Raw genomic sequence first — 72,089 nt, forward strand, 5'->3', positions numbered from 1 at the left:
GGCTTTTTATGGTACAATATTAAGCGTTTTACCGCCGATACTCATACACTGTATGGATTTGTTATTTGCATGGTTAATTCCTACAAACATGCGGGATGTTTCCGGATATTGCTGAAGCACTTCTTCCAGCGTCTGAATTTGATAGGTGGGTTTCGCTCCACCCCCACGAACTTGACTACTTCCAGTTTTTGTTTTAATTATAGACGGCCGCACTTGTTCATTCGCCTGAAGGTTAGCTGGCACATCGCTACCACCCCCACGAACTTGACTGATGCCTGTCTGCGCTGGCGTAGGTACCGGATGCACATCTGCTTGCACCGTCAGTACTGTACCGCCAGAACTATTCTGAGCTGCGCCGCTACCCCCACGAACTGGACTAGGAATCGGCACCGAGCTGTCCGCCAACGCCGGATATACTCGCGGTGGACTATCTGGTTCCCGTAAATCTCGCGACAATTCCTCTGCGCGCTGTAGGTGCAGAATGCACACTTCCGGCCTTGCATTAGCCAATATCACGTGAGCTGATTCATAGGGCAAGAATTTCGTTTCTCGGGCGACGCCGATTCTCTCAGTCAGCATTAGCGCTGGGATCGACGGACCGGGCTTAACACCACGCGGAAGTAAAAGATCAAAGTCGTGATCCCGTATAATATCGGACATACGGTGAGTCAATCGCTTTAAGAATTTAGGAGCACCTGGCTTTCTTCCAGATAACCGCCACGTCATTGTGTTCATATCTAGAATGAACGGCTTTGTCGCGAAGAAGTCCATTCCCTGACAATATGATTGCGCTCGAACGTGGTGCTCACCAAAAGAGAATGTTCCCATGCCATACCGAACTCATGAATAGTTACCAAAACCGCCATCGGCTCCACGGCCTGTCTTCCTTGATACGCGGTATGTACCACTCTGCCCTGTACGTGATCCGGGCAGCGAAAAATATTCAAATTTAACTGTTTTGCCATTTTATGGGACATAACGGAGATACTTGATCCCGTATCAATCATAACTTTAACTTTTGAATAATTAACATCCATAATACAGTACCAAGCTTGTGCATCTAACGTCGGCTTATGCATCACGCGATCCGAAATCGGGTACTGATCAATATTTACTACTTCCAGAGTATTACACTGGACTCTGGGAGCGTTCAACCCAGATGGCAGATCGATATCCATCATATTCACGCGGATGCCATTACACCTATCCAATATTTCACGGGATGGCTCGTACAATCGAGGGTACGCCAGCGGATTCACACAGTTTGCTGCTTTGTGCACTGCAAGACACCGGAAGCAGATTTCTTGCCCATCATTTGTTCTCCATTGCTCCCTGGCGATATTCTTTTCGTCAAAACCCAGCTGATTCGGAGTACCTGGCGGCAGGGCAGGTAGTTGCGGTATTGGTTGCCTTACATTCGGCTGCGCAAAATTATTATTATTCGGATACTGTGGGCGGTAACCACCACCATTATTATATCCACCCCGCTGGAAATTATTACCGCGAAAGTTCCCGCGATAATTATTATTATTATTAAAATTAGGCCTCCAATTTGCCTGATTACCAGCAGAATTATTCACACCGTTAAAACCATTATTATTTACAGGCATCTGCTGTCGAAAATTTTGATTTGGCTGCTGTATCTGTTGTATTGGCTGCACCGGAGGCATTTGTACTGGCGGAATACCGACATTCGAATTAACAGGAAACGGCATCTGCTGCTGAACTGGCACCGGTACCGGTGGCTGCACAGGAAACGTTTGCGCAAACTGCACGGGAATTATTTCCGGCATCTGTGTTTGCTGCTGATACACAGGTACAGGTATGTACTGTACTTGTTGCTGCGGTACGTTTAATATCGGCTGCTGCGCCGGGGCTGCAAGTTGCACTGGTACATTCTGCTGCAGCAGATTCCTGGACTGCGAATACTGACGGTTATATCCGCCTCGCGTATTCAAGTAATTACCACGGCCTCCACGGCTCGAATAGTAATTCCCACGTTGTGACATGCCACCACGGCTGCTGCGATTATCACCACTAACCGAATTATTTCCTGTACTGCGCGGCTCCGGCGCAGGGTTTCTCTGGTCCCCTTCTTCCTTTTTACTGTACAGGATCTTTGCTAATCTCTCGCACTCTTGTAACCGGGTTTCCAATTCGGTGAAATTCTTCGGCTTATTTTCGAACAATTTCGCATACCAATTCTTTTTGTTTGCTTGCAGGCCTTCCATGAGTGCCTCAACCTGCTCCTCATCTGACGACCTTAATTCATCAAACCACGGAAGGAAACTATCGAGGTATTCCCGTACTGTTTCACCATACTTAAATGTACGTGTATTCATTAACCTGCGGATGTCGCTCTTGGACATCTCCGCATTATAATGTTTTTTAATTTCCGGCTTGAAAAAGTCTTCCCACGTTTCATCGGGATTATCCGCAATCAATTTAGAAAACCAACGGAAAGCTACTGTGCCCAACGCAGCCGCGACGCGACTGCACGTTGTGGCATCGCTCCAGCGATTCGCGATCTTACATTGATCCACGGTAAGGAGCCACCGGATAATGCGTTCGGGGTGACTCTCATCAAAGTTCTGCAACTTAATTCCGCTTTCATGTTTATCCTGGTTCTGGCTAGCCATTTTAACCAGTAACTGCGACATCGTTGCATTGTGTTTTACTTGTTCCTGCAGGCTTCGCTGCTGTCCCTGGCTATATTCATCCATCTGCGGATCACGCAGACCAATCGATCCAGTCGGACTATTCATTCTCTGCTGATCATCACCTGGATGATTTTCATTCTGCGCCGAAGGATTCATTGCCTGTGACGGAATATGGTGTACGTAGCGGCTTAGTACAGTACGTTTTCCATCTGTACTCGTACTACGGCTATATTTTTGTACTTTCCAGCACTTTCTCTTTTGTTTGAGTTTATACTTTTGGCTTTTCTAACCGGATGCGCTTCGCGTCTATATCAGTCCGAGAGTTACAGTATTTTGGCATCAGTTGGTTCGCATTCGAAGTTTGGCAGTGTCGGAGTTTTTCTATTAAAAATACATCGTCGGAATTCAGTGTTGTATTCTCGCTTCGCGTAGTTCGTAGCTTATGCATATTATTTAGCTATGCCACATTGAGATTATCAGCTCATTCTCTGTCGTTGAGTCAGGTCGGTAGGAAGATATTGCGATATTATTTCTATCGTACTCGTCTCTCCGTCATGGCGCCCACCGGTGTTCGAATCCTTACGAAGGCCTAGCTAAGTAAATATGTGAGATTGTGCGAATATATATTTCCCAGGTGCTCAGTCCGGGTACTTCGGTACTGACTGGACGGATGTCCGGGCAGATCTCTGCCGTCTGGACGCCTTACTAAAGTAGTCCGGGTACTGGCGACAGGTGGGTTGGTGGTGAGCCAATTCTGCCTGTGCCTGCGACCCACGACGAAAACCTAATTGTCCGGGAGCTTTGCTCTGTCTGGACGCTGTGCAGTTTGTCCTGCCAGCTGATCGATGCAGGGTTAACCTGTAAATCGATCCTGAGCACAAAACTGGGTAAATTCTAACTAAAGTAGGGACTCAATTCTCCTGGCCAGAGATTGATGTTCCCGAATTATTCTTAGCCAGTGAACAGACGTGTTCCTGGAAATTCTGAAGCAGAAGTTGCGCAACGAAACTGCGAGTAGACAGAGTCGAAAGCAGTATTTCTTAAGCTGAAGTACGTATGCTGAGAGCAGTGCCGAAGCATACAAAGTGTGCACACAAATCTTGAGCGTAGCTAAAGCGTAGATAGCCAAGCAGTGCTTGAGCTATACAGAAAAATTCAGTGTTAACGAACACTGAGAACAAAGGGCGTAGCTGAAGTATCCGGGTGAAACAAAAGAAGTTTCTCGGATTTAAACAAAAGAAGTCAGTGGAACGAGCGCTGAACAAAGACGTGAAGTGAAAAGTGAAAAACCATGGACATCTCGAAAAGCACGGCGTCGCAGCCGACTGGACAGAGCAAGCCTGCTACCAGGCAAACAGTGAAAGATGGTACAGCAGAACTGTTACCTAATAAATTCATCGTTCCGATTGGCGTTAAAATTGAAGCATTTCTTAACGAACTGAATGTGGCAATTCCGAAATCAGGGATATGTGGCAAAGATTTCGTTATGTATGATAACGACGAAGCGAAAATGGGAAAGCCACCGACAGGTTGGCGAGTGTGGCTGGAGCATAGAGAGCTACCACAAAATATTACGAAACTCTTCACAGTTGAAGCGTACAAAGCTGCAATGCAGAAGTTTACTGCGCAAGTGCAAGCTGTTCAAACAGCAGCTGCAGATGCATACGAAAATGCGGGTGAAAGTGTGGAAAAGGTTGTGGGTCCCTTCGTATTTGCACAACATAATAAGGAGCAGGAAGTGGACAACACAACTGCAACCAGTACCGAAAAAGACATGAATATGAGTATTATTGATGACGATGTACCAGCTGGTGGGGTTGAACCGCTGTCAGCAGAGCCGTTCTTTCAGCGTAGAACAGTGGCTCCGAGTCAGAGCGACGAACAGAATAAAACGATGGACGTGATCCATCCGTTACATGCTGCAGTGAGGCAGTTTGCTCTTGATCAAGAACAGTTTGATAATACTGTTCTGGCATGGGAAGGCAGAATTGAAAATGAAAAAGATTTCAACGAAATGAAAGAGATCGCTAAAGCCGGTTTAAATACCACTGAAGAGTTGCACATGAAGTTTGTAAAGGCTAACACGTGGTGTCATACATTAAGTGATGACAACGATGCCTTGAAAGAGAACGTGAAAAAATGTAGCGAAGAAATTAATGATTTGAAAGAAAAAGTCAAAAAGCACGATGACGAGTGCAAAGAAAATGTGAAAAAGTTGAACACCGACATTTTTGATTTACGTACTCTGAATGATAAACATAAAGACGAAGTTGATCGAGTACGTAATACAAACAAAAACTTGGAAAAGCAGTGTCACGATTCAATGGTTAATAGTGGCAAATTGCAGCGTGACCTTTTCAGTGCGCAGAAAGAAAGGGATGATCTGCGTGTAAAATTAAAAGCCGAAGAATCACGCGTTGATGTGGAACTGAAGAAAGAGCGTGAAGACCTGCAAGGTCAATGGATATGCATCGAAGACGAGTTCGATAAAGCCAAAGTGCGCAAGAAACAGCTGGCCGAGTGGGAGGCCAGGCTACAACAGTGGGAAAACAGTTTAAAATCTAACGGGAAAACTGTCAGTGGTCAGGCTGAATCCCGGGTACATACTAGTACCTTTGAACGGGAAGCGGCATTTGATGCAGCACCAAAGATGACTTCTGGTCAACAGTCACAGGCGGATGCAAGCCGTCGGGTTGAGTTCAGTGAAACCCACCGTAGTCACGATCAGGTACCGGTGCGCAATAATGATTACGGGTACGAAGACGATATGCGCAGAGCAGAAGACGCGCAGTGGGAAGATGCACAGTACGAAGATAACGAACAACCGCGTGTAAATACTCGTACCGACGAGTTAATTGAGCGCAGTATAGCGTTAATGGAAAAGTTTGAAAAAAGTGGTAAGGGTACAAAAGAAAAAACTCACTACCCGCAGAACTACAAAGGTACACAAGAAAGTGGGAAAGTGGAAAAGTTCATCCTTGACTGTGAACGCTGTCAAGACTTAAACGGTTGGGATGACAAACAGTTAATTGACAAGGGTTTGTCAAATTCATTGAAAGATGACGCGTACTTGTGGTACGCAGACCACAAGAAGAAAAACCCAGATAAAGACTGGAAGTATTGGAAGGGAGTACTTTTAAGTCACTTCTCGTCAGAGAGTGATCCCGCAGAAATACGACAGGCAATGTATGCCCGCGTATTCACCGATGCACATACGGTAAATTCGTACGTGGATGGTTACCTTAACTGGTTTAACACGTTAGGTACAAGTGAAGAAGAGCGTGTGTCAATCCTTATTCAAGGATTAAAACCGCACCGATGGCGCTGGTTTGAAAAGCTAACAGAATCAAAACCGAAAACAGTCGAAGAAGTATGTACTCAGTTAAAAACGTTCTACAGTCTAAAGTCGCAGCAGGTTGAGTACAATAACACCAAAAATCAAAATATTAATAACAACAATTACGGTAATAATAGCAACCGTGGACGCGGTGGATACCGCGGTAATAATAATCGTGGCCGTGGTGGCCGAGGCGGATATGGCAATTACCGCCAAAACTCGTATGAACAGTCTGGAAATACGTACGACAAGGAAAGTGCAAAAACTGAAAATCAACAGAATAGCGGCCGACGGCCGTTTATGATTGGCAATGTTGAAATCGACCTAAATAAATGGAAAAATGATGCTGGTCAGTTGATTTGCTTTAAGTGCCACGAGCTGCACCCAGCAAAGTTTTGCACCTTTAAAGGCAAATTCAAAGAGGCGACACGTGAACCGCCCGCGGACGTGTTAGCCCGGCACAACAGTAGAAGAGCGGAAGCACGTGCAATGGAGGTTTGCAAACTTGGCAAAGATGTGCAAGTAAATGCATTATCTGTAGAGCGTATGCAACAACTATCACAGTTTCCAGATGCAGTGGAAAAAGGGTTTGAAATTGCATTACCGACTCTGGATGCACAGGCTGTCTACGTGTTGTTGCCTATGAATGACAGTGACGAAGTAAAAACGTTGGTAGACACTGGTGCAAGTATCTCCATAATGCCACTGCGTATAGCAGAAAAGTTGAATGTGACTATCTTAAAATGCCCAGCGCATGTGTCAGATGTTACTCTGAATACTGCAGCAAATGATGTTACCGACATTGATCCTTTGTGTGGTATTGTCCGAATCGAATTGTTCGGTATTTGCTACGAACATGCAGTATTGATTGACCCGAAAACACAAGTTGATTTTGTGTTACTTGGTACAGATTTCTGGACTGGAAAACCAGTTGCGTTTGATTTCAATACGATGGCTTTCAGGCCTACTCGTACAGACACCGGTTATCCCAGATATCATCCGAGAGACTGTGTGAAAATGCTGGATTACGTGCAGCAACACAGTTTTAAACCGGTATTGAATCCCGGCGCACGTCCATGTCCCACGATGCCTGCATGGTTTGATACTGGTCGTGCACTTGATTACTGTAATGCATTCGACGGAAGTAGCGTTACGTATCAGCACTTGAACACTTGGATAAATAAAGAGCGGCCGACAATGGCTGTGAAAAAAGCTGAAGTACTACAGAATACTAGTACTAAACGAAACGAAGTTTCGCCACAGAAGTCATTTGCAAAAGCCGTGAAAGGCAACGTTAAGATCTTGAAGAAACCGCAAACTGCACCCGGTACAACGTCAAGTTTGCGGGGGTGCGAGCAGCCGCAACAGAGTACGAGTACTCTAGTTTGCGGGGGTAAATCGGAAGTGGACGAAGGTACACTACCTAATGGTCAGTCAGTGACGTTTGGTAATTCAAAGTTAGCCGAACAGTTAACTACTAAGTACCCGGCGAAAGCGTGGACACGCCCGCAGGGGCAACCGGAAAACCACGAGCGTGTAGTCTCTGCTGAAGAGTATGCAGATGAGACGTTCTGGCAAGCTGAACAGTGCAAAAGTAAGGATACCAAGCATTGGTATTACTTATATAAGAACCCGTTGAAAACGACGACTGATTTTGAAAGAGACGAAATCAGCTTATTTCAAGTGTACCGCGGTATTTTATGTCGCAGACGAAGCGGAAGCGGTATCCCAAGAATTTTGGTGCCGTATCAGTGGCAGATTAAGTTAGTACATTCGGTACATCAACGATTCCACGAAAAGAAACTGATACCGAATGAAGTGTCCATACAGAAGTACTTAGTTACTAGGTACTACTGGTTTGATATGTACAGTACTATCAAAGAAGTACTGTCTAAGTGCACACATACGCCGAAGTGCAAAAGTAACGATGTGTACCGAACAATGGGACAGGAAATGAGAAGCTGGTCAGACCCACAAGTACGGGAAGAGAAAGGCGTGATTGGTGTTGGCCCGTTTCAGTTCACACACACCAATAAGTTTGACGTACTGAACTCATTCGAGTCAGAAGACGTTGGTGAAATGTCGCAGAAGAAGGCGCAACAGGCGCAGAATACTGCGGCGCAGCAGAAACAATTCACTACGAAGAAAAATAATTATGGGAAACAGAATCGCGGTGGTCAAAAGCAGAAGTACGAGTATAACTTCGCTGGTCGCCGTATTGGTACAGACAAACCGAAAGTGGTTAATAAGACTTTAGCCGATTTGAAGCCTGATACCATTATTGAAGTAGATGGTCAAGAAGTGAAAATGGTTCACAGTGGAAATGTGAACAAAGCAGATAAACGTAAAGGCGCAACCGTTGAATGTCGCCGCATGGAAATATTCCCGAATAAATCGATTACTGTACATCCAAAAAGTTACGTTGAAATAACAACGCGAATTAAAGGCGCAAATAACGTACAGTATAAGCGCACTGAGTTGTGTGGAAAGCCATTATTCTACGATGGTAGCCTACATACTGAAAACACGCAGATGTTTATCGAAGATGGTGTACTTGATGTGTCCAACAAAGGCACATGTACAGTACGCATTATGAACATGTCGAATGAGCGCGTGAAGTTAGATAGGGATACTTCCCTTGGCAGTGTGGAAGTTGTGGATGAAATTCTCACTTATGCAGATAAAGAATTTGATACTGCATATCACGAGTTGTACTGTATTGACAAAGAACAGTGTGAATGCCGCAAAGTTGAAGTTAACTCGGCAGAAGTCAGTACTACACCAGAGACTGAAGAAACTATCAAGAAAATTAAAATGGGTCCATTATTGAAGTTAGAGAACGTTGAGCGTTTGCACAAAATACTTCGTACATACAAGGAAGTATTTCCGACTAAAGACAGACCGGTCGGATGCTGTAATATATACGAGCACCCCGTCGATACCGGTACGAGTGCACCTGTTAGACAGCCGCCGTACCGTGTGTCTTTTGAAGACAGAAAATGGCTGAGAGAGAAAACAAAAGAAATGGTGCGAGACGGGATTATTGAATTAACAAATTCCCCGTGGGGATCGCCCATATGTATTGTAAAGAAGAAAGACGGTAGCCGACGGCTGACCGTAGATTTTCGCAAATTAAATGAAAAACTGCAGGGCAGCAGTTATCCATTGCCCAGAATTGATGACATACTAAATGCAGTTGCGAAAGCGAAAGTCTTTTCAAAAATAGACTTAAAGTCTGGTTTTTGGCAGATAAAACTGCGCGAAGAAGACCGGAAAAAAGCTACAATGGTAGCGGAAGAATTTACATACCAGTACAAAGTACTACCATTTGGTATGAAAGATGCGCCAAGCGCATTTCAACGAGCGATGGACTTAACATTAGCCGAATTAAAACATAAGAAAGTACTCGTATTTATCGACGATATTATCTGTTACTCAGATACGATTGAAGAGCACTTTCGTGATCTGGCGGAACTCCTTGCACGCTTGCAGGAGTGCGGTTGGACGATCAATCCAGATAAGTGCGAATTTTTCATGGAAAAAATATCATTTTTGGGTCACGTGGTTGATGGTAACGGTATCAGTACCGACCCGGAAAAACTGGAAGCGGTAAAGTCGTTCGGTCCACTTAAAGACCGTAAAGGAATACAGCGATTCCTTGGTATGGTCGGTTACTACCGACAGTTTATTCCGAAATTTCAGGATATAGCTGAACCGCTTCAGCGGTTAGTACCGAAGTCGGCAGAATTTAAATGGGGTCCGGAACAGGAGCGCTCGATGCAGCAGCTGAAGGATGCTTTATGCTCGGCTCCGATATTGGCGCGCTTCGATGACCAGGCGCCGATACAAATGGTGATTGATGCGTCGAAAATTGCTGTAGGTGCAGTACTTAAGCAATTTATTGATGGCCACTGGCGGCCGATTGCTTATTTGTCGAAACTACGTACGCCGACGCAGCGCAGAATATACTTTCCGCTCGAGTTAGAAGCGTATGGACTTATTTGCGCGTTGAAAAAATGGCGACACTTCTTGGCGTACAAGAAGTTTGAAGTGTATACTGACCACGCCGCGTTAACGTTTCTGCGTAACATGCGCGATATGCATGGGCGTATTGGTCGATGGGCACTGTATGTGCAGGACTATGATATGATCCCTAAGTACATTAAGGGATCTGCGAATGTGGAAGCCGATGCTTTGTCACGGCAGACCGGTAACATGAAAGAGCCGGAGTCTAATGAGTCGGATGTTATTCCAGACTATCGTGAAGATGACCAGCCGGATGCTGAAACAGTTGCACAGATTGATGCAGTGCGTAAGAGGGAAAATCACAAACAAGTACAGTACATCGAAGTGTTTACTGCACAAGTTCGTTTGTTCGATAAGTCAGTCAGAAAGGAAGTGAAAAACAACACTGAAGTACAGTTTGTACCTGAGCAACGTGCTCAGTACTGGGTTGAGGAGCAGTCGAAAGACCGCATAATTGCACAGTGGAAGTCACTGCTCAGTGATCCTACACAGGACATGAAGCCGTTTCAGCGCCGGTACTTAAAGAAGTTTGTACTTAAACAAGGCGTTGTGTATTACCGGTACTCAGTTAATGGCAAAGATTTTTACTTGTTTTATGTACCGTATCAGTGGAGACAAAAGTTTCTGTTCGAAAATCACGATACGCAGTATGCCGCGCATCAGGGCATTGCAGCTACGTACAAGAAGATGCACGCATATTATTATTGGCCGCATATGAAAGAAAGTGTCACTAATTATGTGATGTCCTGTGCACAGTGCCAGGCACGTAATCCTATAAACCAGAAAACAGCTGGTTTTTTACAACACAATCCGATTGTAAATCCGCGCAGCTGCTGGTCTATCGACGTTGCTAGCAGTTTACCGTTGACAAAAAATGGTAAAAAACATATTATGATTGGTGTCGATTATGGATCGAAGTGGGTTGTAGCACAAGCGGTGGAAGCAAATGATAGTCCTACGTTAGCACAGTTCGTGTTTGAAAAAATCATTATGCCGTTTGGTGTTCCGAAGAATCTGACGTCGGACAGAGGGTCCAACTTTATGTCGGACATGTTCGGTGAATTGTCCGCAGTTATGGGTATTGCGCACTTGCCGGTAGTTGCTTACCATAATATGGGCAACGGTTTAGCCGAGAAACGTGTTGGTGAATTTAAGAAGGCAATTTCTAAGTACATTAATGACGAACAAACAGATTGGGATGTGTATCTCCCTGCTATCTGTTTCGCATTCAACACGAAGCCGGTAAAACGCATTGGTGGTTTTACTCCTGCGAAATTGATGTACGGTGAAGACTTGCGTTTACCGCAGGATAACTTTATTCCGAAGTTCGACGGCGACGAAGACTTTCCGATACCTGCACATTTGTTCGTGCAACATCTGCAGCTGTCGTTGTCAGATGCACTGGATCAAGTGCGGACAGAAGAAACGCAGCAGCGTTTAAAAGATAAGATCCGGTATGATGCTAATGCACGAGAAGTTGAGTATGCTGTTGGTGATCAAGTGATGGTGCGAGCAATGGCACGTACAAAAGGCAAACACAAAGCGTTTGAAGGCCTTTGGCGTACTGGATATGAAGTGAAGGCAAAATTGTCGAGCATTCACTACAGAGTGCAATGTAATAAAAGAGGTGCCGTAAAACTGGATGTTGTACACGTATCGCAGATGCGACCGTACAATATGCGAAAACCGGATGAGCCAGAGCTGACTGATATCGAAGATATGAGCGCAAGTCATAAGCCGCTTAAGCCTGTGGAAAAAGAGCTGGAAGACGAAATTGAGGAATTTCCCGTCAGGCCAGAATTGCCAGAACCGGAAGTCCAGGACGTTCCCGTCGTTCCTGTGAAAACGCGTTATGGCAGAAATGTTAAACAGCCGGACAGGCTGATTAATAAGCAGTGAATCCCCGAAATCCCTGGAAACTGTTGTAACCGCCGCGAGATGGCAGGTTCATACAGTATCTGTATGCTGCAGCACTGTGGGTAAAAACACCGCATTGATACATTTTGCAGCTGCTCACTTTTGAATTGTTGTGGGTTCTTCACTTTTCTTCTCTGCGGAGTGATCTGTCTCTGTGAATCTCAGTTTGGTCGGTGAATTTGGAATTTTGCATTATCATGCCTCCCTACTTTAACCGTGGTCGTGGCGGTCGTGCCCGACGGCATTATCGGGATCAACTTCTGCAAGGCCTGTACAGTACTACGTTGATGGCTGCAGGTTTTCAAACACAGCGGAGTGGTTATGGTCGTCGTCGCGGACGCTTTGCTGGTCGGAACCGCGGTGGTGAATCTCGTGGACGTGGTGGAGTTAACGCTGAAAATAATGCTCCTGCCGTCAACGATAACTGGCGTCGAGCTGGCCGAGACCTTGCTGCTGATCCGCAGAATGGACAGGGTGGTAGTGCTGGTAATGGCAATGTTGTTCGTGATGGCGACGTCGATATGACTGCTGGTGGCGGAACTAATTCAGTACCTCCTCAGAATTCGGGCAGTTCTACTTCTGTGCCTAGCGGACAGCCGAGTGCCTCAGCTGTGCAGAGCGATGCGGAGAAGGAACGCGAACGACAGCAACAGCTTCGTCAGCAGATGGCTTTGGACGCCAGCAAGAACGCTCCGCAGTCGACAGGTACCGAACAGACACGCTCAGGACTGTTTAGCTTTGGAGCTCGCTGAAATTCCCTACTGATTACTGTGCTGATTTATCGCGATTCTCCAGTCTGATTACTAATTCCTTGTGATATCCGTTATGGGATTTTGCTCAGATTATCCCTTGTGATTTTCATGCATTTTGCTGACAACATTCCTCAGTGCAAAAGTGGCGTTTTATTTTTATTCTCCTGTTTATCGCGGATGTTTTTTCTGTGATTTTTCATCGGCGATTTACCCTTAATTTTAATTGGATTTTGCCACTAAAAACTGTTTGATTTTTCCGGCGATTTTCCTGTTTGTTTCTCCGACTGCCGATTTGCCAACCAACTCACTTTCTCCTGCCAACTCTCACTTCGACCCCGTCAGGATCCTCTCCCCATTCTCAATCCAACTCATTCACCCGTGGAGGAGGATCAGTAATGTCATTCTTGGACGGAGGATGGATTTGCCCGCCTTGCCCAGTCGAGAGCGTGAGAACTCATTTTTATTTAGTTTTTTATGTTCCTGTTTTTTCTCCTGTTCTTTTCGTTTCTTTTTGTGTTGGGTTCCCCAAAAGCCGTTTGCGGGGGTGACGGAATATGGTGTACGTAGCGGCTTAGTACAGTACGTTTTCCATCTGTACTCGTACTACGGCTATATTTTTGTACTTTCCAGCACTTTCTCTTTTGTTTGAGTTTATACTTTTGGCTTTTCTAACCGGATGCGCTTCGCGTCTATATCAGTCCGAGAGTTACAGTATTTTGGCATCAGTTGGTTCGCATTCGAAGTTTGGCAGTGTCGGAGTTTTTCTATTAAAAATACATCGTCGGAATGCAGTGTTGTATTCTCGCTTCGCGTAGTTCGTAGCTTATGCATATTATTTAGCTATGCCACATTGAGATTATCAGCTCATTCTCTGTCGTTGAGTCAGGTCGGTAGGAAGATATTGCGATATTATTTCTATCGTACTCGTCTCTCCGTCACCTGCGGCGGAATCTGATTTAACATATACTGTGGCGGTTGGACATTACGCACCACATGCTGCTGCAAAATGTCCGCACGCGACACAGTCGGTTGAGTCTGCTGTTGCAACACTGGCGTAGCACTCGCTGGTCGCTGTACTTGATCTGGCTGCGCTGGCCTACTTGCACCTGCTTCTGTACTCGGATCCGTATCGGAACTTCGATGCCAATACGACTGCTGCTCTGGAGGATGTGACGGCATGAATTCCTGCCTATCATATCTGTCCTCGGCCCGCGGCGCCGCGAAGGCTGCCGTGCCAACAGGTACTTCCGGTACGTAATATCGTTCATTTTCCGCCGTACCTTGCAACCGATTGCGATACACAATTACTTCCTCTGTCTTTTCGGTCGCATATTTTTGTAGATCGTAGAATTTTACCCTTATTTCGGTATTCTCTTTCCTGATACGGTTGATATCCTCTTGTAGACGAACTATTTCCTGCTGATGCTCAAACGCTCGTGACTGCGCTGCATCTTTAGCTACATTCGAATTATTACAAGCCAAGCATGGCTGAATACGTGTTGCTTTTTGCGCTTTCAACGCCTGCAGCTCCTGCTCTGCATTTACTTTATCCTGCTTATAATTATCACAATCAATTTTCCACTGGGCAATTTCTGCCTTTAATTTCTCTTCCGTGTCCTTGCAGACAACTGATGTTGCCGCGTTTGTGGACTTATTATACAGGGAAATCTGGGAGCGAGCAATAGCCAGTTCTTCCTTGTAATTGTGCTACCGCTTCTGCGTCGGGATTCACCCTTTTCTGTTCCGCTTTTAACCGATCCAACTGGTTTACTCGTGCAGATAAATCAGTATTTAGTTTAACCGTCGTACCGTAAGTACTTTTTAATTGTGAATATTCACCCTGTAAGGTTTTCAACTTTTTATTCAATTCATCGCACTCGGCTTGCAGTTCAACTGTGTTCTGCCGCTTATCCGTTGATTCAGCAGCTTTTAGCACATCTAATGCGTGCTGCATTTCCTCAATTGTGCCCTCCAGCATGTGGTTGGTTCGACGCAGTTCTTGAAATTCTGCATGAAGCTGATCATAATCAACTTTTATTTGGGATTCGATGCCCCGATAATTAAGAAGATTTTGATTAAGAGCACGAACTCTTTCCAAAAGCTGATCGCGCTCGAGACATGCTTCATCCCATTTCTTGCGCGTTTCATTGAAGTCAGACTGAAACTTCTGCTTCAACTCACGTCCCTGTTTCAATTGCAGGTCAAACTACTCAGACTGACCCAAAGTGTCAACTTTTGCCTGCGTGGCGGATATCAACATCTTGAAACCACGGACCAATGTCCTCAAGGAATCGCGCACCGCTACCGCTGCTTCCAAATCATTTGTTGTAGCCGATAGACGTTCATCGACCTTTGCTGCTTCTGCCATAAATTCATTATCAGGTACGAAATCTTCCTCCGTCAGTAGTGCATGTAAATGCATTTGTGCCGCATGAAACGAAACCATTCCCGGTCTGACTGCGACTTCTTTTCTGCTTTTTTCAGCGTTATCACCCGTGTTGGGCGGAGTGCCAACAATTGATTTATAGTCTTCCGACAGTGGACTGCCACCACGGCTTGCCAAATTCACTGAACTCGGCAACGACGACTCAGAGGCCGGCTGCATCGGTTCATTAAACTGCATCAGCGGAGTATTATCCTCCACCGGGACTGTGTCAGGTGAGACTTCTGCTGCACTGCGCGTTTGTCTTCCTGTTCTTTCCAAAATTTTCTGCTGTTGATTACGCAGCATTGCTGCTTTCCTTTCTTCTAATTCCTTCAGAAAATCAGCCTGCTTCAATAAAGCTCGCTGCACCGCGACTTAAAATTCTTCATCAGTGACCAGACCGTCCAAATGCGGCTCCGATATACAGCAATCCGTGCTGTACCAGTTACCAAAGTACTTTGGCTTTCTACCATGCGACTGCGGATCTTCCTGGTATTCAACCCAGTTTTTACCCGCATATGCCGCGTCCGGTACTTCAACTTTTAATTCCCGATACAAGAGTTCCAGATGAATTTTCTCCGGATTAAACTTGAATCGTTTCTGATTACTTGCATCATATGGGCACTTAACCTGCGCCAATGCTTTCGAATCAATACGACGTAGTGCCATTGTATACAATTTATTTATACGCTGTATGCGTATAAATGTACAACTGTTTTTGAACTGCACTACAGCAACTTCCTGTTACTGTATGTACACAGAAATCAATGACCGACCTTTGAGGTTTCGATCAAAATAAAATGCCAAATGCAGATCTCCTTTAAGGTTGACCTGCAAGGCTTTAACCACTACTGTACTGTACAATTATGTACTACAGTAATTTCCACAACAAAACACTGCGGGTATTGCCTCAATTACGACACTTTCACCTTTAAGGTTTGAAAGGCCAAAACATACAGTAATTATTTACCGTACGATAAAATTACTACTGCCGACCTTTAAGGTTTCGACAGCACTAATACACTTTATTTCCGCGTTTCATTTTCAAACTTTATTTCCAGGCCGGTCACCGACCGCCTTTGTTTTAATTTCACCAGCTAGCTACTGATTACAATCCAGGCTACCACTTGCGGTTGCCTTTTGTATACACTCGCTGATGATTTTATCTAGCCTTGCTACAGACAATAGCTCGGCTACCACGCCCTATCAATGTTTACAATCTGCGCCCAGGCTGACTGGAACTGCAGATTCGCTTTTATTCACCGCAGTCGATGCTTTATGCAACCAACCCGGAAATCACTTAAAATTTACTGCGCCTTCTCACGCCTGCACTACAAAATTATACGACCTTTAAGGTTTCGTATTTCTGCGCACGGTCCGATAAATTCAATTTAAATTTACGGAAAAATATGGGCGAGGAAGCTCTGCCCGGTGAGGAAGCTCACCAATAATTACAGCGGGGAAGCTCGCAATAAAAACAATAACCCTGGGCGAGAAGCTCTGCCCCCGTCGGCGCACCTTTCGGTTCAACGCCTTTCTACGGACCACTTCTGCGCAATTTCACGCATAAACCTCCATCAAAATTCCATCCTTAATTTTCGCTGTACCATCGGGAAAATTACGAACCATCGGTGGGCGCCATGTCGTATTAAACAGTTCTGGACGGACTGAATAACCACTTCCCAGCCACGCAAAGCGGTATGAGCACTCTTCTCTCTCAAACTGGTATAGCGAAAACACTTGGAGGAACGATGGAGGAACGAACAGGAACACAGGAACCAGGAATCCCTATCAGGAGCCCTGCGAATCACACGAACACACGAACGAATGCCTTACTTCTCACTCCTGGTCTCGGGTAATACAAGGATCAGATAAAGGCGAAGGATCAGAATTGTGACGCGAGTATACTGCGGCTGACTACGCTATAATCCGTAACTTGATTATGAACGCCAGTCGTAACCTTTAGAAAATACTGCCCTTTAATCTAATGCACAAGTATTTCCTCAACACATCGAAGTCAGAAAAGTAAGAACGTCAGAAATCAAGAGACTATTTCCTGACCGCTTTCGATATTAGGCATCACTCAAGCTTATATAGACTAGTAGAAGCACACGGCATACATCGCTAGGGATTTAACGTACAACCAATCACAGGTAGAGAGATGACTAGATAATAACACGGAGACTCGTATTTACAGGTGAAAGGCGGACATCTTAGAGGCATCTGGACGTACGTACGATGTGGGATATCCCCTCCCCACGTCATGTGGAAGAGGCATCCTTTAAAGATCTGCCGCACCCGCTCCTGTCTTGTATCTTGCTTCAGCTGGATGTGAATACCCAGTTACGGATACACCGGTAACGATAATTATCCTAGTGAAAGTTCGAGACGGAACTAAGGTTTTCAAGGAAGGGAAAGTTTAGAAGACTTTTCATACAATATAATGCTATATGTATTATTTCCGGACAATATAATCTAGTAGCATTAAGAAACCATTGATGCTTCGTTTTCTACTAGCTTGTGTTAGCAGATACACATTACACATCAATACACAGATTTACTTGTCGCAAGATGGGGGGCCCTCTGGGAGGGAAAAAACGGGAAAATGGGAAAACGGGAGAATGCGGCGGGAGCTGGCGCGAGAAAATGGAACTGGCGCTGGCGAATGGCGCTGGCGCACCGAAAATTACAACAGAAAAGTGGCTTTTTTGAGCCACTTTTCTACGATTTTTCCTAATGTTTGGGCCATTTTTTAACTGCCGAAACCGCGCGCCCCCTCCCCTTATCCTACGACCTCGCGACGGCACTGCTTGTAGTCGTCGCATAAGACCGTCAGTTTTCTTCGTGCGAAACTATCAACTGGTCGCGTTGCCGCCTTGTTCTGCATGTCCATAAGCATAAGCTTAACTGACACGTGAGCTAGACTCCATCCAGAGGACTGTTTACGGTGCGCTTACGGTGATAATCTGGGATGACCGATTTGCTGGATGCAGGTTCGGCAAAGTTGCATACCACCGTTACACAACTTGCAACGCCCGTTACCATAATATGTTTTCTTAATGAATTTTTATTGTTCGTTGTGGTGCTTGCAGGGTGAGCATAGCAGCACGTAGGTCCCGTCCCTAATAGGAATCGCCTATTCTAGTAAGGACTGTAGCCCATATAATTGGGAAAATGTCTATGGCTACAGTCCTGCGTATGGTGGGATACGGTGTGCAGGTGGCGTAGCAGCGTGCGGGTGGCAGTTACTAAATGCCAATGATTTTAAATATTGAAATAAAAAATTCAAAATTACATACTTTCAAAGTTTACGTTGAGTTCGCCAAACCAAATCTGGCTCTTCACAGACAGTACGATTTTGTAGTTTAGATCTTGCGACCTATCTTCAAGTTCTGCTTCTCCAGCTTGTCCGATTCGCGGATGTACGGGAAGAAGGTTCTGTAACCGAGAGTGTAGTTAGTTTTCTTCGTTATACGTGCCATCTGTTGCACATTACGCTTCAGCTCTCCGTTGTTTTCCTTGTCATCGCTCACTGGAAAGCCGTACCGGAATCAGCGTGAGTTACTTGTTTGCGAGCAAAGGTTTCATCCTGATCTTCCTTCCCTTTCGGCCTCATCTATCGCGGAATCCTTTAGTCCGCTTTCCTGCCAACTATCGCACAGGTAAGCAGCCTGATTTTGTGGACCAGCAAGCAGCACGCTACTGCTGATATGTCTGCTGGTATTTTTGTTGGTTTTGTTGGTATAACTAAACATTTTGCTGATCTCTCACACTGCATTTATTAACTATTATTTTTTTAAAACTACTTATCGTTTACGCAGGCCGTTCTTTATGAAAAAGAGACAGAACGTGATCGTCCATTACGCAAGGGAAAGTTTTTCGTTTTCTCAGTAAACGTGGCGCACTCAGTGAAATTTTCCGTACCTTCTAGCACATCGTAGCTGGTGCTTACGAAAAGCCGATTGCTGTCGCACAGTTTTCATTCTGCGTTTTTCTTCTGTGACTTTCTTCTTCTTTTTTGTGTTGTTTACTGTTGTATTTGTCTTTGTATCGATATAAAAAATCAGGAACTCAATTTTTTGATGTAGGCACACTGCAAGACGGGACGAAATTTGATTCCTCACGATATCGTGGAAAACCGTTCTTCTTCAACTTTTCAGCGGTGAAAATCAAAACAGGTATGTGCTGACGAGCAAACTAACACGGCGCACGCCGTCAAGTTTCTGTTGTTGCCTTGCTACTAAGAGGAGTGGTACAGGGAGAGGTTGTATTTATATTATCGTAGCTAAATGAAAGCCTACCGCCGTGCGGCATCTTTGATCGTGTCTCTTTATGTTTTGTACTTTCAGAACCATGCGCGTACGAGTCGGAATTCCGTTCCCTGATCGTCGTACCACCACGATCACCGTTGGGCACTGCAATACGGTAATACGAAAAAGAAATTTAATATATTTGAAACTTGCTCTTTTTTTCTACTTTCAATCTAAAGTTTACACAGTATGATGATTTTAACTCCCGAATATGTTTTTTCAGTTGTCCAGTGTACGAAGTATGATTGCTGAAAAAGCTGGTTATCCTATCGAAGCAATCGAGATTGAAGGTAAATACAACGGAAACAATAAATTTATGTAAATTGTTCATTGTAGGTTTGTTGCTTTTATAGGGAAAATTTACACGAAGGACTCTCCGGAGAAGGATGTGACGGAGACCCCGCTGAACGAGGACATGTTTATTAAGGCCTATCGAACCGCACCGCCAGTCGCGCCTCCGACGCCCCCCAGCCCCGTCCTGACGGAGGATTCGGAAAGCGAGCGAGTGCTTGCCATCGATGAGGATCCAAATGGTAGCGGCATGGGTGAACTCATCGGAACGGAAGTTCTCGTTCCCATTCCGGAGGTGTCGGAAGCGGAAGGAGCGAACGCTCCTGCGGCCAATCAGCCAGGATCGGAAGCGGAGCCTCACCCTCCACCGGTCATCCCAGCTGAGTCCATACTGGCGAGCCCGGTCAATTCCATGTCTGAACCGAATCGTCCGAAGCACACAATAATTGTGCAGCTGCCCCGAGCCCGACCACCGTCCTCGCGTCAAAGCTCACCGCCAGGATCGGTATCGGGCAGCATACAACGTTCGCCGCCGGGCTCGGGCTCAGGTCGTACGCCTTCTCCGCAGGGCTCGGTCGCTAGCCGCACACGCAGTGCCCCATTGGTCTCAACCAACAGCGACCATCAACCGCGGTATTCGGACATTTGCTTACCAAAGTACAGCTAGGTCCTACTGTTGTTCTTTGGTTTTGTAGATCAACCATGGCGTCTCCTGGTAGCTAATCATCCAGGCCGGGGTCCGGACGCCGCGTGACCCCGCCGGTGTGGAACAAGGCTTACTCCCCGCCCCGGCGTCGAGCTTTCAAGCGGTGCAACGCAAAGGCACCTGCAGCGATCCGGACTGCTCGAAAGACCGGCAAACGGGGCCCCAAACAGCGGAAACGAGGGAGAGCCGCTGCTGATGTGTCTGGAGAAACCGCACGTGCTCCCTACGGGGACCATCCGATCGAGAGGGTGACTACCATCGAAATCGACGGTGAAACTCGGCCGGTGTTTGAGTGGTGCAGTACGATCGGAGAGTGGAGCCACTATAACGGCAGTCAATCCTTCTTCGAGTCGACAAAGCTTAGCATAGACGACCTGGTTGATGGACGTGATGTTGGAACTGGTTATAAAAAGGTATTTACTGTTTTTTCCGCTTGCTATTAACCTGATATATCACCCCCACCGATACCCCCACAGAAACCCCCACTTTTGGAACCTCCACCGAAACCCCCACCGGAACCCCCACTGGAGGTGTGATATGTTTAATTTATTGGTTTATGTTTGCAGATCGCCAAACTGACTAAGGTGTTGAAGAAACGCATGGCCAAGCATGGCTCGCGATTTTTCCAGTGCCCCTTTTGCCTGATCATCTTCGGGGCAATGGGTCGGCCGGACGTGGTCTACCGCCATCTGCACGGGGTAAAGGGAGGTAATTACCCCTGCCCAAAGTGGCGCGAAGGTCCTCACCGTCAGTCGTACTTGTTGGGTCGATTTCCTACCGCCATGAAATTCCGTTTCATTCACAAGGACAAGGATATGAAACCCATCCGTCCAGGAACCCGGGACTGGCCAGATTCAGCGGCGTCCTGGTTTATCTGGCTGCGACCGGAAGATGTAGGCGACGCCAACGCAGAGCGCGCTCAGGAAAACGTGCCGCTGTATCAGGAGCCGGTGTTGGCGGCGGAGGAGCCTGCTGGTGCCGAAGAAGTGGAAGTAGACCTGGAAGTCATGGTTGGCGTGGACGATGAGGATGTTCTGGTGGAGACGGATTCCGATGAGGAAGAGGATGGTGACGATTCCGAACTGGAAGAGGAAGACGATGCGGACTACGTGTACGATGACGAAATGGATTAAGACGGTTATAGCTGTTTGTCGTTGTTTGTATTCGATTTCTTTCAGTGTTACTCTTTAATGCAGAATAAATATCCTGTGTGATATTGTTTTTTTTTCTGCGATAAATTCTCATTTATTGCAAGGCATAAGTAGTGTATTTTTATTTTGTTTTCTTGTTGCTTGGATTGTACAGCAATTTTACTTTTATCAATTTAAGAATGTTATCTTGGTGAAGAAAAGCAGCGAGCGTGTAATCTTAAGCCTTACATACAACCGCAACGCATAAGAACAATTATTTGTTTCATCCCGCGTTTTTTACCGTTATTGCGCCCGTCACTCTTGTGACGTAGGAAGACAAAGAGCAGTTTTATTACGTGGGTGGGACCGGCAGTACTTTGTTCCCACCAGTCAGAATCGTGAGAACAACGGGCTCGTTTTGCATACGAGGACAGAATCTGTTCTGCATCCTGCAGTTAGCGCTCTACTGCTACAGTTTTTATTTTTAAAATTTCTGGCCGCACAAAATTTAAATTTTTTTTAACTCTGTAATGGATTTCGATTGGCTTGATTCTTTTGATTTCTCCGAGTTCACACTTAATTCTCCTTTCACACAACCTACTGATCCGTTCGAACTTGTTGCTCATGATCTCGAAAGCGTTCTGGCAGATTTGGGAAATTCTCCTGATGTTCCTATCGCAGGATTTCCTGTGATTGAGGAACTGCCAGAAATTATCGAGGTAGTGCAGAGCGGATATGCGGCTCCTGCTGAAGATGCTGCTAGTGGTATTCCAGCTGAAGGATGGGCTCAGTTGTATTCCATACTGTTGCCGAACGAGTTCGTAGCAATCGAGGCACCTGTTGCTGCTGCACCTCCAAACAACGGTCAGCTAATGCAAGGTACGAAGATCTTCATAAATATTTTTATGTTTTTCTTATTGATCACTCATTTGATCGGAAGTTTATTTATTTCATGTTTTTTTTTCTTGAAAAAAAAGTAGCAATTAAAATGCGATTTGACACTTCTAGGTGGCGCTGCCGTTACGAATACCATTTCGCACGGCGACACAACAGTACTGCATTTTATGCGAGACGGTCGTAATGAAGTGTATGAACTACGCCTTAACACTTCAATCCAAAATCCGGAGATGTCCAAAGACCAGTTTGCGGCTTTCATGGAGTATGCGCTTTCCTACCGAAGCCACAACGACGCCAAGAATCCACTGGAAATTGATGTGGACCATCAACAACCAAACGCGGAAGCTTGGGATTTAGGGCCGGACTTGCGGGGATTGTTCAGGACCTCACCGCGTGGAGTTCTTCTACGTTTCGAGATCTCGGCTCGCTGTTTTCCCAGCATACGCTATTTTGTCTTGAAGCAGTTCAGGGATGCAAAGGCTGACCAGCAGCTGATTCTACTAGACAGTTTCGTGCCTTTTAACGATCGCAATGCCGGCGGTGAGTTAGTTCTAAATTTTCTGACAAATAAGCCTGAATAGTATTTTGATGGGATCTCTTCGTAGCACTACCGTCGTCGTTCTGGGACCAGTACCTAGATGAACTGAATAAAAAGATTCAGCTTTTCCTGCCTGATTTCATGGAGAAGAATACAAAAAACGGAAAGAAGCCGACACGAAATGTTAAAGAACGCGTGTTAACAGCGTTGCCGGATGGCTGTTACTATGCCTGGCTGTTTAAGCATCTAAACTTCTTGAAAGATTATGACCTCCAGCAGTTCTCTGATCTTAAAGAGACAGTGTTGACTCAGTATTTTGATAGGATTATGTTGTGAATAAAGCGAGACGGCTTCGTACGGTTCCCAGTGTTTTATTTATTCAAGTCATGGTTACCCCCACGGAAACCCCCACGGGTTCCTATTTAAAAGCCAACTAATTTAACATCAAATAATCCAAAGTCATTTATAGCTCTTGCTCCCGCTTCTGTCCTGACGCGAGTGTCCAAACGTAAACTATAAATGAAAAAGCTGAAATTTGCGAAACAGTAATATTCGCCAACGGGTAGCAAGTACCTTCATTAGGACGTCGAATTCCGAAGTGTATGATTCCAGTAATCCGTCTGCAGTACTTTTCCGAATGATTCCAACATGACGAAAAAAGTGAACATTGCAAATAAGAAGAAATAAAAAACGGCAACGACTATTTTTTCCCACCGCCGCTCGTGGCGGGTCATTTCGGGTAACTTTGCTTGTAGATTAGACATTGCGAGCGATTTTTACTATTGTGAACGGAGGTTGCAAAATGTGAATGTGAACGGAGGTTGCAAAATGCACAGGAGTGTCGTGTGAAAAACCTCAAACTGCATAGGAGTGACGTGTGCAAATCCGCAAACTGCACAGGAGGATCGACTATAAAACGGTCGATCACCGGTAGACAGACCTCATTTTCTCTGCAATGGAGCCTTTCGGTACCTCTGCTTTTAGCACAGTAAAAAGTCGTTTACTGACCTTTCCTGTCGAGCGATTGAATTCCCGTGTCAAACTCCCTCGGCGTCTAGCCGAAGCCGGATACATTTACGTGCCTGACCAAGGCCATTATCTCGTCAAGTGTTTCTGTTGTGGTCATCGGCTGACATTTGCCGAGTAGGGCGACGATTTTTGGAAGAAACACGCCACAGGCAATCCAGACTGTCGTTACCTGCAGGCCCTGCGCCCAGCGTATGCAAATGTCCATCGCGAACTGAACCAGTACTGGCAAGAGTATTGACCAATGTGCGTTATTTTCTTCGTGACCTTGTTGCAGCATTTCATTAATCTGTTTTAATTTGCAGCATGGCTCCCTACAACCCCCGTATGGTGCATTATCTCGCCCGCCTGAACAGTTTCAACCGCGTGAAGCGATGGCAGTTCACTACGCAGACGAAAGAGGACATGGCCGCGGCCGGATTTTCCCATACTTGGTCCAACCTCATCCACTGCTACTGCTGCGGTTTGGGGCTGTGGAACTTGCTGCCCTATGAACAAGTGGACATTCATCACGCCCGCTACCGACCCCAATGTCCCGTGATTGTCAGCCGACTGGGATTAGAAGCCATCGCCGAGATTCAGCGCCTCCAGGAGAATGCCAATGAAGCCCATTGCCGCGTTGAAGAGTTATGGGATCGCCGAGGACCAAGCAATGGTAATATATGCTACTGCTGCGAGGAAGACGAACTGGGACCTCCCAGGGATATGAAAACCACCGAGAACCGCTTGGCGTCCTACCCTGCCAGCTGGAAATCCCGGGTCGTCCATCCAGTACGTCTAACTGCCGCTGGGTTTCAATGGAATGGAGGGAATACTGCTGAATGCGTGTATTGCGGCCTGGAGGTGGACAAGTGGAAGCAAGGCGACGATCCCGAGGAAGTACACCGTTCTCTAAGGCCTGAGTGTAAAAGTCTGTGCTGTATGTATTAAAGCGGCATCTTTATTTTTGAACTCATTTTTGTCACCATGTGTAGCCTTTTAAAAGAATATCCGCGCTTTCAAGCGCCTTTTGGTATGTGTGTTTGTGGGCCGACAATGTCGGGTAAAACACAGTTTGTATTATCTTTAATTAAAAACCGCGCGCAAATGATCTGGTCGTCGCCTGACCGAGTTGTTTACTGTTATGGGGAATGGCAGAAAGCATTCGATGAGTTCCAAGATTCTGTTGAATTTATTAAAGGCATCGATGCGGTTTTTGAAACAGAGGGTTTCTTTGACCTAAGTCAGCATACTCTGTTAATCATCGATGATCTCGCTAGTGATATTTGCAAAGACGTGCACTGCTCAAATTTGTTTACGCGCGGTATCCGTCATAAAAACGTTTCGGTGGTTTTGCTTTTACAAAACCTTTATAAGCAAGGAAAGTCCATGCGAGACATTACTCTGAACTCGCAATATCCTGTATTATTTAAGAACGTGCGCGATATCAATCAAATTAGGCTGCTGGCTCGTCAAACCGGGCTGAATCAGCTGATCGACGCCTACCGCAAAGTTACCGCGGAACCGTACGAACCATTAATAATTGATATGCGATCGACGTGCCCGGACTATTTAAGGGTGAGATCGCACACCCTTCCCAAGCAGTCGATGCGAATTTTTGTGAAAGCCAATTCTAATGATATACCAAAACCATGTCGGAACAGCCGGTCTCAAGCCGAAACAGCGCCGCATCTTGATGGGATTCGCCAACAAACCCCAGCTGAAGGCCATAGAAGAAATTGCGGTTAACATCATCAAAAACACCGTCAGCTTGTCACCAACCGAATTGAACAAGTGCAAACGTCATCGCAAAGCATTAAAGCTGTTAGCACTGCGGCGGTATCCCATGAAAGCCAAGAAACGGATTTGCAGCAAGGTGGATTTCTGGGTGCAATTTTGCCTGTTATTGCTGGCGTACTCACATCATTGATTGCAATGGATGAATATTTTATTGTTCCTCGCCGTGTCATGGAGGAGCGACTACATGAAAAGATTCAAGTCAATCGAAAGCCACCGGAAGCCAAGGCCGTTGTTTCGTTGGACAACTTAGTGGCCGAAACCTTGCAGCGGAAAGATATAAGCGAATATGAAAAAGCCAGTCAACTTTCCAGTATCTTAGAACGTTTTCTGGCTCTGAAGCAAAAAGCAATGCCCGATGAAAATCCTGTGGAACCTCCCCAATACGTGCCTCCTATTCCCCCTACAACCAAAAAGCCCCGCCCTAGTCGCCCCAAAGAGAAAGCTGATGAAGTACCCGTCCCTGTGCCCCGCTTACGATCACATAAACACCAAACGGGACACGGCATGCAGCGAAAAATTAATTAGATCACACTGCCGTAATGTATGGGTTTCTGCCATCTGTAATCCGTTTGTGCCGATTTTTCAAAATTTACTGCGTGTCGAACTGCTGTAACGATGGATCGTCTAACGAAGAGGTACCTCGATCCTCGTCATCCCGGAAGTTTTGGCGGGGTCGAGCGATTTCGAAGAACACTAAAAACCAGAGCCAACAAACGGAAAGCGGAGGAGATCCTACAAGAGATCGATGCGTACACTGTCACCAAAGAAAGCCGGAAACGGTTTCCACGCAATCCAGTGATAGTTACCAATCTGCAGCAGCAGTACCAAGCTGATTTGGCTGATTTGTCCAAATACTCCAAGGAAAATGACGGATTCAAGTATTTGCTGTTTGTGATTGACTGCTTCTCCAAAATGTTGAGTATCCAAGCTTTAAAAACCAAGACCGGAAAGGAAACCCGCGATGCCCTCCAGAAATCTTTCAAAGAACTCGGTACTCCGGAAAAGTTACAATATGATAAAGGAACGGAAATGCTTAACGCAACCGTTCGTGCTTTTTTGAAAAACCAGACCGTACAATTCTTTACGTCCCAGAACGAAGATATAAAATGCGCCATGGCTGAGCGTGTCATTCGTACAATCAAATCCCGCATTTTCCGACTATTCCGTTACCGCGTCTGCACCCGCTACATTGACAAACTGAAGGACATTGTGTACTCGTACAATCACTCCATGCACAGCGCCCACGGGATGCGACCAGTTGATGTCAAGCAAGAAAAATCGTTGCGTGTGTACAACAAGCTGTACCCTGAGCCTAAGGCAACAAAACCGCGCTAGAAAGTTGGTGATGCCGTGCGTATTTCCATCCCTAAAGGAAAAGTGGAAAAGGGATACACTTACCGATTTAAGGAAGAAATATTTTTCATCAAGCAAGTTATTCCTCATCCGGTACCGGTTTACGTTTTGAAAGATTATCAAGAGAACACCATTGACGGAAAATTCTACGAACCCGAGTTATCTCTCGTCCGCAACGTTCCTGACAAAGAGCATACTGTGGACTTTATTGTAAAGCGCCGTGGAAAGAAGGTCCTAGTGCGTTGGTTAGGTTACGGACCGGAACACGATCAGTGGATTGATGAAAAATGTATGAAGGTGCGCCATTCTACCTGACGCTGCCCAATGATGTGGCTACGGATCCTGCCAACACCCCATCAAATTGGACTACCAAACTAAAGCATCCAATCACCTTGAAAGGAAAATGGGAAATGGCACTGGTCGAGCTGCAGTATCTAAATTCTTTTTATACGTTGCCTGTTGAACAAAAAATTGAACTAGATGTTGTTCGCGAATTTTACTTGAAAAAAGATGGAGAGTTTATTGCCACTCCCAGATATGTCAGTGTCCAGAAAAGCATTGTGGTCCCACCAGGTAATTACAAGAACGCGGAGTTGCTTCTGCAAACCATCAATTCTTTGGCTCCTGTCGTTAAATCTTATTTGCTGGATGGAAGAGTGACAGAGGACAAGAGTGCACTGCCCAACAACAAAATGTTCGAAGTGCAGTTTTTTACGCCAACTAATCACAAGGTCAAGCTGAGCATCGGAAATGACCGAGTATCCATATACTTTCCACCTGAATCCTTAACCCTTCAAAAGATTCTGGGTTTCGATCAAAGCCTATTCGAACCCAATCTTGCTGCTGAAACCATTGACACTGCCCAAGGTCAAGCAAGAGCGAAATACTTGGCATTCTGGGACAAAGCTCCGACACCAAAAGTCACTACATTCATTTCCGACCGTCCTGTCAACACACTGCTCGGTAACCAAAGCCTATTCTTATACAGCGATGTGGCCGACTACAGTCTGATCGGAGACACCGCGGCGCAGTTTCTGCGCGCCGTACCTATTAGAGGCGAAGTGAACCAAACCGTGGAAGCACGCTTCGACATTCCCCATTATGTTCCAGTTCTTCGACATTTCCCATTATGTTCCAGTTCATTATGTTCCATTCCATTATGTTCCAGCGCCCTCATTCGCTACCGTGGAACACTACAAAACGGCTCTGGCCTTCCTCAAATCCTGAAGAGCTTATTTGCCAAAATATCGGCGTTCGCCAAACCCATAATACGCCGGGCCGCCCCGCATGCCAAGGCAGCGTTGGATGCCGCCACGCCTCACTTGCAAGAACCTGCTACCGGGGCTATTAAAGAGGTTGCTGATAAAGCCAGAGAGACCATAAGCAAACGTTTAGCACCGCAAGAAGGAAGTGGTATTCGGAAGAAACGCCGGATTGTACGTAACCGACAGCGTATTAAACGCATTCCTCCAACCAATATTCCCGACTACTTTTAACCATGGCTTTACTGATGATGGAAAATTCGGAACCGGCAATGCAGCTAGTGAACCAACTGTTTGCCTTACCGGCTACGCTGACTGATCGATGGCGCACCGAACACGAGAAGTGGAACCCTACTACGATTCTGACGGATAGCGGCTCGGCTGGCGATATTAATTTTTATATTCCTCCCAGTACTGCTGGACTGCTTAGCCTGGCAGACATGATCTTAGAATTGGAGGTCGGCATTAAAGTAAAGAAAGGAGCTGCTGACTGGACGCTCGTAACGAACGCTGACAATGTGGCACCCGTCAACAACTTTCTGCATTCGCTGTTTTCTTCCTGCCACGTAACCGTGGCAAATCGACTAATCTCCGATGCCGCGACATTTTATCCATACCGGGCTTATTTGGACTCTCTCCTGTCCTATTCGGTGGATGCCAAAAGGTCCCAATTGTCATCGGCTGCGTTTTACACAGACACTGCACACAAGATGAGCGACGAAAAAGACAACAAAGGAGAAGTAAGCCGCAAAGCCCTATTTGCTGGCGGTAACTACGTGCAGTTGTCGGGTAAAATATTTGCGGACTTATTCGACCAAAGTAAGCCATTGTGCACTGGTGTTCCCATCAATATCCGGTTGGTAATGAGCCGGCCGGAATTCTGTTTGCGTGTATGGGATACTGATGCCACCAAACAATTCAAACCGTTCATTCGCAATGCGCGCTTATCGGTCCGCCGGTATATCCCGGCACCCGATTTTATGACGGCCGTGGCCTCGGAAATGCTGAAAAAAACCGTCAAGTATCACATTGAGCGCGTGGTGATGCGTGTATCGGATATTCCACAAAAGACGCAGAGCACCGTGGTGAGCAACCTCCAGATTGGACAGATTCCCAAGGCTATGATTATCGGTTTCCTGGAAAGCGACGATTTTCACGGCAACATCAAAACGAACCCCTTCAACATTCAACACTTTAACATCACCCAGATCAGTGTGGAAGTAGATGGACAGAGCTACCCCACAAAACCCTACACTGCCGATTTTGGACGGTCACAGTCGTTAGAGTGCTACGACGGTTTGTTGGACGCTTTGGGATATCGAACACATCCACAAAACAGGGTGCACTTCAGTCGGACCGCTTATAATGGTGGTTACACGTTATTCGGCTTTGACTTAACGCCGGGACATACTGGAAGAGGACCGCTGACTTTAGTGAAACAAGGCAATTTAAGCGTGTCGGTCAACTTTGAAAAACCTCTGGATAAAACAGTCATGATGGTCGCCATGTTGGTGTACGACAGCATTATCGAAATTAACCAGCATCGCCAACTGATTGCGGACTTTTCAACATGAACACGGACCAGATTTTTAGTGCCCTACATTCGAACTCATCGACGAAAACAGTGTTGCGTGGAGTGTATGCTAGCGACAAAGTGCCAAGTACACTGTCGCCTACCCTGGTGCGGCGGTGGTCAACACAGATCCAGTGGACCAAGACGGATCACACTAGGTGGCTCTCTACCAGGAACAAGATGGAGTTTTGGAAGTGTTTGATTCATTTGGGAGGAAACTGGATTCGTATACAAAGAATTTTGCAAGTTTAATGTCAGAGAATCGGATTATAGAGCAATCCGAACAATTTCAGTCTGAATATTCTACCGTGTGTGGGCAATATTGTTTATTTTTCATTCTTCGACGTGTTTGTGGTGAATCTTACACTAATATTGTGCATTTGTTTACCGATAATCGAGCGAGCAACGACAAAATGGTCTGTCAGTACGTTAATTCTTATTTTGACATCAACACTCAAGTCGTTGACAATGCGTTTATCCGACAAATATGTAAACGTATAGCGGAAATAAAATGACAAAAGAAAAGAACCGCGGTCCTTGCAATTAGGAAAATAATAACTAAAGAGCCATGTGAAATGCTAGGACAACAAGTAGTAATCACTGACATCGCTCAGATGAGCTTAGCAAACATGGCACGAAACTCCAAAGCATTAAGTTCAAGATACCCTTTAACGTCCAACCCAATGACTTGCCCAACATCCACTTGGTCAGCTTCCAACAGCACAGCCTCCACGTAGCGCGACTCCAGAATAGCTTTCTCAGCCGCTGCCCATTCGTCATCGCTGGCGCTCCCGCACACCATCTTGCCGTTACGTCCACGCATCTGGTGGATCAGCTCCGTAAACTCTTCGGCCACTTCCTGGAATAAATCATGCACATGGAAACGTGCAAATAAAACTTGAAACAGAACCGCTTACTTCTTTCAGCTTGTCGTAAGCCAGGGCAGACTTCAAAGTCTTAGGCACATGGTTGGCTTCATCCACAGTGATGATCTCTTTCAGCAGGGTCATGTCCACAACCAGCTCCTTCAGTCCGTCGTAGGTTTTCAATCCGAACGTCACACCAGCTTTGGTAGGAATCAGGTCGCCGTTGTTGCCAAGAGTGTAACGACGCACGGTGGCCGTGTTGACACGATTGTAGCGTCCCCATCCAAAGTACAATCCATTCTCCAGGGCGTACAGTGGTGTCAGCTTACCGTCAGTCCCGCTGCTGCACTGGGAAATCTTGTCCAGGTCCCCTTTGCCACTCATAATCAAGGCTCATAAGCGCATGAATCAATCTGGAGGACTATCACTGCCCAACGTTCCGGCGATTGACATCTGCAAGCCAAACCACCCAGCGGAAGGCAATCATCTTCGGACTGTGGTTACACAGGAATGGTACGGATCACCAATGTTGTTGCCACAGCGAAGCTAAACTGCCACCTGAATCTGACCGAGATTGAGAAACGCTTGCCATTGGCTCAGTATACTCCCCGTTCATTTTCCGGACTCCTTCTTCGTCGCATTGCCCCACCCAAAGCACACTGTCAGCTGTATGTCAACGGTAAAGTGACCGTGAATGGTGGCAAGAATTTGGACGAATCGCGTTTTCTGTTGAAGTATTTCGTACGATTACTGCGTAAAGTCGGTTATGATTGTTCTGTTACTGACTATACGGTGGTCAATATTGTGGGCACGCATGATTTTGGTCAAAAGTTTGACCTTGACAGTGTGAGTAAGCGATTGAATGTTCCGTATTTTGCTGATAGATTTCTTGGTCTGCGTATTAAATTGCCAGAGTGTACGGCTATTTTATTCGCAAGTGGGCGCTGCAATTTTCTTAGCGAAAAATCTGAGGTTGATTTGACATGGGCGATGATTGACTTGGTGTTAATGTTACCAATAAACTGAATGAACTCGCTTCATATTTTATTCAGAATTTCATCGCGACGTATAACCGTAAGGCAAAGTGTTCCAATCACCATCAACAATTCTTCGCTTATCGTACGTAAAACTTAACCGTTTACAAAGATCCACTTGTTTCAAAGTCATTGTTTTCTTATCGCGTTTAATACTGTCTGGATATTCCGCCACAAGAAAATCGGTCTTCTTCTCCAGAATTCCCACCATCTTTTCAAAAGTTAAGACTTCACTAGTTTGACCATTCAGTGTAAAACCTTTAACTTTTGCTACACTTATTCCGTCGTTGGTCTTGTAAGAATACGTCTTCGGGCCAAGACTGACGAACTGGCTGATGAACTGTCCAGGTTGCAATTCATCCGTTAAGTCGCCGAGAAATTTGCCCGTCGTAGGAACGGAAATTCCAGGTCGGTCCACAAAATTATCGAATCTAAAACAAAACGTGGTGTTACGTAAATAATTGGCAGAGCGAAATAAACGAAAGGTCACGGCGGTAGAATACCGGCCGGTTTTATAGCCTAATATGCTGTATTTAGTAAAACATGCATAAACGGCAACGAACGATACCGCGAATGCAAGTCAGGGATTGTTATTGAAGGAAATTAGACTGCACGGCTGTAACTGTGTCAGAAAAGTCGAAAAGCCGCGGTATAAAACGGCAACAAGTGGAACGGTCTATCAGATAATAACATTCATGGGCATATCGCCCTTATGATCAGCAGAAGGCTAGCGCAGGCGAATATCGCTCAAAGAATCTTTACGTGACACTTCTCTCCGTGTAAAAAGGACTGTCCGCAGTCCATAACTAATATAAGAAAAGCAGAAAAGCCAGTCAACCAGCAATACGATAAAGTAGCTATTTTTGCGTTTAGAAATTTTCAAAACACATCCAAGAAACACCAGGTATTATTATGCAAATAATATTTATACTTAATACGGTTAAAAGAAATATATGTAATACAGCGGAATAATTTGTATTTTATTTTCGTAATGCTTTTAGGGAAAACCCGGGTTAAACCAAATTTTCATTTTATAAATGTTTTTGGATTTAGATTCCCTGACTCATTTTCATAATAAATGCGGTGCTATCGATGATATCATTCGGTCGCACTTGAACTTGAACTTTGATCCGCGGTGAACCATACACCAAAACCACAACACCACACCGTATTCACGCAATTAAACAGAAAATCCTATTCTCTGAGGCAAGATCTGTACGAAAAATTCATTTGCTCATTTCCAAGATCTTATTTCGCTGGTTTCAAACAATGTTTGTTCGCCTGCCTACAACACGCGGTTGGTACATCCACTTCTTCTCCCCTTTCAAATTAATTTTTTCGTACACTTGCTCGTACGACTGCATTGGTAATTTGTCTGAATTAGTAGCATATCTTGCGGTCAAGTCGCGTACTTACGGCTCAACACCTCGTCAACCAGTGATGCGCCCAAAGCTAAAGTTGTTACGCAGGGGCTCTGTATCGACGTCATCGCCCATGACCGAAGTATTGCTACAGCGACGGGATTGCTGATCAGACACTTTTATTTTATTAAGAACTTCGTTGTTTTTTTTTTTTTAAGGAGATTTTTAGCGATTATACTCACCTCAACATTTAGCAAACAAACTGCTGCACCAGCATCTTCGTAAGAAATTTTAATTAGTAAATTTCAAATTCTGCCCCAGAGAATAGACCTCCAGCTAATCACGAAAATACAATGTGTTAACCATGACTGTAATGCAGGCCACCGGATACGATCACTCACTGATTATTGCGAGACTTAAATGACTGATAAAAATCGGCGACCTAAAGCTTCAGGTAGCGAACTTAATATAACTGGGTTCCCGGGGATAGGACCGGGTCTATCTTCACGAACCCTTTATTTTTAATTTTCGAATTAAAATCTGACAATTAACGAAGGTAGTTTCTGGACCAATATTTGTGATAAATTTTCTCCGAAAAGAATAGCGATCGTTATTATTGAAATATTTTAAGACATAATCCTGACCATTCTAAACCTGACTAATTGCAAGCAAGAACCTGACATATTTTAATTCTGTAAGCAAAATAAAAGAATAGACAAAATAAAATATAATATTCTGAAATTTGCAATAATTGTTTTTTTTTACAAATTTTAATTTATTTGCTGGCTGACTTTACATGAGCGGAAAAATAAAGCTAATGCTAAGCGGTTAAACGCTGCTCACGGTCGGTGGAGTTCCATACCGAACCGGTGCCAACTTCCGGCGCTGTTCCATCAACGCATTTCCAAAGGTCACCGTCGGTTCCGTCCGTGGGCCAAGCGTAGGATCCGGAGAAGGAGTCCGTGCGCCAATTGTTGATCCATCCGAGTCCTCGGCGACTATGCGCGCATTGGCGTAGACGGGATCCTGGCGAACCGTGTCCGAAAGACGGTAACGCGGCGTCATGGGAATATCCACCGTCCGTGTGGGTACAGTCCGAGAAAGGTTCCTGTCCTGGGTTTCCGTAGCGGTAGCGGTGACCGCGACCGTTTCCTGCCGTCCAGGCTGGAAATCGTATTGCCGTCGTGAACGCGGGCGGCAACAGTCTACGAAATAACTTAAACACGCCATCACCGTTCGGTGATACCGAACGCAAAATACCACAGCAATAAAAACCGTTATTGAAGTAAGCGAAATATTTAAGAGACTATGCACTGTCATAGATTTCATTGTACTCTGAACATATTTTGGAGTGATTATGGTACTCAAATTTGAAATACCGGTCTCCAACATCAGGCCGGATAATTCGGCCGTCAAGTCCAGAAATCGGAATGGGTCGATGGACAAGGAGTCACCGAGAGTCTCTTCCAGGTTATCGGTTAGGAATTTAGTCATGAAATGCCAATGAGAGAGCGACTTATGGAAAGTCGGGTTTACCGGTGTCCATGTACCATCCTGGTAACGGTAAAGGGATCCGTGTATGATTACCACGGAATGGCGGTGGAGACAAACCGAATGTCTCTTTAGGGTTTCGCCGTCAAGGGCGATGGTGTAACCGCGATCATCATGTTCGGCTGCAATGTACGGATCTGGTCCGCACGTGGAGTATTTTACTCCAATCGTAACGTTGACTTCAGTGCACTGATAGATGGTGGCGGAGTCTCCGAGAACGACTGCGGCTTGACATTTCGGAAAACCGAGTTTAGCTCCGACGACAACGGGCGAAAATTGACTGAGCAGAATCAGAGTTTCCATCTCAGTGCGATCTGCCTGGCATTGTAGCCGGTGCAGATGATTTAGGATTTTTATTTCTTGAAATGCAAAGAAATCCTCGACGTATTGTAAGTGCGATGACAGCAGAGTTGTTATTTCTGCCGTAAGGTTTGTATTCAGTCGACTCTGAATTCCAACAGGTGGACGAACGGGAGGACGAATTTTGACAGTAGAGTTCGGACGATAGTAACCGTGATAGAATTTAATTCTGAGCGTTGGGTGCGATCGAACATAATGGACGGACGCACTTTCGTCGCAAGTTCTTTCCATTTTCTCTTCTATCGTAAAACTAAGTTGATGCAAATGATCACGGATGTGAATCTCCCGATTTTAATTGAAACAACTGTCCCTCACTGTCAAGTACGGTGTTGATGCGACACTTCGTTAAGTTTTTGTCAGTATCCCACACGTAAGTTACGTGTGGATGGACACTGGATTCTGTACGAATGGACGAAGAAATTTCGCCTGTGGTTGAGAGTACCGGACAGTCGTCACACGTCGTCTCGAGAGTGACGTTTTCCAAAAGGCAGGTAACGACGTCGGCACGGCGGAACTGGTTCCACCGGCGGTCGACCACAGGTATTGCGTCGTATACCCACGAACGTCCGCTTTTAGTCATTACGTTTCCATTACAGACCTTCGTTTCTGGCCATCTCACGGCACTGGTCAGCGGTGACCGGAAGTGCTACTTCGAAGTTCTGGCTATTATAGCCTCCGAAAAAGAACCCTTCCTGTATCGTACTTTTCAAAATCATACGACATGCGGAGCCTGGGAAAAGTCGAGTAATGTTCTTGTAGTCGAGAATGTGGTACTTCACATCGTGGGTTTCGCGGATTGGGCTATCAAGCTGATCGCACCTAATTCTGGCTGAAAGGTCAGCGATTCCTACATATTTACTGCGCGAACAGTCGCACAGAGTCGTATTTAATCCGGAAGTACCCGACAAGGTACAAAGCAAAAGAAAAAGAGAGAGCGTTACGAATTTGGGCAGACCAGCGCGCAGGCGTTTTGCCGGAACCGGTGGCGGTGGTGCCTCGTTTTCTGGACCAGAGTCGTCGCTGGTGAGAATTTCTTGGTTTCCTGGTTGAGCCGGAGCAAATACGGGGTTATGAACAGTAAGTCCCTTTTCTGGGTGATTCGTCATCAAGATTCACCGTTACGGTGGATTCCGCGTCGGAATCGGATGGTGCCTCCAAAGGAGGAGGACTATCTGAGCGATTGCTAGCGTAACAGACGCTATCTCGCATGGGGAACATATACGCGCAATGCGGGCACGCGTCGCGCACAGAGCATCGATCATGGTATCTGTGACCATAAATACACTCCCTCATCGGAGGAATGCTTTCGGCTAAAATGACTTCCTCAGTACAAACACACACCTTGTGTCGATAGGCTGAAGCAAGGCAACGAGTGCACAGGAAGACGGGAATACCTTTTCGGTAGAGAACGCGACCATCCGTCATTTTATTGCACAAACCGTTATTTTTTCGGGTATTGCAGAGACGATGGTTGAAAACGTCTGTTGTTCGGGAGAACACTATCGTTCCATTCTCACGATTCTTATTGTACAGTTCTAAATCCGCACTTATCCCTAGGCCCCGTAAGGCGTTGTTTAGTGAAACATTCGCAATTAAAAGTCGCGTCCGTGTCATGATAGGCGACGTGACAGGAATGCTCCCTCGTCGAGGATGGGAAAAGACCGATAGTGACTGCACTATGGAAAGGCAGAAAAGGCATAAGCGCCTTAAAGGCCATCGCTCTGGATTTTTGGTCCGCGGGGACCATTGCCATAAACTGGAAACAGAGTGGGTGATCCTGCAGCTTTCGCATATACGTTTCGCAGGTGTCAAAAAGAATACCCCCGTTCTGTGCAGAAATCCATAACCAAAAATTATTAGCAATGATCCTAGACTCGAGGGACTTAGAGCTCGCATACCGGAGAACTACGCAAATTCGGTCGCTTAGATCGGCGAAAATATCGTCCTCGATACGGAAGTATGAATGCGCATAGTCCTGAGAAATTTTGTTGTTAAAATCTCGTTGATATCGAGCATACGAAGGTTGGCCTCGCGAATAACCTTGCCTGTGCATGGCCCTGGGACTTACAGTGTATGCAACCCTTTGCGTTTCGGGAACGGTGTCCCGCGTGACAAATCTCAACAGTACCGTCATCTGGATGATGAAAGTGTCCGTCCGAAAATATCTCGTGGTTCGCGACCTTATAAAAACATCCCCAACAATAAAGACAGGTAAGAGTTTAGGAGGTAGATACACTCCAAAACGCTGAGCACGATTTTCACACTGTACGGTCGGTGCGGAAAGCTCGGAGTAATTAACAGTTGTAGCAGCACATCTGCCTACGTCATCGTTGCACTGGAAAATTAAGGAGGGCTTATCTGGATCCAAATGAGTTGACGAACAGATGCACATGAAAGGTGCGGGGAACCCGCGCTTCAGGCCATAGTTCCCTACAGCTAATTTCGCAAGGTACAACGACGGGAAAAAAGGTTTTAATGGCAGGTCTGTGGGAATATTCGCGAGCGCACTCAAATACGAGGTAAACTCTGCCAGATTCAGGTCTTCGAGTAAAGTACTATTGACCGTCTGAATGCTCTCAATCTCATCCGGATCAAGAAAAGGTTCGACGTACTGTCTGAGAATCTGCGGCTGAATAAATGTGACTGTGCGCACACTCGGCACCCGCGAAATCACTGTCGTTAGGACATTATTATTATTTGCGAAAACGTCATCCTGCATACGATCACTGACTGTACGGAAGTGATCCACAACATAATGGTTACCAAGGTTCACAGGATTTAGACCCGTATATCTACATAGTGACATCCGACGGCCGCTGGGATCAACGCCCTACAACAAAAGAGAGAGAAAAGTTATTTACGTAAATTACAGGGATAAAAGTTACCTTAAGAAAGAAAGCGGTTTTTTTTTTAAAAAAAAAGATCTTGTTTTTAGTAGCGAAAATATACTCATTTTGTATTTGATTTTAACCGATGATACATGGAACACTAAAATACTAAAACTATTTATTTTTCTCTCTTTTGTTTCAGGCGGTCCGAACGTCGAACCGTCTCAATTTCGGTAGTTCCGGTTGCCGGAACGTCAGGCGGAAGAGCGGACATTAGATCATTTGTTTCTCGACAATTTTCGAGATCAACGTTGTCCAGGTCCCGTTTCCCCTTTTGGAGTGGTTCTGCCAGAGCTGACTCAACATACGGTGTGTCCAGGCGCTCGCTATAGTGGCGCAAGCGCTGCACATGGACAACCTGAGTCTTTGGCCGACCACGGACTGATTCAATTTCGTAATTAACTTCGGACACTTGGGAGGTGATCCTCCAAGGTCCGTGCCAACGAATTAAAAATTTTGGAGAAAGATTATTATCAGGAGAAACAATTTCTTTAGGCGGTCCTTTTAAAAGGACAAGGTCGCCAGGGACAAACGCGTGTTCACGCCGGGTAACATTAAATCGCGGGGCGGTCTTATCTTGAAGGTGGTTTGCCATGAGACCGGCAACCTCGCGTAAATTACTCAAGTACGTCTGAATCTGACTTGGGAGCGTTTCATCAGGTTCCGCAAAATCCAAATTTTCCCCAGGATTCATGACGTTATCAATGGGATGAGTCGGGTTATACCCGTGTAACAATTCGAATGGAGAAACCTTAACCGTGTCATTAACCATCGTGTTAAGGGCGAAAGTTAGTGGTACCACAAGGTCATCCCAATTTCTATGTGTCGGAGACACATAGTGCGCAATCGCCTTAACAAGAACACCGTTTATTCTCTCAGTGAGGCCATCGGCCTTCGGATTGTACGCCGTAGTTGTACGGTGAGTAATGCGCGCTAAGCGTAACAAATGTTGCAAAAGACTTCCGGTGAAATGAGTCCCGAGATCCGTGAGGATCGACCGGGGACACCCATGCCTGGAAATGACTTGTTCGTACAGGAAGTGTGCCGCATTGGCGGCAGTTGCTGCCTTAACGGGTCTTGCTTCGATCCACTTTGTCAAGTGATCCACAGCAACAATTATGTACCGGTTCCCTTTACTGCTCGGTGGGAATGGACCAACGTAGTCCATACCGACGCATTCGAACGGTTGGCCGATTTTGATACGCTGAAGAAACCATAAGGTGGTTTCAGCGGTGGCTTCAACGCCTGGCAGGAATGGCACGAAGAAATGTATTCCGCAACATCATGGGCCATGTTTCGGCCAGTAATATTTAAGATACAGAGCTTCGAAGCACCTGGTAATCCCAGGATGACCGAGGTCATCGTGATATGCCCTTAAGAGTGTGACCTTTAGGGAACTAGGCACCACAATGAGATATACCGGATCGTTGCCGCGAAATACGATCTTATACAAAATTTTCTCCTTTACGACGTAGTGCTGAATTCGCGTTCGAAATTTTGCGGTGTCGGTGGCACCGTTCAGGATTCCCAAGATCTTTTACAGAATTCGTCGGTTCTCTGTAAAGCGGGGATGTCGACCGGTGAATCTGGTACGACTAGGGCGCAAATCTGCGGTAACGGTGATGGTAAAGGTGATCGGGAGAGAAAGTCAGCTACGTTATTAGCACTTCCTTTTCGGTACAGGATCCTTATGTTGTATGGGCGCAAAGCCAGGATCCAGCGAGCGAGACGACCACTCGGGGTCGGCGTTTTAAACAAAGGAATTAAGGAGTTATGGTCCGTCACTACTGTGAACGGTTTTGGACCTCCGAGGTAAAAATGGAATTTGTCAGTAACCGACCAAAAGATAGCAAGGAGCTCTTGTTCGGACGTGTGATAATTCTTCTCTGCATCGGTTAACGAACGACTTGCGTAGGCAACGACCTTGAAGCCATCAGCTTCGCGCTGTGTGAGAACGGCGCCTAGTCCATCGAGACTGGCATCCGTTTCCAGGACGTGCTCCTTTTCATTGTCAAAATGGGTGAGGATGGGTTTTGTAATTAAAGAATTTTTTATATCCTCAAAAGCGAGCTGCGATGGAGCAGACCAATGAAACGTTGTATTTTTCCTTGTTAACTCGAGAAGCGGAGCGGCAATGCGTGAAAAATTTTTGATGAATCGCCGATAATGGCTGGCAGCGCCTAAGAATCCCTTAACGTCCCGGGATACATGCAGGTATCGGACGGGATAGAATAGCCTGGACGTTTTCAGGATCTGGGGCAATGCCCTGGGAATTTACCATATGACCTAAGAATTTTAGTTCCTTTTTGCCAAAGAAGCATTTGCTTGGTTTGATTTTAAGTCCGGCTTCTCGAAGCCGTTGCAAAACGATTTGAAGATTTACTAAAAGATTTTGCCACGAGTCGGCATAAATTTCAACATCATCAAGATACAGTATTAAAATCTTTCCTTTGAGATCGCCCAGGACGCGATCCATCATGCGACTGAAAGTCGCAGGGGCCGTCCGCAATCCAAAGGGCATTACTTCAAACTGGAAAACGCCGTCCGGCGTTCGGAAACAAGTAAGACTCTTGGATGAGTCATCCATCCTGATTTGCCAGTAGCCACTAGCCAAATCAAGGCTAGTAAAGTAACACGAATTTTTCAGACTGTCTAAACAGTCGTCGATTCTTGGTAATGGGTAGGGATCAAAAATAGTATCCTCATTCAAAAGCTTGTATGAAACACAAAATCTTAAAGACTCATCTCTCTTCCGTGCCAGTACCACATTGGCACATCGTTCTGAAATTTCACACGGGCTGATCACGCCCTTTCGCAACATATCTTGGATCTGTCGAGTGATCTCGACCTTTTGCCATTCCGCGAAACGCCGAAGCGGTTCCACGACTGGATTCGCTTCCGGTCTTAAAACGATCTTATGCGTTAGCACATTACATGTGCCCAGGCCTTGGTCGTCCGTCGGGAAGACCTCAGTAAAATCCATTAGCATGCGTACCAGTTCTTTTTGCTGGTCCATCGAAATATCACCGTAGTTTAATTTTTCATAATTGATATCTGAAACTTTTTGTGCAATTGTGGTGGGGCCAAAAAGGTCATCAATGTCATCTGTGATTTCCGAATTATTTTTCATAAAACGCTTCAGGTTTTCAGGCAGTAACTCGTCCAGTGCGACTGCACTGTCTTGAATCTCTTGGTCCGGAACCTCGAGAGTTCGCGTTCCTGTAACTGCTCTGATGGCATCTCTGATCCCGAAATTCTCTGTAACGGGTTCCCGATGCTTAGGGACTGTTTTCCCCTCGACCTCAAGGTTAGTTAGTTCCTGATTCCCTGCGACCTCAGTGGCAGGTTCCTGGGTCTCCGGACTCGAAACCTCCGGGACCTCTAACTTGAATTCTTTCTGAATGCCCGTGACCTCGGTGACGGGTTCTTGGGTCTCCGGGATCCGAATCCCCGGGACCTCGACCTGACCTTTTGAACTTCTTTTGTTCTCGTTGCGATTTAGCAACCCAAAATTAAAAATCTTTTCACGATCGGCTAATGCCCTTATCATACTATCTTGTCTCCCTTCCTTCCCACCTTGGGAGGAACCTGCTTCCAACAACTGTAACCCCTCGGGGACTGCGGGATCTGTACCATCAATTCCCCTCACCGTTTCCGGGGACTGTTCCGCCAGCAGAACAGCGTCGGAAACTAAGTTCTTGGATGCGGCCAAGCCTGGGCTCGCCTTCTTTCTGAGCTCGCCCGGTAACACGGGTTTCTCAGACGGGTTCTCCAGTATTATGTCTACGGCAACTCGTTTGCCTGTCTTCGGGCCATCTCGTGGGTCGGATGGACCGTGTAGAAGGTAAATGGGATTATTAAAAACCGGTTTCCCATTCCCTTCATCCTGACCATTATCCGGGTTTGCAAGGCCCGGAAAACAGTAATAAAGCAAGGGCAAGACTACAGAATCATTACGCAGTGTTTTAGAATGAAAATCAATTTGGATCCGTGTTTGATTAAGGTAATCAATTCCGATTAATACCTCAAATGGAGCTTGTGTTATAACAAATAATTCACATGGCTGTACCTGGCCCAAAACTTCAAGATAGACATCAATCTTTTTATTTAATTTACGTTGAGATGTTATTGTGGAAACGTATGGACCATCAGTATCAATTATTTCCAGACGATTAAGTTTCGCAAAACTTTCTGTAATCAATGAAATCCCTGAGCCGGTATCGAGAATCGCCCGGCACGATATATTATTCACACGAGCCCGACAGATAATTGGACCTACTTCACTAATTTTAAAAGGATTTATGATGAAATGGTCTGTGCGTGCGTCGGTACCACACACAGACCTATTCAGTTTAAAGAAGCGGGTGCGTCCATCGGGAGCTGTTCCCATGGATCTGCCGGTAGGTTACTGTGATAGAAAACTCGTGTCGGATTTGCAGCTGTACCGGCTGCAGGAAAAACTGGAGGGACGGGCGGTCGATTGGGTTGCGGACCACTTGTAAGCATGGGGACGGGCTGTGCTGGACCCATCGCGGGATAATTATTCCCTGGAGGCGGCGGTCCGTAAGAACCGCGAGCTACGGCGTTAGCGTAAGTGCCTCGCCCTCGACCGCGACTGGTCGATCCCCTATAATTTCGACTTTGTGGATTCTGCCAGCAAACACCCTTGAGGTGGCCAGCCTTTCCACAATAATGACATTTACGAGACTCGCGTTGTCGAGTATCACGACGTTGACCACCTGCTTCGAGTTGGCTGAGCCTGGCGCGAATGGCTTCCATCTCAGCTGGATCCGGTACCGCAACGTCGACACGTACGGCTTTAGCTTGGGTATCGGCTGGGGGCGGAAAGTTTCCATAGGACTGCGTTGTCCGTTTAACTGTTTCAGTTTCAACCCGGGGTGGTCGTCGTGAAGGACCGGCACCGGCTTCAGGAAAAGCGATACGTTGACGGTATTTGTAAGCGCGAGAAATGTTTTTCAACCTTTCGAGGAAGTCTGTTGTGTCTTCGATCTCATCGTAGACCGACACGATCTCGGCTTTTAAGCCATCAGGTAAGCCTTGGAATAAATGTAAGATTAAGTCATCCGGTGAGGCGTTTGGATTACGCGTTGTCACGATGCGCGTGATCCGTGTCACATATGCCAAAGGGTCGTCAGTTGAAAGCATTTTCAAGCTGGTTCCCTCCAGATCAAAATCTAAGGGATTTTTCCCGAAGGTATCTTTGAGAGCCTTCTTCAAGTCGTCCCAGCTGTTGTCATCGGGACGATTGACGAACCAGTGAAGGGCGTCGCCCCTGAGACAGGCTCTCAGGCAGCTAAGTAACTGTCCTGACTTCCAGCCATAAAGAGTCCCTTGAGACTCGTATTCGAGAATGAAATTATCTACGTCTTCAAGAAAAGTACCAGTAAACTTGGGCAGATCCCTGATATTGGGAGCACGGAGCTGAAAACCTTTTCCTGCAACCGGGTTAGCGTCATCCTCGTCGCCTGGTGCCATGATATAGTCGGGCTTAGTAATGGCCCGTCGAGGCTTACGATTCTGCTTACGTACAAGAGAAAGCCGACCTTTCACTTCTGTCCAGCTCAGGTTCTGGGTCACTGCGGAGCGAAGGAGGTACCCCGTGGGAGACGACGATAGTGACTCAATGGTCTGACTAAAGGGCAAGACCGGATGAAAACTCACTTCATGCGGTTCGTAGAAAGCCGTGTTATGTAAGTCTGGCTGATCAATGTTGGGCGGGTCGGAGTCCGATAATGACTCAACGACGTTCCCAGGAAGGTTCGGTTCAGGCTTCTTACTACGGTGCTCTCGCCAGAATTTATCGACCGTGGAATCGGAGCTATACTCCGGATCCAGGTTGAATGAATCTGATTACTGAAAAGTTATCACGCGGCAAGGACGAATTATTATGAGAAAAGTAGCAAAACAGGAAGTGGGATTGGTGCCATGATTGTCCAACAGGAACTTATCGGACAGATCACCGAAAGAAGAATTAACAAAAACAGGGCACAGCTGACTTATCAGCTTTTGTCATCCGGTTTCGCACAACAACAGCCAACAATCTTGGTAAGAATTTTTACCAAGTAAACATGCCGGGATGATTCATCCCGTGGTAGCGATTCACGAATTTTTACATAGAATGGATCGCGTTTGGGGAAAAGAAAGGTCATTTGGTAACACACATGTTGTATATTATATGCAGTATAATATTTATACTGCCTAAAAGGAGGCGTACAAAAATAAAATGTAGCTCTATCGAGCATAACCGTGAAATATGAATATATACTTTGTTTTTAGAAATATGACAGAAACAATCAAAGGAAATAAAAAGATACACAAATTGTCAAAACATGAAACTACATAAAAAGAGAAAAGAGGAAATATCACAATCGGTGCGAATTGTGTCGGTGCGCATTTACCAATAACATGTTACAGCAAGGACACACTGTTTCTGTTATATATTGGAAAACATAAAGGTCACCCAGGTTTTGTCGAGGTGCTACTAAATGTGCTCTCCTGGTTTCAAGAATGATGCAATGAACAAAAAGAACCATTGAATTAGTTCGGAAAATTTCAGCACAAAAATCTCCAAATTCCTCAACATCATCACTTTCTTTCGTCTCAAAAGCACTGTGACTTATTCGGCCCGCATCATCACGTGAAACAATTTTATATGAAAAGAACATTTCATATCATAACATTGCAAAGAATAAAATAAAACCATAAAATAGAACTATTCGAATGCAAAAGGAAATTCATACATAAGAATGTTTACAACACGGGCACGTTGCTTCCGCAATATATTTTTGGATATACACATCCGTACTATCTTCACGCACATTAATACCGCTTCCAATAGGATCGAATGTCAAAAGTCAATCAGTAATGCTTCGGGATTATTTTTGAAAAAGGTATCACAAAAGGAGTCAAAAGCTTTTTCGTCAGCGTGGTTTGTATCCCGGAAGAAGCGCCAGTAGATCACGCCATCCGATTTACGGCGACAAAGAACTTTAAAGTCGAATAACATTTCAAAGAGGCATGGGAGAAAGCACAGGGATGCAAAACAATTATATTCATGAAACGAGAATGCACGAAATAAAGGCGATGAGAAAATATTATAAGAAAGAAATTAGTGATTTATTTTATTCGGGAATTTGCAACACGTTGCGTGCACCACCGAGTGATACCAAACGATCAACAATATTCTGTACAAGTGAATCCGTAATTGGCATTTTAAACAAAATCCCTGTATCTTCAGTATCCAGATTTTTCCACTCGACATATAATACAGTCGAATACTGAGTAAAGAAAGTATTACAGAAGGCAGCTAATTCATTGTTATTTTGGAAAGAATAGGTCTGTGACAACTTATGTATATACACCTGATTATTAATTCGTTGAACAAGTGATAATTCGTATACCATATTTAATTTTTTTTCAAAAACGGCCAATGAAATATTTACGAAGGAAATTAATTGGGTGCAAACATTTCAACAATAGTAAAAGGCACACAGCCGTATGACGGCATATAAGACACTTTAAAGTGATGCACTTATATAATGCACGTGCACTGTCAAACGGCTGACAACCGTCGCACGTTACGTTATTGATTATTAAATATCACGACTCACGTTTCCGGTATGTTGCCGGTCCATGCTGCGGCAATGCGCAAAGAAAATGCCGGATGGCCAGGTAATGGCACGGCGATGCCGGAAATAACGGTCGCTGATTAACACAGCATACGGCAGGAGAATAGGCGAGGTAACAAAAGGAGTGACGGCTGTAGTCACCAACAGGTAGTTTCTCAGTCAATGAGGACCATTTGTTACGTAAATAATTGGCAGAGCGAAATAAACGAAAGGTCACGGCGGTAGAATACCGGCCGGTTTTATAGCCTAATATGCTGTATTTAGTAAAACACGCATAAGCGGCAACGAACGATACGGCAAATGCGAGTCAGAAATTGTTGTTCAAGGAAATTAGACTGCACGGCTGTAACTGTGTCAGAAAAAATGGAAAAGCCGCGGTATAAAACGGCAACAAGTGGAACGGTCTATCAGATAATAACATTCATGGGCATATCGCCCTTATGATCAGTAGAAGGCTAGCGCAGGCGAATATCGCTCAAAGAATCTTTACGTGACAGTGGGATCACGCATTATCACTTATTAAGAAGGTAGCAATAGTCTTACCAGTGTCGAAGTACAATAATGTGTCCTGCACTTGTTCCATGTAATTATACAAGTGAAGGCGTGCCCAGCATGTCGTAAAACTGTAAACAAAAAAATTCACCAATGAATCACCGGTGTGCCCCAAAGGCAGTCGAAACTTACGCAGCTAAGACTACGTTGGCGTGTGGATTCTGCTCGACGAACAGGCTTTCCCTGGTGTAGGAGAGCTGGAGCACATCGTCACTAAACAGGTCCCACGAGTGAATGTGATACTCCCCAGAAAGAAGCATCCGGTAAAATTCCTCCGGCGAAGAAATGTACTTGGTGTTTGGTTTGTTGTCCTGCATGCCCAAACGGCCCCAGAAGCTGCAAACAAAGGCGGACATTGTGCGCTTTTTGAAACCAGAATTTCAAAAAAATACCTATTCAAACAGAGCTTTGCCAGTGCTCTGATTCCCGGGTTGGACTCTATTTTGTCGCGCCCCAGCTCAATTCCTTCGTGTTCGTGGAAATCCCGCAGATACTGTTCTTTTTCCAGGTCGGTAGCGACATCCGCTGGCCATCCACTCGCTTCGGTTTTGATCTTGAGAAAACGATCAATGTAGTCCGCAAACAATCGCTCTTCGGACTGTTCAAAATGCCAAACTTCAAATATCTTTTTCACAACATAACCGCGGTCAATCGCAGCGTGTAACTCCGGCGAACCTAAAAAAAGTTCCCGTTGGGGTTTATGTGGGGGTTTTACAAATGCGTAATTCATTCAATACTTACACCAAGTTCCTACGAGCACCCGTTCATCGTTCGTGTGTGTACATGGTGCGTTCTGCTTGTCCTGTGCACAACTGCGGCACAAAGGAAAGACCAGCTTTCCGTTGGATCGGTATGGCAAAACGGGAAGATTCAGATCTGCTGGTGGCAGTACTTCACACTGAATTATCCCGAAGTAGTTGGTGATTGCGTCGAAGTCCTTGATGATGATGGTCGGATGTCCGATGGGGTAGCGCTTGTTCTTATTAACGTAAAGGTACTCGCTGCAAACATCAAAGTAGCGAATCTTTTCGTTGTCCTTCACGCGATGGAAAAGCTTGGTGGCATTAGTGCGACCACCATAAAACGCATCCCGGGGATTAATGGGCTGTCGTACAGTGATTTCTTCAACGAAGGCTGCGAAAAACGGCTCTTGTTTCACAAGACTGTCGAACTCGTGCTCCCAAATCACGCAAAGTTCATGGCCCATGCTTCGAATACGAGCATCCCGTTGGACGGTTTCTTCGTAAATCTTGCTCATGGGCAGGTTTCGGAAAGGATGAATAGTGTCCGGTGCAGTGCATTCAGGGCATCCATGGTACCAGCAACCGTGAAATTCAAAAACTTTGCCGGTAGAGGCGGAGTATCCATCCACAAAATACTGTCCAACTTTGAACTCTGCTCCTGAGGCTCTGGTCTGGATGGGACGATTCTCTTCTAACTCCATCCACTGCAGCCATTTCAGTGCCTTGACGGACTGGTTTCTGTTGGTGTGGTATCCTTGTGGTGGAATCAAACCGATCTGGTTGGCCTTGAGGATATTCGTCCGCCAATACAAACCACATAATCCAGCAATGGTTATGGACGACTAGAATGGACAAATTCCGCTGCTGATGCCCAAAAACAGACTGCGGAACTGGAGGCAACACTTACGAAGGACAGTTACATCGTTGCTGCAGTAGCTGACAAACTCTTTGCGAAATGTCGAAGGTGTTGTCTTTGGCTGCTACTTCCTCTTCGTACCACTTCTTAAAAGAGTCTCTGTCCTTCTTGTTCATAAACCGGTACCCGTACTCCTCCATGGAAGGGAACTCCGTCACTTGGTCCCAGTTTTCAGGGCGATTAAAACGATGTGGGAAAAGGCCTTTAGCGGTATCTGCAATACCGAACGTGGCGGGCCATTTGACAGGCTTTGCGGGTTGAAATTGATGCTGTCTCGAAAGCGAATGTTCAGCTGCGGTACATCTAGTTGCATTATCTTTCCACCATTCATAATCACTCGGGCAACAATACCGTTGGTCAGAAGCCAGTTCATGATGAAATATCCGTCGAATGCCTTCAAATTAACAGCACCTTGTATTAAGAAAACAACCAGCCATCGAAGAACTTACTTTAAAATTATGGGCAATAATGTAATGGCCACGGTGGTCGTCGCTGAAGAGAAATCGGCACAGCTGATCAGTGATGTCGCAAAATCGGTCCATTCTCTCCAGGAAATATCCACTCTTCGCCTTCGTCATTTTGCACCACCTACAGCGGCAACAAAAACAACAGACTGTCGGTGGGGGTTTTGGTGGGGGTAGCAAAATTACATCTGTTATCTCACTGTCTAGTTTCTGTGAACATATTAATCAAAAAATACCAGTGTTTCAAAGTATAAACGAATGCTCAACCAGTTACAGTATTAATACATTTTATTAAAAATTGAAAATTCTTACTATCGGGCGTTGCACTTACTGCAAGATTTGGGTACAGCCGCCCGTCGTCAGCAACGTAAGTCTCGAAGTCGAAAAATAAGAACTGAGCATCGGAGTACTGCATCTTCTGGAACGGGCCCAATTTTTGTGGCTTCATATAACAGCGATGGTCCCCTACGACGTGTTCTCGACAGGTCTTGCAGAACCTTTCTCCACACCGGTGACTCGTTCTTGGTTTTCGTCTCATCAGAGAATAAACAGATCCGCACTGGTCGCACATTTTCACGGTACTGCAGATGCTTCGCCGATTGCGAAATAACATCTCTGTGCTGGGGCCCAACTTATGGTGGTCAAAACAAGACTGTCCATAAAACTTCCGCTTACAATCAGGGCAGGAGAGCATATTGGAAGTGTCCATTGGACAACTCGGACGCAAACACTGATTGCACTGCCCCGTGCAACGATGGCTTCTTCGGTCGTTGTAGCCTTTGTTGCATTCAAAACACCAATAGGCACGATTGAAGAATGCCGTCACTGAGGTCAATACGTCAAAGTGCCGATTATGGAACAACAGACAAATATGTTTTTTCTCGTGTTTTCCACTGTAGACGATACTATTAGCTTGCATGGTGCTGACAACCACAATTTGATATCCAGGGAGTACCTTTTCGAAGGCCGCAACGTCGGCGAGCGTGTATTCTCGGATGGGTAAGCCAGCATCTTCAATGAGTTCCTTGGACAGTGCGAGAATTTCCCTCTTTCCTTTGGCAATGTGTTTGGCATAATCCTCCCGACCATCCGCAAAGGCTTTACCGATTAAAAACGCGCGGGCCATACAAATCTCGTCGTCGTTGTTGACCATAATGACCGACCTCATCTTCTTCAGCTTCTGATACAATAACATTGGGACATCCCGGACACATCGACCAGAGGGAATCTCAGTATGTTCCACAGAGACCGCAAACGAATCACCAATGACCAACTCTTGGTGGGAGTTGAGCACCTTTGATATTTCTGACATCCAACGCTGCACGGTTAACTGCGAACGCAAGGTCGGAGGCGTCCAGATAGGAAAGGACAAATGCGCTGACTCCACCGACACACGAACATACTGGTGATCAGCTATTCCCTCCAGAACAGTAGCGAGAATATAATCCAGCACGGCCACTATTACAGCAGGCGCTTCAATAAAACTGATAGCGTCCAAATCATGCACACTAACCATAAACCATTTGAAACGCATGTTGTGAGTCTTAGAAAAACGGTGCCCTTTGGCCTCGACAGCAACATGTTCGGCCACACGAAAATCCTCAGGGATACTACCACCACCTCCTGCCTGAACGTCATCAAAAACCCAGTCATTCATGCCTGCCAACTCGGCAGCATCGACCATGTCTTCATGCGACAAAACCATTGCCTCATCTTCCAAGACCCAGTCGTCTAAGGCCGCTAAAGCCGCCGCATCAACAAGGTCATCCTCCGATAAGTCGTAATCCATACTTTTTTTAAGAGTAAAAAATCCGACAGAACGAAATTATAAATAATGAACTTGCACAAAGGCAGACTTTTGAGAGTCGAAAAATTACAAGAGCGAAATTTCAACTGTCAGAATCTAACTTTGAGTGATTTTTGGACCAGCAGATTTTATACATCGAGAAGCATCGATTTGCATACCACCCTCCTATGCAATTAGCAGATTTTATTTCACACTGGACACGTACGCGTTCAGTAGTACGATTCATAACAAGGAAGTGAAAACAAGGAAGTAAACAAGCGCAAAAAGCAGAATAAAAGCTAGTGTCCGCGAAGATTCCCGTGGGGGTTCCGGTGGGGGTAGTGAAAACAACAGAAATAACAAAACAATACTAAAATCCATACTAATTCAACATAATGACGTCGTCAGCGTCTTCGTCCTGGTGACTGCTGGCGTCCATGTCCGATTCGGATGCCGAATCTCGGATGGCGTCGTCATCGTCTTCGTCCATGTCCGATTCGGATGCCGAATCTGGGATCACGTCCACGTCGTCATCATCCGACAACAACCAAGTGCGGTCTACAAAGGTCCCGAATACTTATACGAAGCTTAAAAAAGTAACGTAATAAGGAGCAGTTACCTGAATCGGCCATCGACGCATCGTCATCCTCTTCATCCCCGTCGCCTTTGTCCGACCCTGATTCGAAATACATAAAATTTTCTGAGTAAAACATTTTTACTGAACTTACCGAAAACCAAGGAACTGGAATAACAAGAAAATTTTCTCACCTTCCATTTCTTCATCGCTGTCGCAGTCGGTCTCTCCACCGTCTTCATCCCAGTGCATAACCTGCGGCACGGCATCGATGAGCTGGCGGTAGTGGGTGCGGTTCACGCTGTTGTAGCCAAGGTCCACCGCGTAAAGGGCCGGCAAGTCTTTCAAAGGCTTCAGAATGTCGTGGCTGGTGATCCCGTTGTTCGCCAAAGTGAGCCGCTTCAGGTTCGGTGTCGCGGTTGCCAGCAACTCGAAATTGGGTGTGTCCGGGTTGTATCCCAGCTGGTTGTCGTTGAGCTGCAGTTGGGTCAGGTGGGGCAGCGGTGGCAGTCCAAGGACCGACTTCACTCCACAAAAATTGGCCGACAGGCAACGCAGATTCGTAAAGCGCAAGAGCGGCACGTCGAGGAAATCGCTAAAAGGAAATTCATCGAGGATGATGGTCTTGGCGTCGTCGGGCTGGTCAGCCAAGTACGCGAACATGTTAATCGTAGTATAGATAGGAGAGCGAAACATTGTGCAGATGAGGAATAGTATACGGTAACCAAAAGTACAATACTACACACACTCAACAAGTGCACAATACTGTGTAAGTATACAACAATAATTAAAAATTATCATGAATACCAGTACAGTGTACATTGCGTTATATACGTAGAATTTCCTGTGCAAAGTAGCTCAGTTCGGAAGACAAAGACAATTTCCACGATTTGCATACGAGCCGTTGCATAGGAGGCTCGTATGCAATAATCGGATAGTAAGTAACTGTATGCAAGCGGTGGTTGACGGCCATGTGTGCTAACTGCCACCCGCAAGCTGCTACGCCACCTGCACACCGTATCCCACCATACGCAGGACTGTAGCCATAGACATTTTCCCAATTATATGGGCTACAGTCCTTACTAGAATGGGCGTTTCCTATTAGGGACGGGACCTACGTGCTGCTGAGCATGCTATGGAGTCTTCTTCTGCTTGACCTTCGGAAACGGCACATTCTCATCACCCAGAGGCAAGCGTACGTTCCTAACGCAAAGGAGGACGAATTTCCGATGAACTGTGGCTATCTCGCATACCGCTTTATAACCACACTCCATAACACTGTCACTGCGGAAGTTCGGTCCTTGGCGCTCCTGCACGACCAGGAACACCATGACGTGAGGCGCGAGATGGATACCAATTTATCGACTATGCGTCATCTTCTGCAATCGAAAGGCCTCCGCCTACCTCTGATTATAATAAAAAACAGCTGTGCTTCCGTTAAGCTGCCATTTTTCTTGTACTGGGACATCTATTCCAATAAGTGCAATGGGTCGTTTGAATGTAGCGCTTCGAAAGAACTGCTGAGAGTGTGCGATCTACTCGTCCTGATCAACTACCCTGCGTGGAACGTTTTCGCCGAAGTAGCGCGGAGAATACGGCTGGCGCTACCGGCAGCCGAGAAAGTCTTTCTGTACGAAGATAAAGCTCTGTACAACGATAACTTTGTCAGGTGTAATTTGGATAATATGACGAATGCGAATATTCCTTGTTTGTGCATCCGTTCTACGGCACGCCGGTTGATCAGTGGCGCAATTTGTTAGCCGCGACCAACGCCAACTGCACGCATGTCGCCGGGCGGATCTATGGGAAGGTAGCTGCGCTTCATCGACGCTGGGTGCAGACATTGGCATATCCCCATGAATGGACTGGCATCCGCACCTTTTTTCGACTGTGAGTCACTGAGTATCATAGTTATCTTGTTATTTTATATCATAAATGTAATACTTTTTATGTTAAACGCTGTATTGAGGTATTCTCCTGTGTATACCAGGTCGACAACCCGAAGTCTGTGTTGCGGTGAATATTAATGGGAAATAGCCCTTCGGTGTTTTGGTCTACGATATTAGGCTAATTCCCGGTTTGCCGCTCTTTTGTCTGACTATTCTAAAATATGTATGCTCTTTGATCAAGAAATGCTCTTTGATCAAGAAAGTATTGATTAATGGAGTGGATTTAATTAGGAAATCAGCGGGGAGAACATTGTCAGCAACTCCCGTATGTCGAACACACAGTAAACGTTGATTTAACCAGGTTTGAGGGCTTCCGGGACACGGATAACTCACAACACTGGGACACGATGGACCTTCGCCAATTGAACATCTCCGATTTGATCCATGTGACCTTGATAGCACTGGATGCATGTTATGCCAGCTGAAGCTGCCTTTAGTTCGATGATTTTCGGGACGGTGGAAGTCTTGTACTTGTAGCACCGATTACTCTTAATGACGGTGTGGTTTTTCTGTTTTTGTCTCTTGCCGCGTCTGTTTTTCCTTATATCATGTCCTAAGAATACTTTAAAAGCCTTTTTTACCTTTCGGTATGCGCAGAAAGTGCATCCGGAGTGAAGATCCAAAACTCGGCCGAGCAATAACGCGGTAATTCATAGAAACATTGTTGTCTTAGCGTTTTTTTAATGCTTTTTCCAATAAAGCTTTTTCTAGTAGAGCTTGAACTTCCTTGTTGAGGTGCGTATGCCGCCTGGACGATCAAACTTTAACCTGCAATTGTAGCGAACTGGCACAGCATCTTATGGCCTGCCTAGTGGTGAACAGACGCACACTGTTTTCTGAATTAGTTATTAGCGTATACGTTGCATTCCCGAAAATGTTTTTACATGCAGAGAAGCTTTCTATTTCCAGTAATGAGCTGAATAATTGCATTTTATTTGCATTCCAGTTTCATATCAGCTTGCAACTGCCGTCCCGCTACATTTCTGATATTATTTCTAGACCATCTTCTTCAGATAATTATGGGCCATGGCCAAACTCCTCAACGGCAAAACAACAACTTGGCAGGCCGGCAAAAGGGCAGCCAGTCAGGGCGCAGGCAACGCTAAGCTGGTGTTGCATTGTTACGTTTGAAGCTTTAAGTTACCGAACGACCAAATGACCAAACCATGCAAAGGTTGCGCAAGAGGCCGAACGGATAAAGATCCGGCAGTATGCCACACATACTGCAATAACGGCATACATATAACTTTCAATGTCTTTCATTGAGTAATCCTGTTGGTCCTAGGGTAGTGCACCAAATTTTGATTTGATTTATTCAATAGTATTGAACAACACATTTCGCTTATCGCTGTGTATTGCATTAATAAAACTATGCGAGTGTTTCTGCGGTTTAAGTTTACGTTTTCTGCAGCAATTCCACTATGAACGGAACAAAACGGTACTTTCGTCAGCTGTACTCTACTGCACGCGAGGTGCACTACGGAAACACAGTGCTGGTGCAACGTGACAGCGGCCAATGGTGGCTGGGATACGTTCAGGATATTGACGGCGATCATTTCTCCATCGACTTCGATGCCAGCAGCGTCCCAGCGGAATGGATTCATTCTCGACACCTATGGCCGCATCACTGCATCCACAATTTCTCCGAAGTACCTACAGGCGCGACCCTGCAAGTGGCGGTGTCGGACAGCAACGGCGAGCCTATGGTGCTTCGGCCATGTACAATCGCGAACACCTTGTGTCATATGTTCTGCGTTGTGAACGTGAGTAACGGGACTAAAGACGGCGAGCGCGTACTGTCGGCCGGCTACCGCATTGTGCATCGAAGTCAGTTTGTCACACAAGTGCCGGTGTCCGGTGATGGGGGTAGTTTGTTTGGGGGAAGCACCGAGATTTGCTATAAAAAGCATGCATTCCGCTTCGAAAAACCCAGCTTGTGTCGCAATATAGATATCATACCCAAAATTCTGATTAACAGTTGTCAGTTAAGGCTGGGTCCTCGTGACCTGAAATGCGGTGAAAATTGTCGGTTCGAAAAGTGTGTGTGGCTTGGCACCACTTATTTCCACTGTCCTGATCACTTTCATCGTTACTATGAATTTAATTTCGGTTGTCGAGCGTTTGCACGAGCGGGATGTGACACGATCACTTTTATCTGCGCCGAAATCCACGGCGACCCGGAAGGTCGCAGTATGTTTTGGACGGAGGACTCCTTGAAAGAGGCTTGCGAGAAATATCTCAGCCAGCAGCCAGCGGTACAGTCAAAACTGTTCACCACTGTCGAGGCTCGTCGCGGACTCATTGGTACTTTCGAATATGGTCAGTTCGAGTTAAACTAAATCGCAGAAAATGTGCGCATGGAGAAAACGCTACCTTATACTGCTTCACCGAGAACTTTTCGTAGCTTGATTAACTTGAGAACATTACAATATATCTGGTGGTCGTTACAGATGAGGAGGAAACGTCCATAAATGATCTTCCGCCCGTAATTCTGACTTGTATCCTGCTTAATTTGGATGTGGACACCCAAATACGAATACACCGGCAAGTTACTTCGGATCGGTTTAATATTCCTTGGTTTTCTTATCGCTTTACGACAATAACGGTCTCCAGTCAAATTCCCATCCATTTACACCACCGGACTAAAAACCTTTGACAGCCGCGCATGAAAATAGTCAGCTAGCCGATCGTAATGGTTGCTTCAGCAGTTTTGACTACGCTAAAACTCCCGTTTTTAACCCGATCAAAACTTTCGTGGGCGATAAAATGTAACGTAATTACATCCTCACACTAACCCGTAAGCAACATTTTATTTCAGATCTATCCTAGCCTTCTGTGAGCTTATGTTTTCTTGCTTGTGTGACTAACTTTAAGTTCGTTTGAGATTTATTTTTCGTCGAGGGGCGAGAGTCGAAAACAGTATATCTGCTCGTTTACAGAGTGTGCGCTCTGTGGAGGCTTGTATTGATTAACAGCCGCAAACGGCACATCGTTATTGCCCACCGCCCCACATACGCCAGTCGCCAGTGCAGCCGCGAGTATCCCGTTGACTTTTATTATGGCGCATACCATTTCATAACCACGCTCGATAACACCATCAACGAGCATGTTCGCTCGGTGGCCCTTCTTCAAGACCAGCGAGAAAACTCAGCCGAGATCGATCTGGACAGCAAAATGCGGACGGTGAATACCGTTTTGCAAGCCAAAGGCATCCGCTTACCGATTGTCATTGTGAAAAACAATGATCCCAGGGGCCTGCCGTGGTCCTTGCTCATACACTTCGGTCGCAGCCAATACAGTGGGGCGTTCGAGTGCTGCGGGCCAAAAGAGTTGATGAGCGGATGTGAGAAGATGGTGGTGCTCAGATACCCTGCGTGGGAAGTCATCGCCGAAGCCGCAAAGGAAATATTACTCCGGGATGTCGGTTCGACGCTGCCGGCAAGTGAAAAGGTCTTGCTTCAAACCGATATTCAGCTTAGCCTGGGCGCTGTTCCTTCTGTCCACTTCCGCTCTGCCGACACGCCCCTCGATCATTGGCGTAGTTTACTGGCTGCGACCAACGCTACCTGCACGCATGTTCCCGAACAAATATTCGAAAAGGTTAAAGTTATGCATAGGCGCTGGGTGCAGACGTTGGCCTATCCCAATGAATGGACAAACATCCGCACCTTTCTTCGGCTGTGAGTAAAATTGTTTTGTATTAGATATTTTGTACACCCGCAGTGTTGCAGAATAATGGAATGTCCCGAATAAGACCACTGGATGTAGATTTATTCATAGAAGGTGGTACCAGGGAGAATATGGTTGAAATATATAAGATAGGACTAGAGACCAGATCCTGGTTGTCCAGCGAACACCCAGCCGCCGCCTTAACACACAAAAAATATTTTTGCAAACTCTTTAGCGGAAATTTTAATTATATGCAATTAACTAATTGCCATTCTGCATAAATCTCATGCAGAGCGGTAAGTCTTAGCTTTAAGAATTGATTTGCGCAAGAGTTTATTTTTCCAGTTCGGGGCCGAACTAACAGAATACCTATGAGTAACAATTTGTCTAAGATAACTCATAACTATGCATATACACAGCAATTGGTTATCCAACTAGGTTTGAGACTTTTCGCACTAATGATAATCCGCAGCGTTGGGACACGATAGATCTCCGGCAGTTGGACATTTCTACTCTAAGCCATGTGACTGTGATGGCTTTGGATGGATGCTACAAAGACTAAAGCTGTGTTTAGTAAAATTTGTTTGAAGATGATCGCTTCTGTTTATCTGCAGCCCTGGAATTCGCTCTCGACTGCTGTGTATCTGGATGTAAAGAATTTTTTTCTATAATTTGTTGTTGCCGACTTTTTACGTTTTGTTGGTATCATTCACATATTGGCGTTTCTTTACGGTCTTTTTAATGTTAATTCGAATTAATGATCCTCTGCTTTCTTCATTAAATAGAGAGGAGTTTCCCTTAATACCGTACAAATGTATAAGGATTTCGTAACGTTTGTTTGGTTGCAGCTGTGCGCAAAGTTAAGACGTCAGTGGAGATAATAATATTTCCCTGTTTTACAGAGGCAGTTATCAGAATTTTAACCATCAAGTAGTGTGCCAGCGCTTGCGATTACTGCAGCTGGGGCGGCTATTGCCAAATATATTACTAGTACTAATTATCAGAACCAGTACCGAGTCACCTTTACCACTTCTTACCATCAAACTGGAATACTTAGAAGTCGGCTAGCTCAAACACCGATTAGTGTTCATTGATTGTCCGTAGAATTTAATCCAGACTGTTGGTGCATCAAACTGTAAGTACGTTTATCGAGTTACTGAACGCGCCGCTACACTTAAAGTAAAATCGTATGAGTCAGGCACTGTAGACAGAGAAATGGTCAGAGAAAATGTTTTCATTCCATAACGCCCTTTAATTTTGCGCGCTGTACTGTAGAATATCCAGAGTTAGTAATTAAATTAGGTAATTACTGTACATCATGTCAGTGCAAATACAACTTACAAGCGCGGGAAAATCCGTTTTCCGGTCCACTGATACGGATAAACAACGTCTGTATTCACCGCACAAGGATCGCTGTAACCTTTGCGAAAAACTCGCAACAAAACTGGCGTTAACGGCACTATCTGCGGAAGTTCGACACTATCTGCGATTGACTGCACGAACCGAAAGCGTAGAACTGGAATAATAACATCGCGGCTTCCTTCCCGCATACCACAGCGCACAAACGCCGCAGACGATGGCAATGCCGATTCATTGTCCGGATACAAGTTCTCCGACGCAGATTTGATGATGGCTTCCGAAGCGTCGTAGTTGATCATCACACACTGCTGACAAACAGGCATTATCGCAGACATCGACGCCCACGCCAAAGGTCCAGTGCCAGAGCTGTGGTTAATTTCCAGCAAAGCATCAGCCAACTGATCACGGCCGTTCTTCACTATAATTACATTCCCTTGCTTTTTAGTACTGTTTCGACATTCCACGGTCGTGGTAGGACGCAACCGTCAGTCATTTCGTAATGCTGTTTCCGGTGTTAAAACACAAGAATGCATAAGAAAGCTGCGGCCAAAAAAATCAACGTTGCTTTGAAATTTTTTTAAACGTAACATTTCCGGATTATGTATTTAGTAAATGAACAAGCTAAAGTTAACATACGGCACCTACTGAACGAGATTTTATCCTAACTGATCATTTCTGATGTTTCGTCGCTGTTCGACGGTTGGGCAAAGAAGGTCACCCTCTACTTCGGCAGTTCCCCAATTCAAATTACAAAGGTCACGCAGGATCTGTGGAAATCGGGTATTGTCAGGTGTATGCCGTGTATACCGTTGTCAGGTGTAGCAGAATTACCTGGAAAGCTAATCATTTTTTGGTATAGCTTCAATGAAATTTTGTTTCAAGTTTTTAGCGAGAGGAACCATAACCATTCTATGGAAAACGAGTCGGAGCGAATTTTTATGCGGGTCGGCTATAATTTTGACGTTACTGCATTTCACATCACGGTCTCAACGGAAGAACTCCGAATGAGTTAGAAGCTGGACACATACGACAAACCTATAAAAGTTAAATAATTATTTGTTGACGACGAACATACATTAATTTTTTGTAAAATCTGTCCCAACTTGGCTGAGCAAGGCTGTATCAAAATAAATCTTTTTCTGCTTTCATATAAAACAAAGCTGTACTTTGCCGTTGCTTTTAATTCGGCTAGATCTTTCGTACACGGCACGTTTAGTCTGGCCACTGTTCCATGTAATGCCCAGACAGGAAAGACAGCAGACCACAAAATGCAATGTGTGCCTGCTGCCGAAGCTGAACTGAACTGGATATACAGGTCATAGAGATACTGCAAGAGACCGAAACAAAGGTGACCCCTTTTGCCATTCACTTTGCAGTTTGCACAGAGCCTGTGCACGCTCGCAATACTAATTTTAGCTGAGTTCTACCAATTCCACATTTTTAAAGGCAGCACACTGAAAGGTGGTAACGAGCTTTTTCGGCCAGCAATCCATTCCAAATTCTTTGTCAACATGAACGGGACGCCGCGGTTCTATCGCCAGCTGTACTCCAGTGCGCGCGAAATAAACTACGGAAATACAGTGCTGGTTCAGCGTGACAACGGCCAATGGTGGTTGGGATACGTTCAGGATATTGACGACGACCAGTTCTTCGTTGATTTCGATGCCAGTAGCCGAATGGATTCATTCTCGACATCTCTGGCCGCACCGTTGTCCCTACAATTATTCCGATGCACATGTTGGCGTTACCCTACAAGCGGCGCTGCCGGACAGCCAGGGCGGTCCGATGATATTCCGATCGTGTACTATCTTGCGCAATCCATCTTATGCGTTCTTCGTTGTCAGTGAGAATAGTGGTGTATCGGACGGAGAACACAACAAACCGGTCAACTACCGCCTCGTGCATTGGAGACATCTGGCCGAACGAATGCCGGAACACGGTAATGGGGAGAGTTTTTTCATCAGGCAAACTGGGATCCTGTACCGGAAACATGTCATCCGTTTCGACAGAGCCAGCCTGTTTCGCACTTTGGATTTGATGCCCAGGTTTTTGGTAAACCTTTGCCGATTGACACTGGATCGACGGGCATCTGGGAACCAGCTGTGTGGTAAGCATTGTCGTTTCTGGAGGCATACGTGGCTTGACACCTTTGGATTCGAGTGCCATCAGCATCATCGTCAATATCAGTTTGATGTCGGCTGTCGAGTGTTTATGCAAGCGGGGCACTACACGGTCACGTTCGTCTGCGCGGAAGTCCACGGCGACCCGCAAGGTCGCAGTATGTTTTGGAATGCCAGTACCCTGAAAAACGTTTGTGGAATATATTTCAAGGAGCAGTCAGCGGAGCAAATAAAATTACCCAGGATTGTCGAGGCTGATCGCGGCATTCTTGGCGCCGTCCAGTATGGTAAGTTACAACGTGCTCAATGGAATTAAAGGACATTCATACAAAATTTTTTCTCTAGCTCTTGCGGGAAACAACGTGCTCTAAAAATTTTATAGTAACAAGCACCAAATGCCTTTAAGCAGTAGTAGACAGTAGTTGTCTGGATGCTTTCAGGTATAGAAGAGACGTCCCTTAATGATCTACCGCTCCCGGTCTTGTCGGGTATCTTGCTTCATCTGGATGTGCATACCCAAATACGGCTACACCGGTAAATGGCGGTAATGGGTCTGGTTAATCTGGGGAAAGTTTATAACTGTACTAATGTTGCGAAAGGTTAATACGGACAACGCCATTAACTGCAATGTTAAAAATGCATTTTTTCATAGCAGCACTACCTCAGTCACGCTGACTCACGCATAGAATCGTGAGTTGTGACTGATGTTTTCAGGATGAAAGTATTCAGTTGTGCACTGGTGCTTCACATGTGCCGCTTTATTGATTCTAATAGAGCTCTAACAGTTGCTCAAACCTGTACAGCTGCGCGTAAGGGAAACTGCTATGTGCAGGCTTTGAAGAGTTGTCAACTGATGAAACCATCTTTACACCAGCATCGAATACCACAACTTATTTCACACTTCTTGTTACTGAAATTCTGACTCTCGTTGTTCCCTTGCAGGGTGAACATGCTATGGAGGCTGGTTTTGCTTAGTGTTAGCAAACGGCACATTCTCATCACCCCTCGGCGAACGTACGCCACTAACCCATGGGAGTTCGAGTTTCCAGTGAATTTTGACTACCTGGCATACCATTTTATAACAACACTCCATAACACTGTCACTGCGGAAATTCGCTCGTTGGTACTCCTGCACGACCAGGAACACCCTGACCAGACGGACGAGCTGGATACCAGCGTATCGACTTTACAGCGTCTTCTGCAAGCGAAAGGCCTCCATTTACCTCTAATTACGATCAAAAACACCTGTGCTTCCGTTAAGCAGCCGTTTTTCTTGTTATTGCCCAGGCATTCCAAGGAGCACAATCCCCCGTTTGATTATCATGCCTCGAAACAGCTGTTGAGTGTGTGCGATCAACTCGTCCTGATCAATTACCCTGCTTGGGACGTTATCACTCGAGTAGCTCGGGGAATATAGCTCGCGCTACCGGCAGCCGAGAAAGCCTTTCTGTACAAAGATAACCGCCTCTATTTTCCTTTGGACGTTATGCCGAATGCGAGTATTCATTGTTTGCGCATCCGTTCTACTGACACCCCGGTCGATCATTTGAGCTGTTTGGTAACCGCGACCAACGCCAACTGTGCGCCTGTCGCCCGGCGGATCTATGAGAAAGTAGCTGCGGTACATCGACGCTGGGTGCAGACACTGGCATATCCCCATGGATGGACTGGCATCCGCAAATTTTTTGGGCTGTAAGTATGAGTTTTTTTGTTACTTCATATCATAGCGTAATATTTTTTATGTTAAAGGCCGTTCTGCCGCAGTATTTACTCTTGTGTACAATGTCGACAGCCGACGTCTATGTTGCCTTAAATATTACGGTGACATGCGAAATAGCTACTTCGAACTCTGGACTACGATATTAGGTTAAATCCCGGCCTGCCGCAATTTTTGCGTGACTGTTTTGAAATCACATATGCAGCCCTTTGAGTAAGAAAGTATTAGTTAAGGGAATGGATTCAGTTATGCTATTAGCGGGAAGAACACTGGTAGCAATTCGCATTTGTCGTACACGTAGTTAAGTTTATCTATGCAGGTTTGAGAGCTTCCGCGACACGGATAACCCACAGCAGTGGGACACGACGGACCTTCGTCAGCTGGACATCCCCGCTTTGAGCCACGCGACCTTGATAGCACTGGATGCATGCTATGCGAACTAAAGCTGCCTTTAACAAAGTTTCGATGATTTTCGGGGCAATCAAGTCTTACTTGTTGAACCGATTAGTTGTGCGTTCGAATGACATTGCGGTTTTTCTGTTGTTTCCTGTCGTGCTTGTTTTCGCTTGTATCGTGTTCAAAGTTACTTAAAAAAACGTAGAAACTGCTGCCGCGGGAAAGGTCCATAAACGCGGGCGAGTGCCGAGCAATAACGGGATAATAGAATTTGTGCAGTTTATAGCGTTTTGTTAATGAACTTATCAATGCAGCTTGTCTAGTACAACTGGCACAGTTGAACTTCCTTGTCGATGTGCATAGTACATACATCGCCTGATGATTATGTAACTGCCGCCAGCAAACGCGGCAAATGGCCAAAACATTATACTGCCTGTCTAGGTACGAACGGAAGCATAATGTTTCTTACTTTGTAGTTTGTGTTAAACACTGTTTTCTCAAATTGTTTTTCTCCGTGCAGATAAGCTTTTTATTATTATTGTTGAGCTGATTGATTGCGTTTTATTTGCACTCCTATTTCATGTTAACATACAATAGCCAGATTTCAGACATTTCTAGACTGTCTTCAATGGCCAAACTTCTTCATGGCATGGCAAAACAACAGACCCGGCTGAGCCTGGCAGACAAAAGGACAGCCAGACAGAGCACAGGCACGGAACCGTTCTGCATTGCGGCGTTCGAAGTTCTACACCGACTGACCAAATGAGCTAGCCATGCAGAGGTAACGCGAGAGGCCGAACCGGACAGATACCCGGTAGCACACCACGTAAACTGCAATAACTCCTTAATACAAGATATTACCTTATGGAATCCTGTTGGAATAGTGCACCAAATTTTTAATTCATTCAGTTGAGTTTTTACGGCGCATTTTGCTTCTCGCTCTGCATTGCATCAATAAGATTATTCTAGCGTCTGCGGTTTAAATTTGCAATTTCACCGACATTTCCATTATGAACGGAACAGCACGGTACTTTCGCCAGCTGTACTCTACTGCACGCGAGGTGCACTACGGAAACACAGTGCTGGTGCAACGTGACAGCGGCCAGTGGTGGCTGGGATACGTTCAGGATATTGATAACGATAATTTCTTCATCGACTTCGATACCAGCAGCGTCCCAGCGGTATGGATTCATTCTCGGCATGTCTGGCCACATCACTGCATCCACCATTTCTTCGAAGTATTCATAGGCGCAACCCTGCATGTGGCGGTGTCGGACCGCGACGGCGGACCGATGGTACTCCGGTTGTGTACCGTCGTAAGCTACCTGTACAATATGTTCTGCGTCGTGAACGTGGGCAATGGGAGCAGCGACGGAGCGAGCATACAGCCTGCCGGCTACCGCATTGTGCATGGAAGTCGGTTTGCCACACAAGTGCCGGTGCCCGGCGATGGGGGTAGTTTCTTCGGGAGACGCACCGGGATTTTGTATAAAAGCACGCCGTTCACTTTGATAAAGCCGGCTTGATTCGCAATATGGATATCGTGCCCAAGATTCTGATTAGCGGTTGTCAATTAGCGCGGGGTCCTCGGGACCTGATATGCAATGCAAATTGTCGGTTCGAGAATTTTGAGTGGCTTGGGTCCACTTATTTCCAGTGTTGTGATCACCGGCTTAACGCTCACGGTTTTGGTTACTATCGGCTTAATCTCGGCTGTCGAGCGTTTGTCCGAGTGGGGGGTGACACGATCACTTTTGTGTGCGCCGAGGTCCACGGCGACCCGGACGGCCGCAGTATGTTCTGGACGGCGAATTCCCTGACAGATGCTTGCGAGAACTATCTCAGGCAGCGGCTAGAGGGGCAGTCAGAATTGCCCAGCATCGTCAAGGTTCATCGCTGGCTCGTCGGTTCTGCCCAATATGGTGAGTTACAAATGGTTAGGTAATTCATAGAAAATGCATACAAGGTGCACATGCATCCCTGAGATTTGTTCGCAGTTTATTTGACTTGAAAACAGTAAATTTATTCTGCTGGTTCTTACAGATGGAGAAGAAACGTATATCAATGATCTCCCGCCCCTAATTCTAACGTGTATCCTGAATCATCTGGATGTGGATAGCCAAACACGAACAAGCCGGCAAGTTACATCAGATCGTTCTTCAAATAATTTTCATATCACATTGCGAAAAAAACCGGCATTCTTCCTGTCAGTTTATTAATAAGCCTTCTGTATGCTTCTAAGAACAATTTCACCTTTGTTTAAAACTTACTTGCTCTATCCTAGACGAAATGTCGTAACAGAATAATTAGGGATATGCTCGTTTACAGAGTGTGCGCGCTTTGGAGGCTTGTATTGATTAGATGCCGCAACCGGCACATAATTCTTGCTCCCCGCCCATCGCACACCAGTCACCAGTTTGACCGCGAGTATACCGTTACTTATTATTATATCGCATACCATTTGATGATCGCACTCAAAAACACCATCACCGAGCACGTCCGGTCGGTGGGACTGCTTCACGACCGTGTAGACGATGCAGTAGGCATTAATTTGGAAATGAAAGTGCGGGCCATCAACACAGTGTTACAAGCCCAGGGCATCCGCTTACCGTACATTCTTTTAAAGAGCTGCGACTACTCGGATCTGCCCCGGTTTATGCGTATGGCCTTTGCTCGCAGCTACCAGAGGGAGCTGTTCGAGAGCCCAACGCGAGAAGAATTGATGAGCGGATGTGAGAAGATGGTGGTGCTCAACTTCCCTGCGTGGATAGTTCTTGCCCAAACCGCAAAGGAAATACTTGCCCCGGAAGTCGGATCGACGCTCCCGGCAACCGAGAAAGTCCGAGCCGATGATGAGTTTCGTCCAGATATCAGGACCAATTGCAGCATTCTGAATGTCGCTTTCCGCTCCACCGATACACCGCTCGAACAGTGGCGTTGTTTACTGAACGCCGCCAACGCTGCCTGTAGGCATGTTACTCAACGGATATATGAAAAGGTCGCAGTTATGCATGGGCGCTGGGTGCAGACGTTGGCCTATCCCCAAGAATGGGCAAGCATCCGTGTGTTCCTTCAGCTGTAAGTGAAGTTATTAATTTTGTTCTGTGGTATTCTGCAAATCTGCAGCACCGGTTGATTTTTAATAAATAAATATTCAATAAATAAACATCTACTCAGCAATCTGCATCAGTACCTAGCTTTATGTATAATGGTGATATGGTGTAGATGTAAGTCGTAATAACTGATTTATCAATACATAGAAGCGTTTTTTTTACCAGCTCTTGCTTCAACAAAAATATTAGCGGCGGTTTGCCTATGTCGCTGTGTCCAGCGCATAATAACAGCTTATCGGATTAGGTTTGAGACTTTTCGCTCTACTGACAATCCACAGCGCTGGGACACGATGGACCTCCGCCAACTGGACACTTCTACTTTGCGCCACGCAACCTTGAAGGCATTAGATGGATGCTACAAAGACTAATGAAATACATGATCGGCTACAAAGACTAACCCTCTGTTTAATGAAATACATGATCGGCTTTAGGCTCTGCTGACCGGCAGTCCTGGGTTTTGTTGTCGAAGGATTTTTGGACTACCACGTTTTTCCTGTAACTCGCTTTTTGCCGCCGATCTGGTTCAGTTTTCCGCTTGTATTCTCCTAGTAGTAGTGGTGCACACGAGGTCGTGTTAACTGTAATTTCCATTAATGGCTCTCTGTAATTCCAACGCTCACTTCCTTTTTACTTACACAATGTTATGGGCCCAGGCATTCATGCTGTCAGTGCTCTGCTAGCGGAATCCAGCATGTGTTTAGAAGTAACACTTAAAAGCCACAATGTAGTACGAAAGGCGTTTGATGCACTTCGATCAAGATAAAAAACTTCTCACGGTACACTGAGGAAACACTGTCCAGGTGGTTGTGGCTTCCTGCACATGCACGTGTTCACTGCATGAAACGCGGCTGTCGCGCTTCACAAGGACTGTTTTCCCGTAGTTAACTTCCCGCTATCCCGTGAATAATTTGCGAAAGTACAGCGAAGTCGCATTCATGGTGTTATGATGCTTGGAATAGAAATAAATGGAAGGCGTAAAAACTAAAAAGAGAAGCGTTTACTAGATCACCCGTTGAAAAGCACGTTGATGTCAAGACGGATAAGATTATGGTAACAATAAAGAGGGGACCCCCAACCAACACTATGTGGTTGGGGAAATTAAGCTTACCTGGTTAGTACAGTACATAACTGAAGCAATAACTACGTAATTTTATTTCGCTCTTTGTTCCATATGTGCGACGTACTTCACAGATAAACAGTGAAATTCGATCCCGACGATCCGCCTCTGCTGCTTTCGGATTTGTCGGAGTTTAACCCAATAAAATGACCATACAGACATATCTAACTGGCAAGAGTTTTGCTGTTGTGAAAAATATTTGCGTGTTTATTTCTTTTTACCAGAACTGTGTGATGATTACTATTAAATAAGTCGACTAAAAAAGCAAAAGACCGCTGGAGCTTTTACTGCTTTTTCAAACAACCCTTTTATGGGCCACGAACCAACCTCAACTGGGTCGTTTTTGACCTTTCAGCCTCGCATTTCAGTGTTGCAGCGTACGGCAAAGTCCAAAGAGGATTTAAACGAGCGTTAGAATGCAGGCTTTTCTTGGAGAAACAATCCGATTTTCTACCACTAATACCATAAACGGGACGCCACCGTACTTGCGACAGTTATACTCGGGTGCGCGTCAGATTGACTACGGGAACACCGTGATGGTGCAGCGGGGCAGCGGGCAGTGGTGGCTAGGATACGTTCAGGACATTGAAGGCGACCAGTTCTTTATTGACTTCGATGCAAGCAGCGTCGCAGCCCACTGGATTCACTCCCAATATGTATGGCCCCATCACTGCCTGCAAAATTTCTCCCAGTCTTATGTTGGTGCAAGCCTGTACGTGGCGCTGTCGGACAGCAACGGTGGACCGATGGTGTTTCGGCCGTGTACTGTCTCAAGCGCCCTCTGCCACATGTTCTGCATTGTGAACATAGATCAGGGGACTCACCGCATTGTGCATCAGAACCAGTTAGCTCACCGGATGCTGGATTCCTCCGATGACCAGAGTTTCTTCGGGAAACGCACCGGGATAATCTACAAAAAGCATGTCATCGCCTTCGACCAAGCCACCCTGCTTTACAATATGGATAGAATGCCCAATTTTCTGGCTAAGAGCAGCGTGATGCGACTGGGTCCTGAAACCCGGAGCCGCGGTATGGATTGTCAGTTTGGAAAGATTGTGCGGTTTGATACCACGCGCTTCCAGTGTGTTAAACATCATCCTTGTGTCAATAATTATCAATTTGATGTTGGTTGTCGAGCGTTCATACGAGCGGGACGCGACTTAATCACCCTTATTTGCGCCGAAGTCCACGGTGGTCCCGAAGGTCGCAGTATGCTTTGGGATGCAGATACTTTACAAGAATCTTGCCAGAACTGCCTCAAGGAGCAGTTAGCGGAACATTCGAATTTGCCCAACAGTGTCGCGGCCGATCGCGGGTTCCTTATCTCCTTGAAATACGGTTAGTGAGAGCTTGAATTAAGAACATAAAAATCTGAATCCAAATAAAGTTTCGTACTTTTGCCTATGCGAGCATTTCTTGCACCCAAGTCAGTTTGAATTCGCGATAACCCATAGTTCATGCTCATGTGTAGACGAGGAAGAAATGTCTGTTAATGATCTTCAGCCCGTCATCATAATTTGCATCCTGATTCATTTGGATGTGGATACGCAGGTACAAACGCGCCGGTAAGTCACATCAATGCTTTATTGTGCAGTTTCAGGACAATGGCGTGGTGCATGCGCCGCGAAGTTATACTGAGACGTGAGAGTAGAATTTATAAAAGTGTAAATTTCATGCGCTCCTTCAGGCCTAGGTTAATAAATTAATTTTGTGGAACGTAATTAATAAAACACTAAGCAGTTGCGTAGGTACTTCGATCACGCAAAATTTTGTTTCTTATGTAATGCTTTGCTGCCGTTGTGCGACACAAAAGTTGTAAGCCATTTCTTGTCGCAGAACTGAGTTCTCCCGAAGTGCATCCTATGAGCCCAATATGAAAAGGTCAGCGATGACCTGTACCCATGTGTGTACTTATGGTGAGCGACTAGGCAGCACCCGGGTGACCATGACCTTTATTGCGTAAACGCTTGCCCACCGTTGCATGACTGAACTATTCGCTATTCGGTTATTTTACAGAGTGTGCGCACTTTGGAGGCTCCTGCTACTTAACGATAGCGACAGCCGTCAGCACATTATCATCGCTCCCCGCCGTACGAGCGGCAGCCCCCCACGCGGGCACGAATTTAACATAGATTATTATTACGCCGCGTGTCACTTGATAACCACACTCGATAACCCCGTCACCGAGCATGTTCGGTTCACGACCACGACCGGCGAGACTATTCAGCCGACCGGCGAGACTATTCAGCCGGGTTCGATCTACTGCTTCACGACCGGCGAGACTATTCAGCCGAGTTCGATCTGGAAAGCAAAGTGAAAACCATGAACACAATACTACAAGCCAAAGGCATTCGCTTACCGTTTATCGTTTATCGCCGTTTATCGCTATATTGCAAAGTGGTGATGCCTTGGATCTGTCGTGGTCCTTGCTCTTCACCATCGGTCGTAGCCAGCACAGCGAATCATTCGAGTGCACAACGCCAACGGATCTGATGAGCGGAAGTGAGAAGTTCGCGGTGATCAACTTTCCTGCGTGGGTAGTTATCGCTACAGCAGCACAGGAGATACTGCGCCGGGATGCCAGTTCAACGCTGTCGGCAACCGAGAAGGCCTTCCCACGATTCGATAATCAGTTTCGTCTGGATATGATGACCAATCACAACATTCCGTATGTCGCCTTCCGCTCCACCGACACTCCGCTTGATCACTGGCGATGTTTACTGAGAGCCGCCAACGCCCGCTGCACGCATGTTACTCAACGGATATATGCAAAAGCCAGGATTATGCATGGACGCTGGGTGCAGACGTTGGCTTATCCCAACGAATGGACGAGCATTCGCATTCTTCTTCAGTGGTGAGTGAATTCATTTCTATTAGATATGTCGTAACAGTAAGCATAATATTCGGCACTGGGAAAGAGAGATGAGATGATACCATAGTTTATATGTGTGTTTACTCGAATGAGCCATGAGAAAAGGACGCATCAAAATGGGCTAGTTCCGAAAAGAGGTCAAATATACACGCAAATTCTTATAAGTGTTTAGCAGGACGATTATGTGAGATGCAGAAATTAAGCTTACGAAATCTTTATTCAGCATGTCTACAAATCTCTGTGTCTGCTAAGATGCCACATAAATGGAAAATGGCTTCGGAAATTGATTTATACAATTGTATAAAATTGTAAAACAATTCCTTGCAAGGAATTGTTTACTTTCGTACTTTCTGTTCCGGTCCGAAGAGATGATATCATAAGCAGTTTGCTTATGTCCAAACACATACATTTATTACCCGGTTATCTAATCAGGTTTGAGACATTTCGCTCTACTGACAATCCGCAGCGCTGGGACACAGTGGATCTCCGCCAGTTGGACATTACTGCTTTGAGCCATGTGACCTTGAAAGCACTGGACGGGTGTTACAAAGACTGAAAAAGCTCCTAATTGATTTGAGATTAGGAAGTGCTGACGTGTGCCGGCCAGCGGATGTTCTCAGTGTTTGACTGTGAATGTGTGGGCGGCCCAGTAGTTCTGCGCGGTCAACCGTCCGCCGAAAATATTGCGCAAAATAATTTTTTTATATTTTCAGTTACGAAGCACTTGCGTTTTCGTGCCATATCCTCCAGCCGTAATTATAATTCTACTTGCGCTCGTTTCTGACGAAGTATAACGTATGCCGGACGCTTTAACTGTCCGTACGTTTTCGAAACCCGAAGATGTTACTTACTGCTTTTGTGCGGCTATCTTGTTATAACTGCTGTTGCTTGTTTTCACGCTTGCGTTGTGTTCACCCGTATTCGTTTATTCGATCGGCTAGGCTCCTTGATGTTGTTGTGTCGAAAAACCCGCCATGCCTCTCTATTTTGATATTTTATGTGAAATTTAGAAGTTGAAACAGAAATAAAATCAAATTACTAATAAACATAAACTAGTGCACTAATTCAGTGTGCCACAGCCAAAATCCGCGCAGTTCATTTCACATACCTAAAACAGAAACTTTCCTGCAGTACAATCTATTGTATCTGCACCGACTGTACCGCACGAACACCGAGAACAATTTCCGGTGTTCTTTAGCAAATGACATTCGCTCACGTCATAACTTCGAGTACCTCAATAACCTCACCATCAGGAATTAAGTAGTTGTTCGAAAAAATCATATTACTTCTTTATGCCAACACTATAAGAGTCATGAGCTGCAGTTTAAAAAATTCTACTCATGAGCTGCAGTTTAAAAAAAACAGCCAGGATACGAGCGTCTAAAATGTATAAACTCTTCGGATGATATCTAGAAGCATAGCAAACGTAAATTTAGATCGTCTTAACGAGTGGCAGGCTCAAAATTCTGGTTCAAATGGCAGTTCCGTGCATGCATTCAGTAAATACATGAGGAATCGACTTAAGCGCAACGTCCGGAAGTCCCGTAAATCCACTGTTGCCCAGTATTTCTCACGCAAGACCATTTCGTCGTACGTATGCCTACAAAAACGTGAAGAATGTGGTTGGTCTCGGGTTTAATGGAGCGGTCCTACGTAGTTATAGCAAATGCGAGCAACTGCACAAAAGCACGGCAGTGTACAATGTTGTCCGGTAATTACCTACGTAAAGGTACCTAGCTAGCCCGAAGTTTGCGCTTAAAACGGTGGTCACTTCACTACGTTTATCGGATTGCTTAAATGCGCTCCGCAGCTAGATTGTCCCTTGCTGCACCAACCAATTTCTAGCCACCATTAAATATGTGGCGCTCACCAAACCACCAGCCAGAAAGACGCGTGTTACTTGTGTAAGCAGTGTGGCGTGGCGCGCCGTAGAACTGAGTTTGACGTAACACGTAAATCTCAGATGTATTTCGCTGCATTGATCCGTCAGAAATTACCGGACTAGCTTGTACATATTATAACGGAAGGCTGATGATGGGCCTCCGTTTACAGTGGATTGGCTACACGCCGCGCCACGACGCACAATCACCGAAAGTGGTGGTCAAAGATGCAGACGTTACACAGTTTAGGGAATTACAGGAATCAGGAAGACGAATGGTCATTCCGAACGAACGAACGAACGGTTTACAGAAAACCGACTGATTTCTGTAAACACATTCTCATCTCCACAGAAGCTAGAAATTCGGAACATAGACCGCCCACAGGCTAACGATTACATCATCGGCTTTATCACTGACCAATCAAATGAAACATAATTATTTGAATCTAATAACACTCGCTATAATATCTGCCAGCGCTACTTTCCCTTATACCATTTCTGTGGAGTGACCTGGTATGATCGCTCCAGTAATACAACAACCGTCGCTACAAAGTTAGCAAAGCTATTTAACAATGTGAGATTTACTTTTCCAGGAAGCCTCGGAAATGCTGCCATCCTTCCGGGTAATCCACTCTTTCCGTCATTACATGGAAATTCTGACGGAGCGTTTCGGCAATGGGTCCAACAGGAGGTAAATACTCTTCCACCCATGCAATAAAATTATGAAAGAATTTCTCCTTATCCAGGCCGTCAGAACACTGGAAACGCATGGTGGGTATGGTGATGGAGAGCTCATCTGGAAAGGCCGCTGTCTGGTCCCAATATCGTAGAGAACATTGACAGAGAACGTTTACAATACTGTAGTTACAGACCAACAGCTGCTGGCAATAGGGCAACAGAACTGCCAGATTGAACACGTAATGCTGTGAAGCGAAGCGGTCGCAATCAAATTCAAACGGTACGACGCAGTTTTTAATGACAATCGTGGGTAACTTGATCCGTTTCAGATGGAGCACACAGGCCATAATACCGAACGATTCTTCAACGTTATCGCCGCGTCGGCCGAAATTAAGCAGTGCCAATGTCCGCGGGAACGGCTGCACGCTGCGTTCAATCAAAAAACTATAATAATAGTTTTCGGTTTCCCGTCCACATGGGGGACATTTTCGTAA

At 45.7% G+C, this 72,089-nt stretch overlaps 3 protein-coding genes across 3 annotated transcripts; 1 reads left to right on the forward strand and 2 right to left on the reverse strand.

Annotated features, from left to right (window-relative positions):
* Positions 1-29,119: 29,119 nt before the first annotated feature.
* Positions 29,120-29,983, forward strand: LOC129592932 (uncharacterized protein F54H12.2-like). The gene has a single exon (XM_055489088.1). It carries the CDS (start codon positions 29,120-29,122, stop codon positions 29,981-29,983), a length of 864 nt encoding a protein of 287 aa, XP_055345063.1.
* Positions 29,984-46,146: 16,163 nt separating this feature from the next.
* LOC129592933 (uncharacterized) lies at positions 46,147-50,155 on the reverse strand. The gene is made up of 9 exons (XM_055489090.1): positions 49,322-50,155; positions 48,698-48,784; positions 48,567-48,576; positions 47,932-48,116; positions 46,985-47,828; positions 46,636-46,918; positions 46,376-46,579; positions 46,235-46,314; positions 46,147-46,175 (listed from the first exon to the last, which is right to left on the reverse strand). Exons 1-9 carry the CDS (start codon positions 50,153-50,155, stop codon positions 46,147-46,149), a joined length of 2,556 nt encoding a protein of 851 aa, XP_055345065.1.
* A 379-nt stretch (positions 50,156-50,534) lies between these two features.
* Positions 50,535-51,778, reverse strand: LOC129592934 (acidic leucine-rich nuclear phosphoprotein 32 family member B-like). Its single transcript, XM_055489091.1, has 3 exons — positions 50,921-51,778; positions 50,772-50,828; positions 50,535-50,710 (listed from the first exon to the last, which is right to left on the reverse strand). Exons 1-3 carry the CDS (start codon positions 51,420-51,422, stop codon positions 50,535-50,537), a joined length of 735 nt encoding a protein of 244 aa, XP_055345066.1. The 5' UTR covers positions 51,423-51,778.
* Between the last annotated feature and the right edge of the window lie 20,311 nt (positions 51,779-72,089).

This window comes from Paramacrobiotus metropolitanus, unplaced genomic scaffold, assembly GCF_019649055.1.
Source record: "Paramacrobiotus metropolitanus isolate TYO unplaced genomic scaffold, Prichtersi_v1.0 Parri_scaffold0000057, whole genome shotgun sequence".
Classification (NCBI taxonomy): Eukaryota; Metazoa; Tardigrada; class Eutardigrada; order Parachela; family Macrobiotidae; genus Paramacrobiotus; species Paramacrobiotus metropolitanus.

Bases quoted from the DNA above. Each gene is read 5' to 3' on its own strand.
- LOC129592933 (XM_055489090.1), bottom strand. From the start codon at position 50,155: ATGGATTACGACTTATCGGAGGATGACCTTGTTGATGCGGCGGCTTTA. The intron at 48,785-49,321 runs GTACTCCCTGGA...GGCCCGTTCCAG, and splicing joins ACGTTGCGGCCTTCGAAAAG to AAGATGCAGTACTCCGATGC. The intron at 47,829-47,931 runs GTTTGTCAGCTA...TGTCCATTCTAG, and splicing joins CCTTCGACATTTCGCAAAGA to TCGTCCATAACCATTGCTGG.
- LOC129592932 (XM_055489088.1), top strand. From the start codon at position 29,120: ATGAGCGACGAAAAAGACAACAAAGGAGAAGTAAGCCGCAAAGCCCTA.
- LOC129592934 (XM_055489091.1), bottom strand. From the start codon at position 51,422: ATGTTTCGCTCTCCTATCTATACTACGATTAACATGTTCGCGTACTTG. The intron at 50,829-50,920 runs GTGAGAAAATTT...ATTTCGAATCAG, and splicing joins CAGCGATGAAGAAATGGAAG to GGTCGGACAAAGGCGACGGG. The intron at 50,711-50,771 runs GTAACTGCTCCT...GGACCTTTGTAG, and splicing joins TGCGTCGATGGCCGATTCAG to ACCGCACTTGGTTGTTGTCG.